Source organism: Catharus ustulatus, chromosome 2, assembly GCF_009819885.2.
Source record: "Catharus ustulatus isolate bCatUst1 chromosome 2, bCatUst1.pri.v2, whole genome shotgun sequence".
In the NCBI taxonomy this organism is placed as follows: domain Eukaryota; kingdom Metazoa; phylum Chordata; class Aves; order Passeriformes; family Turdidae; genus Catharus; species Catharus ustulatus.
In genome coordinates, this window is record NC_046222.1 from 94,617,885 (window position 1) to 94,673,802 (window position 55,918).

At 39.8% G+C, this 55,918-nt stretch overlaps 1 protein-coding gene across 1 annotated transcript; it reads left to right on the forward strand.

Moving 5' to 3' along the window:
- Positions 1-9,107: 9,107 nt before the first annotated feature.
- On the forward strand, positions 9,108-41,021 carry SLC9A4 (solute carrier family 9 member A4). Its single transcript, XM_033051110.1, has 12 exons — positions 9,108-9,375; positions 11,451-11,914; positions 18,019-18,278; positions 21,946-22,163; positions 23,990-24,192; positions 25,177-25,263; positions 26,434-26,504; positions 28,757-28,918; positions 34,544-34,640; positions 36,427-36,558; positions 37,274-37,361; positions 40,620-41,021. The coding sequence occupies exons 1-12, from the start codon at positions 9,123-9,125 to the stop codon at positions 40,916-40,918; spliced, it is 2,334 nt and encodes a 777-aa protein (XP_032907001.1). The 5' UTR covers positions 9,108-9,122; the 3' UTR covers positions 40,919-41,021.
- The last annotated feature ends 14,897 nt before the right edge of the window (positions 41,022-55,918 follow it).

A 55,918-nucleotide genomic window follows, 5' to 3' on the forward strand; every position in this document is an offset into this window, starting at 1 on the left:
AACAGTCTTCGGTTAAGTTGCCTATGCTCATTCCTACATCTCTCGGGGTCACAGAGGTGGAGCCATGGTATATTGTCATTTTGTAGTGGCATGATGTGAGATGCCTTTTAGGCATTACCCAGAGATCCTTACAGTTGTGGACTTCAAAGGGAAATGCCAAAACTCAGAAACAGAAACCCTGGGTGCTCTGGAGTGGTTGCAGACACAGATATTTCCCATATCTTTCACTCAACCCTGAAGGGATCCCTCAGGTACCTCTTCATTTCCTGTACTTCCGCCCCTTATATCTATCTTAATCTGTTTGCCTACCATGTCCTTGGGCTTTTTTTACCTCTGTGCAAGAGGCTGAGCTGCTCAGTCTTTTACCCAGTTAGTTCGGTCTTGGGGCTCCTTTTTGAAGTTTCATTTCTCTGCATTTCTGCTGGGCAAGTATTTTACATCTTAGAAAACCACAAGGGATCTTACAGAGGTAAAGGGGACTGTATATTGAAAACTAGGCAAGTGGTAAATATTTTGCTGAGTAGATGAATTAAGAATAAACCTTTCAGTCTTCAGCATTTTCTTACAATGTTAGTGGAGGTTCCAAACCAGAATATTGCATTACCGCTAAAAGTTCAAGATGAATGTTGCAAGCTTCTCTATTTTTGTGTTAAGCTATTGGAAATTGTGTGAATGAATGAAAAGGTGTCGTGCAAATACATGTTTTTTCCTCTCTAGTGTCTATCCAAAAGGTTTGAAGGGGCACACACTTCTTCACGTTGCAACCTTGAAAGAAGTTACTGAAAATGACCTCAGAAGCAATTTCACATGTTTTGCTGAAAATTCAGTGGGTAATGCCACTGCTGTGATCCAGCTGAAAAAAAAGCAGAGAGGTGAAGACATCAATTGGTGACTATTTACCCCTGAATATGCATTTTGATTTACTCTACTGCTAGTAATTAATTCCCCACTGACACTGGTTTTTAGCCAGCAGCAGAAGTTTCTTGAGCCTGGGTGGGAAAAGTCTGATTTGTCAGAGGTCTTGAAAGCCACAGTATTCTGAGGATTACTCAGGACAGGGCTGTCTGGGGATTTACTACAGGCAGGTGAACCAAGTGGAAGTTAGAGAATAACTGGAAGGAAAAAGAGAAGAGTATAATCTCTGAACATTAATAGGCAATATACTGAACTGAAGCACAGAGGCTGCAACAGCATTCCCTGATTTTCATAGGATATTTCTCTTTATTTTCCCAGTCATTAGCATGCATGTTTCTGAGAAGTTACCATAACTGATACGAATGTCACAGCCTTTCAAGCCTTTCAAGGCCCAAACCAGACTCAGTGTGGAAATTAAAGTGTTAAACCATAGTTCACAATGGAGGTTCATCACTGGAGTGCAACAGCAAGCTGCCAGGAGGGCAGCTGTGTGCAGCTATGTCTGTTCTGATGTAGCTTTTCCATCTCAGGTGATGACTATTTTCAGCATTGCTGAGTGTACCAGAGACTATTCTCTCTGTGCATTCTGTCATAGATTGGCTTTTCATAGCACCAAAGAGATGCCACGAAAAAAAGGTCACTGACAGCAGACTAAAATCCTATGTTAAGGTTTGTGGCTACATGATAGCTTGACTTCCCTATATTTTGCCAATGGGATAAGAAAAAAGACTGTATGATGGTTTTTCCCCATTTCTGGACTGATTTTTTATTCTAAGTGTTGATATTATTTTGGAAACCCGAGTTATGATAGACTCTTTTCTTTCTGCAGTGCTGTTCTTATATATACTATGCAGTGCCATTTCTACTCTATTGGCATTTGTTTTGTGCACTGCCTTTATTTACCAGCACTGGATTGAGATAGTGCTGATGTATCGAAGTTATCTGGTCCACAACAAAAATACAGAAGGTAAGAAACCTTGTATAATATTAATTTGCTCCAGTTTTTCTATTACCTTTTGTCATGTGGGATAATCTGGTATGAATCACTCATTTAATTAAGTTCTTTTAATGACCTTCTGCTCTTTGAGCAAGTACAAAGACTATTAAACCTTGCAAGATGCTCAGTGAGTGCAGATGGAAAAAAAGTCAGATAAAAAAGTCAGTCAAAAAAGTCAGAAATACCAACTGAAATGTCAGTTAGACTTTTATTTTAATTTACACATAGAAGATTAGAATAAGAAGATGAATTTTGGCTGTCGATTTGCAGGGAATAATTTAGCATCTCTAACATTTCAAAACTGTTCTCCGAAAAAGTTCAATAAAACCTTTGGACAAGAATGAAGGGACCTTTCATAAAGTAAAAGACTCCAGGGTCTTGTATTTTTCATTTGAAGCCAAAATGTTTCTCAGAAAAATAAACAAAAGAGAGAAATAAGATTCTAAAGGACACCAACTGACAAATGAATTTCTGGAAATATTCATATTTCCTTTCTAAAATCTTTGGAAACAACTTGACTTTTGCACCTGAGTGATTAGCTTTTGACTTTTCAAGTCTCTGTAGTAGCATTGTCCCATCATCTCAGCTAAACCAGGCCCCTGAAATAATAGACAGTGTAGCAGCAATTACTACGACTACTCCAAAGAACTTAATGTATGATTTTCATACATGGGTTGAAAGAATTCTGATAGTTTTTGCCTGAGAAAATTTTCCTAAAAATTCTTGCATCTTGATACAGTTTGAGATAGAGGTGTCTGTGTCTGTTTTTGTGTTTGCAAATGTATTTTATATGTGAGTGTGAAACAACTGTATCTAGATGCCTATAAGTGCCTGCATAACTAGAAAGTTAACTGCCCTTTTGGAAAACTTTTTTTGCAAGCCCTGAAGCATTTGGCAAAAGCAATTTGGGAAATCACTCAAAATTTCCCCTCTATCTGAAAACAAAGTGATTTAAGTGGAAAGTCCCTTTCGAGCACACCCTGCATGTCAGCAGTCAGACCTGCCAAGGCATGTGCACTGAAGTTGAGGACACTGTTGGGTTCCACCTTGGCAGCCCCTGTTCCCCTGCCTGTCCCCGCCTCTCCTGGACCTCATGCACACAGCACCATCTGCAGACTGGGAGTATGGGGGTTGTGCAGACCAACTGTGCATACCCAGAGAGTTTTCTGCCCAAGGAAAATGTGTTCTCACCTGCAGATTATGTCCTTCTCTCTTCATGATGCGTATCAAGTTCACCTGAGGTCTGATGGACTTGCTCATAAAGCAGCAAAGCAGCAGTTATAACTTGATTTTGCTGTTTCTTTCTTTTTATAATTTCTTCTCTTATGTCCCTCTCAGCACAGGATCAGACAAATGAAGGTTGGAAGATACCCTGGGCACCTGCTCAAAGTAGAGCCAGCCTAGGTTGTGCAGGACCTTGTGGACAGAGAAACCACGAGCCCTCCAGGGTTAATTTGCCTCCTTAGCCAATTCAGATATATCTTTTTAAAAATCCTGCCTTCTTCCACATGTAGAAAGAAATAATGCAGGGGATTTGATACTAACATTTATAGAACACATATGCCATCACTTTGCTTAAGTCAGGTATTCTTCACTTCCTACACTTTCAATATCTTAAATATAGCACCTAAAGTTCCTCAGCTTGTAATTTTCCTGTACAATTATGTGAAAAAAATGGCCTAATGGTGCCTCTTTTATATTTGTTTTTAACTTGTTATCGTAATAGCAATATTATAAAATGTATGTTTTTTAGTGGTTGTTGTCTAAAAAGGTTGTAGTGACCTCTGTGGGTGAAATGAGGAATACCTGCCTTGTAGAGCAGTTTATTGTCATTTAAAATCTGTTTTCAAAGAAGCTTCAATTTAGGGTATAGATGAGTTGAACTTCAGCTAAACCGATCTAGTGACCCTCTGGCCCACTTTTGATTCCCACATTAGTTCTGTGTGCCTACAGCTGGTGATTCACTTTGTGTGCCTAAATTGGCTCAGCTTGGCAGAAAAATAACTCAGTAAAAGATGGTGTGTGTCCAGTGAAATGAATCATCTTCCTCTATTATCATAAGAGCTTCAGCACCAGTAGAAGGATGTCATTGAAAGTGTTTGGCCAGGAGCAGAGGGGAGAAGCAGAGATGTAACATGTGTTGTCTGATCACATTCTTGGCCTCCAAACCTAATCTGCACACCTCTGTTTTGATTTGATGACACAGTTTCTGCTATGTGCTGTTTCTGAATTGAAGTGTTCAGCCCCAGCTGAACATGTTAGTTTTCTGAATTTGCTTTACATATGTCTCTTCTAGATCCTGTGGGAACTTGATGACTCTGGCTTGTTTCTGTGATCCTAATCTTACATCTAGGGATAGAAATTAGGAGGTTAACACCAAGGCATGTGGATCATGGTGCTCAGCACTTCAGTGTCTGTGCTGGATGTAGGAGTCTCAGTTCCCAAGCAGTGAAGGTGCAGGCAGTATGGTGAATTCATATAGATTCACCCTGCAGCAGCACCCTGAGTGGCACTCTGCTCTACACAGGGGAATTTCTTTCTGGTTTTTATTCATTATATTGTCGTGTGATTCAGCTAATTGAACAGAGGTGTCTGATGTAATTTGGGCTGCCTGAGGATGTCCTACCATCACAAAATGCATGAGTCTTCACTACTTTCCTGTCAAATCTGGCAGGCTTAGGATATCTTAAATGGTTTCAAGTAACTGGGAAACTGGACTGAGTCCACTGTGCCCTTTGCTTTCACCAGAAATTCTTTCCCTTTATGTTCCTTCTCCCGCAAGTATAGTTCAAAGTTTATTCAGCAAATAGATACAATTTACTTTTGCCTTGTAGTTAAGAATGGGCCTAACTCAGGATGCTGGTACCAGGGTGATCAAAGCTATGAAAAATTCTTTACTTATGTTTCATCTGCACTGTACAAATGTTCTTTTAAGGAGACTTGAAGTTCAATAACTGGTCAGTCCTTGGTGACTGAGCTGACATTTTTATCAGACTTAGCTTTTGCTCCTTATAGAAGTCTCTCTGTTTACAAGCATAACAGTATATGGAAACAGCAAATCTTTTGCAAGCAACTAATATTCAAGAACATTGCTCCTTTAAGCTTCATTATATTTTAAAAGAAGATTGGCCATTGACAAGAATTTTTGGGTTTTTTTAAGCAGCATTTGGGCAAATGAGAGAAAAGATTGAGAATCATTCCCTACCATCATGGCTACCACATGGCCTGGAAGGGACCAGATCCTTAAACTACCTTGCACTAAATATCTCTAGGTTCCTTGTTTGCTTTGGTAGCATAAATCTACAAAATTTGCAAGACAGTGAAGAACAAAGCTGTCTTTGGTGACTGGATAGCTGTAATCCATGAACAGGTCATAATTTTAGGTTTGTGTTGTGCTTACTTTAACAGATATAATTGGAAACAGAGCTTTAAGAAAGAAGCTGAATGCTTCAGCCAGACTTATTGATGTACATAAAGTCATTAAATTATTAATTTATTAATTAATTTATTAATTTATTTATTTTAGATGGCAAGGAGTTTGATGCATTCGTGTCCTATGCAAAACTAAACTCTTCTGAAAGTGGGTCTGCTTTAATTAGTGAGGAAAAATTTGCCCTGGAGCTTCTTCCAGATATGCTAGAAAATAAATATGGATACAAGCTATGTATTCTTGAAAGAGATATTCTTCCAGGAGGAGGTAAGGTCCCTGGGCATGGTAGAAAATCTTCAGTTTTTCATAAAATTGTGTTTCACTTTGCCAAAAAAAACCCAAAAAAACCCCTTTATGCACCAGAGCAATGAGTTATATAATTAGGTAGTGGAATTTATGTTCAAATCTCATAATGTTTTGATCTTTGTGTCTGGTCCCTGCACCTGACACATACATACTTTGGAGTGAGGTCACTGTGAGCTACTAGACTGTGACAAAGTTTCTTGTGCAAGAATTTCTTTGCAAGCAGACTCCATTCCCTGGAAAGAAGACTTCAAATATTTCAGTAGTTACCTTCTGAGCAACTTTAGGCAGTGCTATCTCAGTAATTAGAAAGCCTTGTGTATCTGTTCCTGGGAGAGAAAAAGACAAATCCAAGTGTCCCTTGAGACCCTGTTGAAGTGTGTGAGCTGGGCCGTTCATGTCCTGAGCAAAAACTTGTGTTCTTCTGTTTTATAAGAACTGCCATGGTACCCTCTGATGGCAAACACTTTTCTAGCTGTTATGTGTTTACTCAGCATTCCTATTCTTGACTTATTTCTGGGTTTAGCTGTTGATAAAGGAACTGATAAGATAAAAACTCCTTTTCAGAATGCAGTAACTCTCACCATTTCCTCTCCAGCATACACAGATGACGTTGTAACAGCTATTAAACAAAGCAGACGGGTAATAATAATTTTAAGCCCAGCCTATGTCAGTGGACCAAGCATCTTTGAACTGCAGGCAGCGGTGAACTGTGCATTGGAAGATAAAGGGATCAAACCAGTACTAATAAAGTTCCAGGATTTCCAAGAGCCAGAGACTTTGCCTCCAGTAGTGAAGAAAGCACTTAGGATTTTACCCATTGTTACCTGGAAGTCTTCAATTTCTGCTGCTCCACACAAGAAGTTCTGGAAATACATGCGGTACCATATGCCAACGAAAACTACCAAGAGACTGGAAAATTGCAGCCTCAAGGGTTTATCCCAAAGGTTATTCATTAATAGGACAAATTTCCCAGGGGGATGACATCAGGCTCAGGAATGGTAACAGAATTGTCAAAGACGTTTTCTATATCATCTGACCACAGTCAACTGACCCTACAGCCAGCAATAGCTCACTCTGAAACAGTCAGAAGGGCTGAAGTGTGACAGTGCACAGCAAAACTGTGCCCCTGCACACAACTGTAAATGTTTGAAGACTAATTATCTTTCATAAATTAATACTTTGTTACAATTTTTATTATATTTATTATACCACTTTGCTCTGATTTTGAGACATGCAATGTTCTTTGCACTAGATTCCTTTCTGGAATATTTTAACACTTGTTTTCTAGAATAATATTAATAAAAGGGAACTCCGGAGGAAGCTTGCAGTTTAATTTTTCTAATGTAGTCCAGTGGGACATATCCAAATTCTTCAAATGGGTTACACTCTCCAGTGGGAAGAAAATACCATGAGAGACTGCTACAGCTGGGTATACCAAAGGGATTCAGACAAGAAGAACCACTGTGTAGGCTTATCTCAGGCATCTCCATCCTTCCTTCAGTGAGGGGAAGAATTCCACGAGTTATGAAACATTTCCCACTTAGGGACACCTGCACCTGATCATTGCTGATCTGTCTGGTGTTGGACACTCAATGCTCACTGAACCTGTTGGCATTATGGGTGTGTTGCAGGTGTAAATCAAAGCCCTGATTGTCACAGCTAGCAGACTTGCAGGGACTCTAAGTCTTTCCCTTGCAGTCCTCTGGCTGCTCTCCAGAGCTCATACCACTTATTCTCAAACGATCTTGCAGTCTGTGTGTGTATGTCTATAGCTGAGTGAAATGCAATGGTCAGTATTAAGCAAAATGAGTGGTATAGCCTCTGCTCTGTTGTTCTGCTCACTTAATTTGGCCCACAACTTAACTAATCCCTGTTTTATAATGCTAATTTAATATCTCATCTACAAGATTCCTTGTTGGAAAGGGATTCCAAGAAATACTGCTATTGACAGGACCAATATACTGGAAAAAAGAACTCTTTTGCAATCAGGCTGAGCATGATCTACCTAATGCTATATTGTGTTCAAAACTGCTGTTGCTGTGAGGCTGTCAGAACACAGTGCTTCATGTAGAAGCAGAACATCTAAGGGTACTGTCTGTACCACAGAAATTTTGACATTGCAGTTGCACCTGTATCAGAGATGTAGTACAGATCATTATAATTTTGATGCAAATTTACCAGCTGTCACCATTTGTTGCCTCTTGTTTTGCATTATAGACCATAGTAGTTGTACACACTGGATCCCTTCCACAGAAGGTCCTGTGCAAGATATTTTCCATCCATGAAGGGACATACAGACTGTGAGGCCAGTTGGTTTGAAGGAATCCCCTCCCAAGCACATTCAGTGTGGTTTCAGTGTCCTCAGAACTAGTTATTTCGGGGTATCATATCTGTTCTCACTATCTGCGCTGTCTTCTAACACAAATCATAGATGATTTTGAATTATTTGTCAGTAAATTAAATGCACTCAGTTCTAAGATAAGTAATGCAGGTTTTAGAAGCTTCCAACCAACAGCACTATGTTTGCACACCCTGTTATCCTTACACTAAACATGGCAGTTTTTGTGGAGGAGAAAATATGCTGGCATTTTAAAAGAATGATCCATAAGAGCAGGAGGAGGAGGAGGATAATGTGTTTGCCCAGTAAATGCCTTAGTGATATGAGTAAAACAAATGCCAAACACAAGACAACTCAAGATCCAATTTCAGGCAGGTGGTGTGACTCAGACCTTCCTCTTTATGTTGATACTGCCTGCTAAACACATACAGGTGTTTGAGAAGGGGAGCTCCTTTCCAAACGCGGCTGTAATTTGCGCAGTGCCCCACCAGATGTCCCTCCCGTGAGTCCTGCACAGTCCCTTTACACAGTTCCTTTATTTACACACCGGGTCGCTTTGTTACCAGCGTGCCAGGGGCAGGGAGCTGTGCCAGGTGTGGTGCCCGAGGTGTGCTGGGGAGGCAGCCGGGGAGCAGGAGAGGAAGGCACGGAGCAGCCTCTCCTGCCTGCCCAGGCTGCCACCACCTCTCCCAGCTGATGCTATTCGTGCTGAGCTTGTGCCTAAACCGTGAGCGTTGAAAGTATTTTTTTGTTTGGGGTTTTTGTTTTGTTGTTTGTTTGGGTTTGTTTTTTGGGTTTTTTTTTTTTTTTTTTGGACAGTGATAAAAATCAGAGGCTGCATAAGTAATGTAGTTGGCAAGGTCGTTTTTATTCCTCAACAGGGTGATGCCTTGGCCAAGGTTTTTCTGGGTCAGAGGAACCTGCACAACCGGTATCTTCATATGAGCTCGAGGTCCCTCTGCAGCACCAGGAGCGGGACAGGCACTAAAGGACTATGAAATGACCTCTAACAGGCAAATGGAAGAGCCCTGAGGAAGAAGTGGTTGTGGGCAGTGTGAATCAGCAGAAGTGACTGTGCACACCTTCATGCACCCACTATATGCTAAATCTGTAATAAAATCGTCATAGCCCCAGACATGGGCTTTGCCATGCGTGCACATGCACAGCTTTCCAACCTGCTGCTGTTGAGCATGGTATCCTGCTCTGCTGCTGCTTATGGGGATGAGCCCAGCCTGGGCAAGAGGTCCTTGCTTCACTATGAACATGGTTCCAATGGTGTTGACTCCTCTCAAGACATGAGGCTACATGTTTTCACAGTGGACTATGACTATGTGCAAATTCCCTATGAAGTTACCCTTTGGATCCTCCTTGCCTCTTTTGCAAAAATAGGTAAGTGGAAAATGTGATCTTGGGTTCTCTTAACTTGGAAAGAAGTTTGAAAAGTACAACACAACCAAGTAACTTCCATTCACTTTGTAGCTGGGATTGATTTTACGGTGTCTGTCCTCAAAAGAGCAGGTGTGTTCATTAGTACAGCAGTGCCAAAATTCCACCTTAGAATGATTCCATCTTACTTAACATATGACCTCTAGCCTTCATGTCTCTTAGGCTGTGAGTAGCAAATAGCAACAGAACTCCCTGACACAGTGCTATCCATTCATTTTCCTAGTCCTTATAGATCACAAGATACTGGAATTTGCAACCTGACATAGCTGTAGAAATCAGTTACACCAGACTGAGACTTCAAGTGTATCGAATTTTGGAGAGAAAGTGTAAAACATTCTTCCTTTCTATGAGTAAAAGGAAACATTTCACTCTGAGTCTTTGTTTTACGTATTTTCTCCTTAAAGCCGGTGTGAAAAGCAAAACCTGGGTGAGAGAATGAGTTTCTGAGGGTGGGGATCATCAGAGGTGTAGGCTAGGAATCTTTTGAATACATAGTAATGCACCTAGCCTCTATTAGAGCTCCATGTGGGTATCTGAAAGGGGAAAGGCAACTCAGGGAGCAGTAATTGCAGTAGGAGCTGTAATTAACATAGCAAAAAAGGCTCATCATGTCTTATACATTTTCATGGCTGGGCTGAAATTATTTTGACCATTTAGAATTAATGCAGCAATATCAAATAAATGAAAACATGCTAATAATGTGAAGAGTTATAGACATAAAATCTCCCTTTTCTTTTGATCTTCCTCTGGAGGTGGTCTGAAGGTAAAGATTTTTCCTGTCATAGTCATCCAACTGACAAAAATCATTACCACTATCCATGATTTGCCAGTTTCATTATAGCTGATTCCTACAAATGTCTTCACTGGTAACATAACAATCAAAATTCTCACCAAAAAAATTTGTTATGGCATCAGCAGAGTGTGTTAGTCAACATATTTACCAAATTCTTTATCATCTATAAAAACACAAGACTTGACATATGGCACATATACAGAATATTCCTGTTTTAAACATTAAACAGATACTTTAGAAGAACTGTGTGATACCTGACAGGTGGACCTGTTACTTTTACTGTGAGTTTTCAAATAATATTATTTTTGATGAAAAGTGTGGAGCTGTTGATTTTTAAATATATTTGGAAGAAAGAGTCTGAATAATCTGGTTACCCAGGGAAAAAGACTTCCAGACTGTTAGAGTTTTCAGTGTTTTGTTCAAGTATTATGTTTTTTCTGGGTTTCAAGATTTAAGGGTGAGAAACAGTTCCAAGATCTTGAAAGGCAAACAATCCCCTCATCTGTAAGACTGGCATAAGATTTGAAAATGATTTTTTTTAAATTAAAAAGCAGATGAATAGAGTTATGATATAAACATACCTCTTGGTGAAAAAAAAAATAGCTTCCTAAAAATTATTGAAATTTTCATAAAATATTTTTTGTTTCTTTGCTTTTGAAGACTGATTCTTCAAGGTCACAGAAATGTTGTGTGGCAGAACCTTCCAGAGTTGCAAGATGGAGGCTGACCTAACTTCAAGCATGGAGTCACGGAGATTGCATTTAACAGTTTCTTAGTTGTCCTCATTCTTGTAAATTTTAAAAAATCCTGACATTTTTAGTACAGGCACATCTCATTCACAGTATGATCACACAGCTCCTTGTATAGATGAGCCAGCAGCAGGTGGGCAGTAAGGATTCTTGAAGAATATTTTCCTTCCAAATTGTGGAGGATCAAAGAGGTTTCTCCCTTCCCATAAGTGAACTTAAACTCAGACATGCTTGCTCAGAAATCAGGAGCTGGGCAGCAGGAAGAGAAGAAATTAATGGTCCAACTCTTGCCCTGCTTTAGTGATACTAGTGTGGGAATGTTTAGTTTTGTAGAGAACAGTACTGCCTGTTTTTACCTTCGTAATCCTTAGAATAAAAGTTGACTGGCTCAAGGCAAAGTGTCCAAACACAGGTAAGAGAGTTGTCTGACACTGGGTTAATTTAAATTTGAATAATCACCTAATGTTTTATTCAAGGTTTCCATATCTTTCACCGATTACCAAGACTTATGCCTGAAAGCTGCATCCTGATTGCCATTGGAGCCCTAGTAGGAGCAATCATCTTTGTTTCCCATCACAAATCTCCACCAGTGATGAACACTAGTATTTACTTCTTATATCTCCTTCCACCCATTATTCTGGAGGAGGGTTATTTCATGCCAACTCGACCATTTTTTGAAAACCTTGGATCCATTCTGTGGTGGTCTGTTCTGGGATCTCTGCTAAACTCATTTGGAATTGGCCTCTCCCTCTATGGAGTTTGCCAGATCAAAGCCTTCGGCCTGACCGACCTGGACCTGCTGCAGAACTTGCTCTTTGGCAGCATGATTTCAGCAGTGGACCCTGTGGCAGCTCTGGTGGTTTTTGAAGAAGCCTCTGTTAATGAGCAGCTTTACATGATGATCTTTGGAGAGTCATTGCTAAATGATGGCATAACTGTGGTGAGTTTCCTTCTGCTCCTTGTCTTCCCCTCTTTGGACTCTTGTAGCTTGTAGGGTTACTGGGCACAGGACAAGAACAACTCAAAGGAGATCCTAATACATTATTTATTCTATGAATACTCCACTCAATTACAAGCAAGCGATTTTAATGTAGGCAAAAATTATATCTTATATTACTTCTTTCCAAAATGTGTGTTTTAGGACTGCTGGAAGATAGAAACATACACATACACGTGAAATGTGGTCTTGCATTCACTGACATTACAGTAATTTCACGATTATAAGTCGCATCATTTTGACTAAAATTTTGGTTCGAACCCAAAGCGCGGCTTATAATCAGGTGCGGCTTATATATGGACAAAGAACAAAAAGTTGCTGTTTTAGTTTGGAGGACAGGTGTCTGCTGAGAAAGGCAGGAGCTTCTCTTTGAAATGGAGAATGTAAACCCCCTCCTTCCAAATTATTACAATTTTGAAATCAAGGGGCTTTCAGGCAAAAATATGGGAATTAGGAATAACAGTTCTTTTCTAGGGAAATTAAAATAGAAATACAGTACTACAAAGAAACAAACTCCAAACCCTGACAAAGTCAGAGTACAACCTGACACCCTGTCAGGCAGGGTGTTGGTAGCAGTCCCATTAAATGGTGGCTGCATCCTCCTGCAGTGACAGATGTGATTCAGTTGGAGCAGTGGTTCTGTAGAAGGTGCAGTTTCCCTCTAAAGGTCCAGTGATGATGCGGAGAAATCCAGTTTTCCTCTGGAGTCCAGTGGAGAAAGGGGCTCCCTTAGTGTCCCAAAGCCTCTGTTTTTATCTTGGTAAGAAATGTTGGGCTCTTCCCCCTGGCTGAAGCAATTTCCAATGGGATGTAGTAATTTTATCAGTCACACAGTGGGACTCAATGGGCCATTAGCAGAAAATTACTCTCTGGAGGGAGGATGGGTTGTGAAAAGATAAAGAACAATGCCCTGCCTGATTTCAATGGATGGCCCATGAGCAGAATATTTCCCACGGAGATAAGGATCACTGCTCCCACCCTCAACAGATAGTGATAGAATAGATACCTTTTGTCACACTCTGTATTGTAATGTGTGGCTTATAATCAGGTGAGGCTTATGTATGAACAAAGAACGAAAAGTTGCTGACACCTGGAAGTGCGGCTTGTTCTTGACGTTGTGCAAACAAATAAATAGAAAATTGTACTGCTTAAAGACTGAAGGCAGCAAGGGTAGAAATACAGGAGACTCTGTTATGTCATGTACCTGAGAGAGTCCTCATGGCGGGGGGGAAAGAAAAAAAAAAGCAAACCAGATGTGAATAACCTCTGGAGGCCACACTGTCCTCCAGCCCCTTCCAGAAATTTCACCAGAGACCTTAGACAGGAATTCCAAATGCCACTAAGAGCTGTGCATAGCTCTGTTTCCATCAGTAAAAATATTGACATCTGACAAATGTATGCCTTTTTTGGCTGTCTTGTCAAAAATATCCAGAAACAATGTTTCCTGAATAAGGGAGATTTTGTTGGTCATGTTTTTGTTGTTGATGTTGTTGGGGTTTTTTTTGTAGTAGAAGTGTTTTTATAAAGCTCCTTTTGCTAGTATTTTTCCCCTTATCTCATTAGTTTTGGTAAAATTGGAGCAAACTGAAATTGTAGCTGTAAGCAGAAGTGACAAGAACATTTAAAACATGTTTTTCAAGGAAGAAATTTCAAACAGGAAATTTATTGCTCAGAAACCAACAGAACTGCTCACGTGGTACAAATGAACAGCAGGTTAAGGAATTCCACTAGATAAGATCTTTACAGAATTTAAATCACAGGAATCTAAAACACATAAAAACTATTCCGATACTGCTGTACATGAGCCCACTTTGGACTTGTAAAATCTGTACAGAGTTCACTGCTGAAAGGCTTTGTGGGAGAAGTGCAGTTTATGAGCACTGAGAAAAGGAAAAGGAATGAAGTAACTTCTTGCAGCCACAGCCTAAGGATCATAAATCCTTCCTCTTGGCAATCAGAGATACAGGGCTGATATAGAGCTAAGGGACAAGTGTTATTTAATTTACATTCAAACAACTTGGGTGCTACAGTTGTAACAGAAAAATCCCCAATGCATCTATCTCTTACACTTGTCTTTTTGGCTCCTTAAAATACTGACCTCAAATATGTAATACCTCTCTTTCACACTGGAAGAGCTTGTTTCATGCTTTTTTTGATGGGTTCAGTACCTTGCCTTTCCTTTTCTCCCAGCTATTTATCATGTGGGTCCAACTCCTGATGGTATTTACCGGGGCTTGCAGTCAGGATCCTGTTGCAGTGTGACTGTGCAGTGACAGAAAGCCTCTTAAAACAGTGGACTTAGGCACTGCTCAGCAGCACTGGGTGTGTTAGTAAATGAGGGTACAAGGGCTGTACGTGGGGTATGTTGGGTGCTGCACTGAGAGTTCCCATTGCCCCACACACTCTCATCTTTGGGGCTCATCTCAGAGCAGCTGCATTGCCATCAGCTTGTCAGCTCCTGATGTTGCATCTCTGCATCAACCACCATTCATCCCCTTTCTGGCCATTTCAGCTTTCAAAATCTCTACCTGGCTTCATGCTTAAGAAAACTAAACTATTAGTCACCTGAATAGAATCCAGTAGGTGACTTTCTCCTCTCTGATATCTCACTTGCTTTTTTCCAAGACTTTAAAACTATTTGTCTCGGGTGTCTTCTCTTACCATTTCCTTCTCTTCCTCTCCTAACAGTTTCATTTGAGTTAACTCTAAGTATTTTAAAAAGATAATATCACCAAGATATACTAAGCATACATATTTTTTTTATTGTTTAAATACAGATATCTCCTGTTTCTCTCCAGCCTGCTTATCAGCTTGAACATTTTCTTTCCCCCAGCAGGAAAAACTGGTATGAGTTTTGTTGAACTTGTGGGCAAGTTGCATTTGGGGCAACAATAACTCTGTCTCCTACATTTAGTTCAATATCCTGGTATATAAAAAGATACTACAAAATAACAGAATTAGAATTATATTCTAGAAATTATGACTTCCCCTAAAGGGGTTGGGAGAAAAGTTGATGATTTGCTCTTTTTACCCATTGATATATTTTCTTATTTTCCTTGGTAGAGCTGTGTCTGTGGATGGAAAAAGAAGGCTCCAAGTCCTGTTAATTGTTTCTTTCCCCAGTTATTTCTGAGTGGGCTGTTAGCATCAGAATAGTTCAGACAGCACCAGGGCTGGACCTAGAATACATCATGCATTAGTGGAATGTCAAAGCCCTGTTCAAAAAAAGTGCAATTCCAGTGCAGGTCTTATTCAAGCCTGAACTCAGTGAATACCCTGATTTTGCTGTCAAGTGTTTCAGCCATCTGAAGCTCTGCTCCCACATATACACAGACAATTTTGTTTCTAAACAGGAGCTGAGCACCTGTATGCATCAGGAAGTGGAATATTCCCTGTTTCATTTCTGAGGCTTGATTTTAGAAATACTGAGAACATCTACATATCATGCTGTACTCAAAATAAGTGGCACTGGCTGTATTCTCTAATGGAACCCTCTGTTTGTATGCAGCAGAACAGTTAAATCTAATACCTGTCAAAGACCTAAGTACATTTTTTTTTTTAATTTGGAGAGATTTGAAATTGCATCTTTGGTGTCATTGAGAAAGACTGACCACTATTTTGGATGCTAGTAAGGAGGATATAGATACTCTGCTCCTGCTGTAAAAGTTGTTCCTCTGTGCTTGGAGTAAAGTCAACTACAGGGCTCAGAAAGAAGTAGCAGGGTGGTAAGAAAGAATTAAGAAAGACAGCCTCTGTTGGTTGTTAAGGCAGTCACCTGAAAATCTCTTCTTCCAATGCTTCTGATGTGGATTATACATGCAGTAATTGTACACAGACACCTGGAGCATGGAGCAGTCCCTGGGGAGTCCCCTGTGGCAGCAGTGTCATGCTCTCTGTTCCGCTCCCTGCTGTCCAGTGGTACAAAATCCTCTCCAAACAGCCCAAAGCATGACGTTCTCAGAGTTGCTGCATGAGACCACTATCAATCCATCTCTTCTTTTTGTGTGAACAAAAGCCTCCTAATCTGATTCGGTCTTTCCTAACACATAAAGAATTCTAGTAATTGATTTACTGGCATGAACACTGCAGTGTAACTTAGCTGAGCCTTACATGTTACTCCCACAAAGCATGGTGGAAAAAAAAAAGTGTCATATTCTGTAGCTTTCATTTTTATGCCAAATCAGTTAAATCATATAGGCACTTTAGGAACTAGAAAAGTGAGAAAATTCTTAAGTCATTTGCTGGGAATCTTTCTTCATTGTCAGCATAGACTTATGCTGTGGTATCATTCGTAAAGAATCACAAGTCTTAGGAAGGGGTCAAAGTCTGCAATAAAGGGAAACAGAAGAAAACAACTCTGAAATTAAAAGCTATGAGGTTGGTAGGGTGAGGTGTGCTTACTGTGAAGACATGAACCCTCTTTTCCTTATCTGCCACTGAAGAGACAAATTTTATATACAGGCTTTAGAAAAAAGAAGTTCTGGGTATTTTCTTAAATGAAATATTTTGTTTGGCTTTGACTGTCTCCCAGAACTATTAGCAGTGAGCCTCCTGGAAAACAGACTGTGTGACAGCTCAAGGTTATATATCCCCAGCAGCAATTTAAGATTAGATAGTAGCTGAGCAGTAATTATTATCCTAATGAGCATGACTCTTCTACCTGCAAATACCTGCTTTAGTCTTCTTAATAACCTTCTGGAATTAAGTAGATGAAGAAGAAAGACCAAAGAAAACCATAAAATGCAAATTACTTTGGTCTATTTATTGTTTTTGAACTAATGCTTTAATGCAACAGCTTTGGAGAGCTGGTGTCTTTAGTTCTTCCCAAATTCTCTTCAAAACTGAAAGGTGACTTTCATGTGTTACACACTTACTGTAAACAGATCTGACAGGACTTAATATTAACTGATTGTCAGCAACCTCTAAGGCCTTTTTATTACTACACCACTCTGGAAATTTTCTACTAGTTTCTAAAAGATGAATGAAAGTAGAATATACTGAAAAATTTTCATTAACGGTTTCTGCAGAATAGAAATTATTGATAATAGAAGTTCGGTAAAGTTGTCTACTCGAAGATATTATCATTACATATCAAATTTTATGATACATTCTATGAAATTATAATTTACATTAAATTTAATCAATCTTCTAATCTGATATTTTCTTTTAATTCTTGTAATTTCAAACTTTCTAGTCAAAATATGTTCATGTGCAGGGTCTTTAGAACATTTAGAGTGCTACAGCATTTTCTTCATAGTTTGAGATTGTCCTCTGAGGAGATGGTTAAGTGGTATCAAACTCCAAATATATGAGGATAGAGAGGCTTTTTAAACCTAGCTAGAGACAATATGAAACTGAGGCTACTATCTTCCCTTTCCAGTGATGTTTTCTGATTTTTATGTGTCAAGTGCTATTGAAAAACATGTAACATTCCCATGTCAATCTAATGAAGTTTGTTGAGTCTACCGCCTGATCCTATAAACAAACTAAATGGGATTTAAATCAAAGATGCGATTCTTAGTCCCTGCCCTGCCCCAATCTCAGTCAGAAGAAACCATGGAGGGTAGAGCCTGGGGCTTTTAAGGTACCCAGCTGGGCTTTTAATTTCTGCTACAAAGACCAAAAATTAACTATCAAACAAACTGAAAAAACAGTGTGTTTTTAAAATTATTTTTGTATTTTATTGTAATACTGTTGTAATAATGTTATTGTAATATTATTATTGTATTTTTAATATTTTATTATTTATTAGTTATTTTGTTTCAATGGCATATGGTCCCCCAGTAATTTACTTATATTTCATAGCTATTTACCCCTGGGGGGTTTTTTTCTCTTTTTCAGGACACTTAACAGACTCTTATTTCTGGCACTTGTTAAACGTCAGCTGAGATTTCAGTTGTTACTTTGTGATCTGTCTTACCTATCCCAGAAAAAGCAATTTCTGGGATACACAGACACTTACACACACGTTTTTTCACCTGTGAAATGAGTAACCCTGCCAGGTCCAGAAAGATGACTAACTGCTGTCTTCTTATTTTCACATGTAGGTTTTGTATAACATCTTCATCGCCTTCACCCAGATGCACAGGTATGAAGAAATTGAATCCATCGATATCTTTGCCGGCTTTGCTCGCTTCTTCGTGGTGGGGCTGGGTGGAGTCTTGTTTGGCATCGTATTTGGATTTGTCTCAGCATTCATGACTCGTTTCACCCACAACGTCTCTTCAATCGAACCCCTGCTGGTCTTCATGTTCAGCTACCTCTCATACTTGTCTGCTGAAACCCTTTACATCTCTGGCATCTTGGCGTGAGTATTCCTTTCGGCTTTTTGGATGATCTCTTTGAGGAACTGGCATTGTGTCATGGTGGTTTGCTCAAGGTTGGTAAAACACAGGCTTTCAGTCTCTGGCTTAGAGAGGCAGCGCACAGCTTCTTAGAGAAATGCAAAAATGCATTTCTGTAAAATGCAGTGGTAACTAGGAAAAGCAACCCACAGTCAGTGTAGGCACAGATATGCTACCGAGGAGCACTGGCAAAAGTACTACAAGATTGGGTAAAGTGGCCAGTGCTGCCACTATCTGTCTGCTGTCTCTGATAAGATCAGCAGAAGTAGAGAATTATTTGATAATACATCAGTTTATCTGTATTTGTTTCTAAGCAGCTTCACCATCAGATTAGAAGAGAGTCATAAAGCAATGGGTAGGGGAAACATAAGAAAGTATGATGAAGGTATGACTGACACCGAAGGTTTCAAGTATCAGCACTTTGTTCTTCACTACAACCTTTTATACAATCAATCTTTCAAGCATTACACCTGTGTGCCCTCTCTCCCCTTTTTTGATTGGTCAGTACACCTCAACATTCCATGTTTCTTTACCCTCACTACTGTTCACCTGTCCTACACAGTTGTAGCCCATTAAGGATGAGGCTTAGCCACAGCTCCATTCCCAATCACTAAAAACTGTGTGCCTATAATTCCCCCTTTCCTTTCTTTTAAATAAATGCCATGCCTATCATCCTTCTACAGGGCTCTTGCAAACATGGTAAAAGTATCCCTTGTGTAGATTCCACTAACTCTGGAATATGTCTGTGTACTGACCTTGATTCATTCCCCAACGAATCATCAATGATGTATCAGACATCATCAAAGTTTTTGTACTTACACTTATGGGGTAGTAACAAGCACCATCAAAGTCTTTATGCTTGTGGAATTAACTTTCATACCTATGCCTATGGAATATTGACAAAGGTTAATAGCTGCAATTCACAAACACAGCATATATGTTTCACCAGCAAATAAACATGTTGTATTGAATAATAGAAGTACTCTGTCTCTAGCTCCCACTGCTGCTTTAGTAAATACTCTTTCAGTTCTCTCTGCTGAAGCAATGTCTCTGCTTGCTGCTTCTCTCCCTCTTGTCTTGTTCTTTCCAATGCTTCCCCTTTGTGCAGTTTGGTACTTGTTTTCATAATATAACTCCCACCCATAGCTGTGAGGGCAAGGCTGTTCCCTCTCTTTGGTAATTGGCACAGCTGCAATTTATCAATTTATTTATCTCTATCCATCCTTCTACAAAAGGACATCTGAGTTCTTTGTGAGTATCAACTCCAGCACAATTTACTGGAAGTACATTACATTTGAACAGCATCACTGGGATTGAAACTGGGTGAAAAAGAGAACATCACCTACACATGCATACTTATAATCATGTATATGAATATTGACATTCATGTTTTTTTGTGGTCAGGATAACTTGATACTGCTGTAATGCTGGGGACATGTTCCTCAAAGTATGTGATGGCGTGGGTGCCTGCTGCAGAGGGAAAGCTGATAGATTCTTGATTGGAGTAAATGCAGAAAAGGTGAGAATTGTAGGAAGGAAAGAGGATGACAGCAGGAAAGGGGCTGGAAGAGAAAGGAAGGAATAGGGATGAACGTGAGAGACTTAAGGAGAAAGCTTCTGGGAAGTGACTTTCAAGAATACCATACCAAACAACCCATCTGCAGGGTAAAACAAAAAGAGATGGAGACCTCATGCTGCTAAACGCTCCAGCTGGTGCTGCTGCCTGCTGTAGGCTCAGTGCACAGCTAGTGGACAGCAGCAGCTTTGCATGGCCTATACTGGCTCTGAGCTTTCATGATGGGTCTTGGAGGACTTCATGGTCCAGAAAGTGCTTCCCTTTATAGAGGGTAAACCAGTTCAAATAGAAGCATAAGGCTGCTGGTGTCCACACAGGTGAATTTATTCACCTCAACTTGTGAAGCTCTGATTTAATAGAATCACAGAGTGGTTTGGGTTGGAAGGGACATTTAAAGGTCATCTAGTCCAATGCCCTGGCAATGAGCAGGGATATTTTCAGCTAGATCAGGTTGCTCAGAGCCCTGTCCAAACTAGCCTTGAATGTTTTCCCAGATGAGACATCTTCCACCATTCTGGGCAACCCATTACAGTGCTTCACTGCTCTCATTGTAATAGAGTTTTCCTTGTATCTAGTCTAAATCTACCTAAATCTTTTAGTTTGAAACTATTATTGCCTGTCATATTGTAGTAGGTGCTACTAAGAAGTTTGTCCCCATCTTTCTTACAGGCCTCTTTTAAATGTCAAAATATTTAAATAAGGTGTTCCTAAAACTACTCTTCTCCAGGCTGAAGAAACCTGGGCTATTCAGTTTCAGAGCAAAACTGCCTTTATAAAAACAACCTTTGAAGGATGGTCCTGGGAAGCAGTATTTGAATATTTAAACATATTAAATAAGTAGCTAGATTGGATGTAAATTATCTTGAGCAATTAGACAAAGAGGATGAGTCTTTACTATGTTTTGTATACCCAATACATATGCTCAGATTGAGGTGACTGGAAACTTTAGTTGAACAGGATTAGATCTACTGTGCAGGCAACAGTAATACCATATGGACCCTTTCCTACCTGCACTGCCCAGTTTACTGCTTCCCTGCCTATTGCTTGCACTAGACTACACAGCTCTTTATTTCTTTCACTTCTTATTTTCATTGGAGTTCTGAAATTAGTAAGGTAAGAATGTTAATATAAGTTGGATTTATTATTCTTACTGTTTCATTAAGGAAATTATTGCTTGTTTTAGAGATGGGAACTTATTGTCACCTTTCTGAATTATTGAGGATTCATTCGTTTTTCACTTGGATCATGAAAGTCTATTATGTATGTGTATCTGAAAGACAACAGTATTAATCATTAATGCCTAATGGCCTTGTCTTGGAGTGTCCTTGGACATGCTAAATGACTCAGCTCCACCAGGATACCCTTGAGATTTCTTCAGAGGAAATTAAATGAACTGAAACTAGAGGAAGGTTATTTAACGAACAGTCATCATTCTCTGAATTCACAAGTTTGGAAAAATGTCATTACAAGAAGCCCCCAAAGAGTAAAATTATATCAGTAGAAACTAGATAGGGGATGGAATATGTTGCTAGCACAGCACTCAATCTGTGTATTACCCAAGGAAAATGCAGAGTGGAGCAGGGAATCCCTTTCAGTAGGGCTGATCAAAGACTGCTGCTCCATGTGACTGTCACCAGTGTCTGTTCTGGGTGGCTGCTGACGCCTCTGATGCAGGCTCTAACTGACCCACCTGTAGGCTGGTACAAAACCAACCTGCCTACTGTTTGAGACAAACATTTGGTGCTTGGTGGCTCCATGTTAGGCATTCAGGACAAAATGGACTTTGAACTGGTATGTGATACCCTCACTTCCCTGTCAGAAAGGCTGACTGGTTTGCTTCCTTTATCCTGTATGTAAAACAGATTTGTTTACAAACCTGAATGAAGATGCTTTTCTATCTGATGAAATAGCTAATGTTACTGAAGAAATAAAATGCTTCTTGTTATGATGGAGGTCAGAATCTGGTGATGGAGAGTGGAGGTAATGATGGCTGATGTCCTTAATTGAAAAGAAGTGCAGGTTGTAGCTGATCTCTGATGTTTTGCTTGATACAGGATGACAGCATGTGCAGTGACGATGAAAAAATACGTGGAGGAGAATGTTTCCCAGAATTCTTACACCACAATAAAATATTTCATGAAGATGCTAAGCAGCATCAGTGAGACCCTGATTTTTGTGTTCATGGGAGTGTCTACAGTGGGGAAAAACCATGAATGGAACTGGGCCTTCATTTGCTTCACTCTGCTCTTCTGCCTCATTTGGCGGACACTGAGTAAGTCAGCTTTTGCAGACAATCTCTGCACCTCTGTGAAAACTCTTTGCTACAAAGCTGTGTTAGAAAAGTCTGTGAGGACTGGCACAATTGGTTTACCAACCAATTTACTAGGTTTATATTGGTGACAAGGAAATTTCAGAAATCTACACACAGAGAAGAAGGGGGGAAAAAAGCCCCGCACAAATCTAAATTCCAGTCTCCAAGACAGACTGTACATTTAGGTGAAAATTGAATTTTTTAAAAACAAAATAGCTTATAGAGATGCTTTTATCTTAATTTACTATATGTCCCTTGGGTAAGTGGGGACTGGGCTGGGAGTGCTGGAGGCATGGAAAAAGAGGGAAGGTGAAAATTAGCACTGATAGATAACTGAACAAGGACTTATACCACATGTGGGCTGACAGCACTATGCTACTACTCCTCACAAATCAAGTCTAAAGTTTCAAACTTTTAAAAAGCAGTGCCCATATGAAATTACTCAATTTTTGCACATGGTATGTCCCATTCCTGCAAAGGTCACCTACTCCCTGACCTGTGAGACTGGGATTCCTCTAGCATGGGCAGGGCAGTTTATAGATAATGTCAGATGAGCTGTGGGACACAGCTTCTCGTCTTCTAATGTCCAGGATGGGTTGAAAGGAATGCTGAAAAGAGGGAAGGAATAAGAAGGCTGGTGGTGGCATCAAAAAGAAAGTAATTACATATTTTCTTGCTATATCTGGACCAAGTGTGGCCTCTAGATCTTAAATTTTGAAATATCCTGCCAGTTAAGACAGAAAGACTGGTCTTATATAAAAACTGTTTTCCAGCCACATGTCCATCCTTCTCTCAGACACCAAGGGGAGTGCTAGAGCTTTCCAGAGGAAGGCCAAAATATTTTCTGCTAAATTTGTGTGTTGAAATGATATCATTGTTTCTCTGAAGCTTGAATAAAGTAAAGAGAAGTGGCCTGAGGGTGATAGCTCACATATGCTTTCTCAGTCAGAGTACCTGATGTCTAGCATAGTTATAAGTAGCCAGAAAAGGTCTTGCATAAAGTGGGACCCAGCAGTCTACATAAGAGGATACTGCTACTGGCTTTACCTCTAATAATCTGAGTGTGTCAGTGGTAGCTGTGTAAAATAACACCAGTAATTATCAGCATTTGTCAGCTTTTATGTCAGTAATTTAACAGTTTCCACATAGAATATAGGGTATATAATTCTTATGGAAGATGAAGATTGACTAAATCAAACTAATTGCTAAAAGTACTCTATAAAGACAAGTTGCAGTCCTTACAGAACCATAGATTGTCTTATTAATTTTAAATTTTATTAAAAGTAAAATAAAATTTGAGAAATAAATAAAGAATTAGAGACACAATAAGCCTGAGGATTAAAAATTAAAATGCTATTACTCTTTGTCTTTCAGTGAACCTGTCCACAGGACTTGTTGGTAAAGCACTGTTCAAACACTTTAGGCAGATACTATGCAGAAAGCAGGAAACATTGCAAGGGAAGGCACAGGGGAAACTCTCATCCAGTTGTTTTTCTTTTCTCCATTACACTTTGGAGAAAACTATGCAAAATAAATATAGGAAATAAATATTTTCCTATAATCTCTCCTAAAATGCATTAATGAATTTAAATCCTGAAGCCTTTAGGAACCACAGTATTTTATAGGAGATATTTCACACAAGCCAAGTTTAGCAGTTGGTCAAAGAGAAGCTACAAGAAACCAAAACTGAAGAAAATGTGGGCTGTCAACAGTTCCCCAAGCCAAGACTTAGTATTATCTTTTTCTCCTTGATTAATGATAGCTGGTTTTTTTTTCTCCCTTCCTAGGTGTATTTGCTCTCTTCTACATCAGTAACAAGTTCCGAACATATCCCTTCACCATCAAAGACCAACTCATTATTTCTTACAGTGGCCTCCGAGGAGCCAGCAGCTTTTCTCTTGCATTCTTGCTTCCAAGGAATCTTTTCCCTAGAAAAAACCTATTCATCACTGCGACTCTTGTGGTTATATATTTCACTGTGTTCATCCAAGTATGTATATTTCTTAATGGAGAACTTTCATGTAATAGAAAGCTTCATAGCGAAAATTGCATTGAATTCACTTCTAGGCTAGGATGAGTTATTGCATTTTAGGGCCAGATTTAGCACTGCACTGTGTAATTAGCCTTTTTAGGGCTTTTAGGTAATGAAAAATTCTGCATTGAAAACATGTATTTCTAAAATATTCAGGGGAGAAGATTGGTGTCAAAAATTACCTGTGTTCATTCCACATGCATTTCCTGGCACTTCCAATTTAAGAAGTATTTTAACTTTACATTTCAGCACTGATTCATCCTTTATTGATGATGTATCTCAAACTGACCACCTTTGTAAGTATAGGTGTCTACTTTAGATATTTGAGTTATTCCACTTGCCTTACTGCTGTACTGGAAAGAACTGAAACTTCTAGAGAATTTGCATCCCATATTTTGCATTTTCCAACACCCAAGTGTCAGATCCTCTAGGGTGCCAATGGGGCACTATGCACTTGTGATAAATAAGGCACTAACATTCCACCAGAATATTTCAGAAAAAAAGCAGTTTGTTTCTATTTCCCCTTTTAAAATGGTTTTCTGTAGCAGTGCAGCAAAGAAATGGGAAAAAACTGAAAACTGTTTCTAAGTGAAAAACCCCTGGAATGTTTAATTCTGAAAATGTTGGAGTAAATGGTTTCAAGATTTCAAGACCTCACAAAGATAATATTTTCTTTCAAATAAATCCTCTTTTGAAGATGATTGCCAGTGAGTCAGTTACTTTACATAATTAGAATATGCCAATAAATAGAATCTCACTTAAAAAACCCTCTTTAAAAAAGTTTTTTATTTTTAATTATCTTCTGTATTTTTCTGTACAAATAATAGTTAATTTCTGTGCTAATGCACAGATTTCCTATCTGATTAAAATTATCCCCTTTTTCTTTCTTTCTATTTTTGCCTAGAAGATAATTAACAAATCAACTCATTATTCCAAATGCAGGGAATCACAATTGGACCATTGGTCAGATATCTGGATGTTAAAAAGACGAACAAAAAGGAATCTATCAATGAAGAAATCCATGTGCGAGTAAGTATTTTATATCAGTAACTGGTATCCCAGAAAGAAAAGAGCAAGTGTTCTAAAAGAACTGGAAAGAAGGGGGCACTTGGAAACCTGGCATTCAGTGGATTTGGCTCCTCAATACTTTTAAGAATGTATGGATGCAACCCTAGGTATAATTCTCTAAGATATTGCATCTCATTTATATTCATATTTACTATCATATTAGACTATCATCCATGGTGTAGTAGGTCCCTTATTTATTGGTACTTTGGCCATGAGAGGACAAAAACAGAAAGATAATGTTTACAAAAGACACTCACCATCCTTCCTAGCTGGATTAGTCAGAAACATTTTTTGTCACCTTTTGACCAGTTCTGGACACTGAAGCCCTAAAAGCCTTTAATCCAGTTTTACTGAGCTGAGCCGAACCATTGAACTGCAAAGTTAGTTTCAAGTTATTCTGAGTGATCTTTTCTCCTCTTAAACATTTACTTCAGTTCCTGAGTTACTAATATAAAATAACAGAAAGTTGCTCAATCTGATTTAAAATTACACAAAAGGTATGTACATTCTTTCATTTCACAATAGGGAATACTTTTGAAATTAACAGAAACACTGTGCCTTAAAATGAAGCACACGCAGAGACATAAGCTGCAGAGACATCTGGACTGATTTTGAATTTAAAGTGAATTTATTTCTTACTATCTGAACCTTTATGCTTAACCTTGACAAGAACTTGCATTTTAAAGCACCCCTTATGTGTCTCTAAGAATTGGCCTTTTTCTGTCTCTAGAGTGCCAGAGGTGCACAAAAAATGACCAAAAGTAGCAGAAGTTAGCAGTGACCAGTCTCATGTCATTCTTCAAAATCCTCAGAGAATTTACCTGTCAAGGCAAAGGTGTTGGTACGTGCCCTTGTGCCTCTCCCAGGAGGGTCACACATGAGGAGGGGAAACCCAGAGGGGAAACAGAACCAATAATTTATTTTTTGGGTTCAGTAGACAAAAACCACCCAACACACCCCACAGTGGCATCTTTGCCTTGATTTTTAGAGAAATGTAGGTGTTTTCGGAATTAACTTACATGTTCCAATAAAAAAATAGATCTCAAAATCATATCAACAAGTTCATTTTTTGTGTTAACATTCTTTTTTTCATAATGGCCACTTAAAATGTTTCCATGTTTTTTTCTATAGTTGATGGATCACTTGAAGGCTGGTATTGAAGACATATGTGGACATTGGAGTCATTATCAGCTGAGAGATAAGTAAGTATCTCTTATTACAGTCTAGTATAATAAAATATCCTATCTATAATGTAAAATACAGTAGGTAAATAGAATAGGAAATCAAAATACTGGGCTCATGTCCCCGTATTTCTCTTTCTAGAAACTGAACTCCTGAGTAACTATTAACTCATGCATTGCCTGCTAAATGGGATCTGCACAAGCAGAAAATAAGTCTTCAGAAAGAAAAACATAGTGTGGGAACTCATGCTACAGACATCAGCCTGTGCATAGACCTTGGTAAAAATCTAAGATCCTGGAAAATGATTTTTTAACTCTGGATTTAAAGTGTAAGCTACACATGGTGTCAGTGCTTCACTGACTTTTGCTGTGAGCCTCCACAGCAAATAGGTTCCCTTGCTGGTAGTAGATAACCAGTAATAATTAGTCACCTGTCCTTACAGGCCTTAGCATTCAGTAATACCTAAAATAAGAGTAGGTATTGTTTGGGAATGTTTGAATTTAAATAGCCAGTAGCACAAGCAGATACTCTCCAGCTAGTCTACTCAGAAATGCAGGGCCTGCATTGTCCCTTCCATAAGCAGGATGAGGTGGCTTTGTGAAGCTTTGTGGCTCTTCCAGGCTCTGACCAGAAGAGATGGATCTGCTGTTGCCTTTAACTTTTCCCTAAGGGAGTCTTGTGGACATGCTGTCCACCACCACAGCATGTGAAGGGAAGTAGAGAAAAGATTGATTTTTCTTTTCCCCAGACATCCTATTATGATGCTGTGGGCTGAAAGTTCTCCCTAGTTATGACTAGGCTTCTGTGCTGGAATCCTGTCTGATCTTTCAGGATTGAACTCCAGTAATCCAGCCAAGGCTGTCTGCTGGGACTTGTGGGAAGTCCTTTCATGACTGGTCTCCCTATGGAAATTCAGAGTGGGAAGAGAATGTATCCTCTAGTTTGCATCCAATTCTTGTCCCTATGGGAGACAATGACATAATGTACTAGGGCATACCCAGAAAGTAAAATGTCCTCTTGGCTCTGAGTACAGAGATAGCTTTAGGACATCCGTCTGCTGGGACCACACTGCTGTCTGTGCAGCCAATGAAGTGAAAAAATCTCTGTTGGAGCAGTAAATCCATTGAAAGAGCTGCATTTACACATACCTGTGAGTAAATGCTATCCCTTTATCTCAACTACTCATCTACCTGAGTAGCTCTGGAAAGATAATTTTGCCAAAATAGCCATAAATGTAGTGTTTTGGTTCATGGACAGATTCAAAAAACACACTGTGTCTGAAGATCTTTAATATAAGAAGATTTTATTAAAAATCACTCGCTAAACTTTTATATTCAACTTTAAATTTATCAGAATTAACTGCCAAATCAATGACAATCCAGGAGGCTTTCTGTTACACAGAAAAACATAAAGAGCTCTAATCCCTGTGCAAACATTTGTGTACCTTCCTCTGCTCTTAATGAATAAAAAATGGCCTTTGCTAAGGAAAAAAAGATACAAACCCTGCAGTTCTTTTCCCAGCATCGTGGAGCACCTTACCTTGCTGTGGTAAACTGTTCCTTTGAAAGAAACAGAACTGTTGCTCTGTTGAAGATCTGCTGTTGTTCTGCTAAATGTCTGCCTGAAAGCATGTACCTGTTCCAAGGCACCCACACACATTCACATTCAAATTATGCCACACATTAGCGATATTTTACAATCTGCAGCATGCAAGCACATAGTATTTTGGGGTCCTTTCAATTTCTCTGTTATTCAGAATACAAAGAAATATATTTTCTCTGCTCTAATTGTCAGGATTCAAAATTATCAGCAATGTAATGGGCCCTAACTACTGTAACTGCTGGGCCACTTAGAGCCTCATTGGTGGCTGCCTGAATAGGCCAGGATTACAGTAAGAGCAGCTGCTGCTGTTATGCCCTACTATAATGCAGCATTTGTACAAAAGCACGGAGACTGGCCGTATTCTTTTCTGACAAATGTGGCAGTGTAATATGCAAACATACACGCAGCCCTCTTTTTTGCTCTGATTGCAGCTTGTTTCTTTCTTTTGTCTAGCGGGCTCTGCAATCTCTGTGGACCAGCAGACTATGCCAAATATCCTCCTAAAGGTCTCTGCTCACCAGGCCTTCAGGAGTCCACAGGTGCCTCTAATTCGTATTCAGTTTCCACCACTGAATTGTAGATATATGCATTTGAATGAAGATCAACTTGTACTACAGAAATGAAAACATATTTCCTTTCCTACACTTTGATTTTGGTATCTCTTTTGCAGATTCAAGAAGTTTGACAATAAGTATCTGAAGAAAATTTTAATTCGGGAGCACCAGCCAAAATCCAGCCTCGTGTCATTGTACAAAAAGATGGAGATAAAATTGGCCATCGAGATGGCTGAGAGTGGCATGAAAATTGCAAAATCATCCGCTCCTTCTTTACAGTGAGTACTAATCTCCTGACCCTTTGCAGAGTAGGGACAGGATGAGAGGGACAAAAATGAGGAAGTACCCAAGGTATTCCATGACTTCATTAAAATGTAAGAAAAAACAAGACAGTTAGGAAAAGAAAAGGTGCAATTTGGTGTGTATCGTATTTGCTCTTTGCTCAGAGAGTGAAAATTAAAATCATGGACATTTCCTCTGCTTCTTTTCCATGATGGGCAGTCCTGAAGAGAAATCATGAGTCAGGTACAGAAGCCACTCTGGTTGCTCTAAATCACAGTAGTGGCTCAAGACAGATGCACTTATCACTTACCTGGCCAGTGAGTTTGTTAATCCCTGCCAGGTGCTGAGAGACCTGCAGGATGGTGTAACATACAGGTCCTGATTCCATTATTCCCATCATGAATTTTCACTGAGAACAGATTTCTTTGTAGCATTTGTAATTTTTCCTGCTCCAGTTTGCAATCCCTCAATCCGCCTTGCCATACTTTGGTGTTTCCAAGACAAATGAATTTGTCCAGTGAAACACTGAGAGCAGCCTACCAAGAAGGACTTGAGGACACTTGTGGTGGAAATGCTGGACATGAACTGTCAGTGTGCATTCACAACCGACAGACACCCATATCCTCCTTCAAAAGTAGCATGGCCAGCAGTCGAGGGAGGGGATTCTCCCCTGCTACTCTGCCCTTGTGAGACCCTACAGTGTTGTGTCCATCTCTGGGGTCCTTACTACAGGAAGGACATGGACCTATTAGAGCAGGTCCAGAGTGCCACAAAGATGATGAGAAGGCTGAAGCACCTCTCCTAGGAGACAGAAGGCTCTGGGAACACTTGTTTGCTTTTCAGGATTAAAGAGGGCTTACAAGAAAGATGGGGACAGACTTTTTAGTAGGCTTGTAGCAGTAGGATTAGGAGAAGGTAGATTCAAACTAGGTAAAGAACTTTTTTATGACAAGGATGGTGAAACTCTGGAACAGTTTGCTCTGGGAGGTGGCAGATGCCTCATCCCAGGAAACATTCAAGGTCAGGTGTGATGGCGCTCTGAGAACCCTGCCAGAGTCAAGGATGTCCCTTGCTCATTGTGGGGTGTTTGGAACCAGATGCAAACTGTTCTATGATCCTATCAAAGAGTAATGCAACTCAGCACTGGAGACCAAGGGACAAAACCAAGGGAGGTGAGATCTCCAGAGGGAACTGAGGGAACTACCTGCTAGGAGAAAAGTGCACAAATCTTCCATCCTGTATACTGTAATTGATATGCATGTATTTATCCTTGCCTTGTAATACACTGTCCAGAGCACAGGTATTGCTGCAGGAACTTACCTCCATAATTTCTTTCCTGGGTTCTTGCTGACCACTGTCGCTGCTATTGCCTGCTCTTTCCTGTTGCATCCTTAAACCACTCTTCATTTTGCAGCAGCCTCTGGTAGGGTCCAGCATACTACCTTTTTTTGAATCATGATCTCTGCCAATAACAGAAAATCCAAATATTAACTGGCTATTAAGTTAAAATCTTTCTTGAAACTCTGGCTTAATCACGTCAAGATCAGTCTGCTTTCTTGTACTGATGGCAGCATGCAGTGCAAGACCTAGCCTGTTTCTCTCTAAATTAATCTTTGCTGAATGGATGATCTTGAGAAAGACTGCATGTATGTCAGGCTCCTTTCTGTCTGCTGTAATCCCTTAACCATTCTGAGCCAAGAGAAAATGTGCAAGGTTGTTAGACAATCCATGGCAATCAAACCACATCCTTCTTCTTTTCCTGAGGGAATGAGAAAATAAGACAAATTGCTCCAGCATAGTTCAGAAATTTTCTCCTGAGCTGAGAATTAAGATTGAAAAATAGTCTTTAATAAACAGCTGATATGATGGACTAATTTTTGCCATCTCTGCTCTAGCTATAATTGAATTTTACTGTGCATCATCCTCTGATGAGAAAGCCTTTTTAAAAATGAAGTGTCAACTTCAGAAAAACAGCCTGTGGCTCAAAACCATTCTGATCTTGCAGGCTGTGAGAGTGTTCTAGGAAAATACATACTTTCCCACCTCTGTTCATTGCTAAGTGTCTCCTGTTGAGCACTGCACGAGACAGGATATTGAGCTAGTTTGTGGATCTTTGGTCTGAGCCAATACAGCAGTTCTTGTTGTCTCTCCACATAGCAATTAAATGAACCTGTATAAAAGGTTTCTAAATGTATTTATAAATTGTCTGATTGCTTTATTGATATTCAGTGTGTACCTAAATTCCCCATCTGCAGTGAAGATACAAAACTCTGGCCATGAACAAGAGGAGACTTAAAATAAAATTCCAATTTTATAGAATGTGAATCATTATTAGCAGTGTCAGGGTAGTGAGAAAACTCTCACTCACACTTCTGATCAGTTTTTGCAGCTTTTATGCACACAAGGAGATTTATTTTATAAGAATCAAAGCAGATCTCCAATGCTGTGAATTAGAGAATTGCATTCATGTGGTGTGATTCCTGCAGGTGGAGTGGGTGCCCAATTTACCGTAAGCATTTCCAGCATGGAGTGAAAAAAATTTCTCCATGGATTGTGCAACATAGAATCCACATTAGAATGAAAGCAAAGTATTTTGTTATCATATTTTGGAGAATATAAGCCTAATAAATAAGGATGGAAATGGCCAAAAGTGTAGTCTGGGAGATATCAAAACTGTGGGTTTATGGCTGTTTTGTCGTAGGAAATATGACCATTAGAAAGATGGTTTGATACTGAGTTTACTTAATGCTGTCTTCATATTGTTGCAATATTGTTTTTGGTAAATCTTAGAATATATCAGTACAGTACAGGTCAGAACCAACTCTTGTGTTGTCATTTGTGGCAGTACTGTTGTGAGAAAATTGTGCCAAATAATGTTATTCCTTCACAGGATGAGTGAAGATCAATGGAGAGATTACAAGGTTCATAACTTTAGATATAATATATTTAAAAAATATTAAACAGATCGTGCAAGTATCAAGTATCAACTAACTTCAGATCTGAGGAAGAAAGAAATAATGTCATGGCAGTCATTACAGAGAGACAGTTTTCATGGCATATTATAATATAACTTTTTTCTTCATAAATACATATCCTTTGCTGTTCTTTGCTGTAACATCTTGGAAGATTCAGTAAGAACAAAGGTATTGTTTCAATAAGGATTACTTTATGGGTTTGGTAACATATCAAACATGTTTGGGTTTTTTTGAAAGCCCTTTCTTAATGTGTTGCAAAATGTAAAAGCAATCTGTTCCTTATTACCTTATACAAGCATTATTATCAGTTGGGTACGGTTATTTCCAATCTCATGAAAAGAATGACAGTTTTGCATTTGTGCTCCAGAACAATGCAGATTATCTTCATACTATTTTTTTTTGCTACTCCAGCTCAACTGAGGCTCAAGGAGTTTTATTTATTCTACTTAAATTCACTTTAAGAACAAAATAGTAAGATTTGAAATTAATTATAACTGGCTACTTCTGTGCTGGTATGTGGAGAAAGTCAGGTATGCAGCTGGAAAAGCAAAGAGAGAATCTGATCATCTTCCCAGCGGTGTCAGGCTTTTCCCTGTTCAGATGCTTTTCCCTATTTATTCCCAACTGTAAGGTACAAAGACCCTGTGGATATGTTCAGTGAAGCACAAAGCAGGAAGGCAGTTGTTCCCTGTGATCTCAAAGCCACCTGCAGCAGCTATTCCAGTTCCATTTGCATTACACAAATGAGCCAAGCCTGTATTTTAGAGACCAATACTTGTTGACAGTCCCCAGGGCTTGTGCTTGTGTATATTTTCCAGGTGTACCTAGGGTCTCCCCGTTGTCCAAAAGGACATCAGACAGGGGCTGCTTGACAGCAAGGAGTCTGTTTTTCCTGCTGTGAAGGGCAGCACACATGGGCTGTTCCTCAGTCTGAGACACACCACACCCAGTAGGGAGTAGAGGTGCAGGGCCCCTAAACCGGGAAAATTGGTAGCATCCCCAGATCCTCTCAGTGCAACTGAAAACTAATAGCAAGTGAAAAAGGAACGAACCAATCAATGCACCCACCCACTCAGTCAGACTGGAACTGGGTGATGGTGAAGGTCTTTTTTTCCCTTATGGTAAATAATTAACTTTGTTGTTATTGCAACTGTTGAGAATTGATGAATGTCAATTGAATATTTGTTGGGAAGGATTTATCAGGAACAAGATAAGATTTCTGGTCAAATCCAGAAAATGAATCCTTTTCTGTCCCACTGACTTGCCAGCAGCTCAGTGGCAGACTCATGTGTACCTCATGCTTCAGTGATGTCCTTAAACTGTTGCTTATCCCAGTCCTAGCTCTAACACTACGCCTTAACCTCCTGTTAATTTCTCTCTTTGTTTAAATTTCACAGAAAAAAAAGTCAGATCTCTGTTTTAGTTTGATGGCAGAATGGAAACACATTCCAAAACCTTGAAATATATCAGGAATTAATTCCTATATTACAGGGGCATTGGGCAGGGGCCAGGGCAATAGGGATTACTATCTACTTAATGGCAAGAGGTAGAATCCAGGCAGTTCGTGTTGGTCCTACAAGTTTTCAAGATGTTCATGGTAGATTATAGAACAAAACAGTGGCAATACTGTTAAATTCGCCATAACTGTGAATCTCAACCTTTCTCCTATTACATCATAATCACAATTCAGCTTGAATCCGTCTTCCTTTGCCATTAAAATTTTAAATTTATTTTAGATTAAGTGTGAGATTGATGCGTACAAAACTTTGGCAATAGTGTACATTGATCATCATTGATTTTTTAATTGCACAGTTTACAGACAAGACTTGAAGGACATCACAGCTGAAAAACAGCACTTGCAATTGCTTTTATTTTTTTTAAGAGGTGAGAAAGGAAAAAATCAGAAACAACAGGATGAACTCAGACTGATTCATCCTGGATGATCACTATCTATTTCCCTTTCTTTTCCTGGGAATTCATTTGAACACTAACTCTCACAGTGATTGACTGGTTTAGAGAAACCCGATAACATTTCACAGAAGCTCTCCTCCACTGTTCTGCTAGTGAAAAAGCCAGGCAGCTATAAGCGACTGTGGGCTTGTCAAAGATTTTAAAGACACAAAGATAACTATCTTTTAGGTGGTTCTTTCATTTCAAATGGAGAAACAGGTTCAGTAGCAAGGAAACTCTATATGTTCTCAACACAGGGCAGGTCTCTCAGACATGCTCATTTGTTCTTAAGGATTTTCTTCACTTTCTCAAAGGACTAAAACCCAGAGTGCTAGACCGTGCTGAGGTCTTTGTTCAGACAGAGGAGGTAACTTGCAGTGCTTTCCTGAGCTTGTTATGGCCCAATCTAATCCTTAAAAAGGAACTTTCTTACGGAGGTTTAAGAAAGAACTTCTGCTGCCAGCTGTATGAGGGCTTAGGGTCCAATTTGACCACTCACTATATGGATAAAACCAATGAAAGAGCAAAATTTGACCTTTTAAATTCATCTTAGGATGATTTCCAGGTGTTGCTGGTCACTGAAAGGCGCTACACAGCCTTCTGTTCTAGCACTAAAAATAGACCATGCATGATTTCACGGGATTAGAATTTAATCAGCTCATTAATATCATATTTAATTTCCCCTTTTATTTACAGGAGCGGCAGGAGCCAGCGTGCACACAGGCTGTCCCCAGCGGAGGTGGAGTCCATGAGAGATGTGCTGGCACACAACCTGTACCAAGTGCGGCAGAGGGTGTGTGAGCAGCGCGTTTGCATCCCGCAGCGCCGTGCGCTCCCGGCAGCCGGGACCCGCTGGCACCGGGCAGGGCAAGGAGGGGAGAACCCGGGGCTTGGGCGCTCATCGGGGCGGAATAAAGGAAAGCTGGGGTGGGGTTTTTTTGTTTTTGTTTTTGATTTTTTTCCATCAGCTTTTCGCCCGGCCGGCGGCGCGGACAGGCAGGAAAATGCATGAGCGAGCTGTAGAGGTCAGGCTTCCCTCGCCGCGCGGCTGCCGGGCTGGGAATCCGCCCGGCTTCCCGGGAGCGACGGCAGCCCGGCAGGGGCTGGCAGGGCTCCGGCAGCACGGAGGGCAGCCTGGCAGAGGGAGGCAGGGCTGGCAGAGGGAGCCGGGGACTGGCAGGGCTCCGGCAGCAGCCGAGCTGCGCTGCGGGGGCGGGCGGCAGCGACCGCAAACACCGCGCAGCCTGAGTGGGAGCGGCAACTACCCGCGCTGCTGGGGAGAATAAACAAGAAAAAAAATTCTTTTCCACGTTCCACGTCCTCCGAGCTTCTTTTAATTTACACATTTAAGCTTCTTTTTTTTTTTTTTCCCCTTTTTTCTTCCCTGTAAGGGCGGTGCGATAGTACCTCAGCAGGGATTTGTTTTGCAGAAATTCCCTGATGCAGCCCAGGGTATGGTGTCTGCTTAATCCAGTCTGGGACGCTGAATAGACAATTGAGAACTCGCCCACAGCGAGGACTGGTAGAGGATACATTACAGTAACCTTGAAATTAGGCTGATAAACAAGGCTAAGTCATGTAATACACGTGTACTAGAGAATGCTCATTTAAATGTGGCATTATTGATATGTTTTTCATTCCTAATGTTGTTTGATTTGCCATGGCTAATTATCCTTATGATATTAATTTCTTATCTTACCAGCAACAATTTGCATATGTAATTATCTCTTAGCTTACTGAAATGAACTTTTTCTCCTCAAAATCAATTACAGTAATGACTATTTGGACAGTCATTTCCTATGTAGCATTGAGAATAGTGTGCTTTAGGAAATGAAAGATTGGAAGGAAAATAATGCTACTTCTAATACTTCTTTTCAACTCTGAAAACCCTTGCTTGCCAGACCAATTTTACAAGGAACTTGCAAATGAAACAGATCAGATTCTACTTTTTAAGGGGTTATAAACTTTTCTCTTTCAGGCAGACAATTATTTCCTTCATTTCACTAGATATATGTGATAAATTAAAAAGCTTGTCTTAAATGATGCTCAGTTTTAGGGTAATATTAATTTGTAGTTTGTCCAAGTAGGGAAAGGAAACTGAGTTGTGTATCTCATTCTGGAGATCCATTCTTTGTTCCTGAGTGCATCCGAAGCTTGCTCCAGGCTCAGTAATATTAGTACCAAAGATCAGAGCTCTTTCTTGGGACCTGCTTCATATCTGTAGCTCCCAACTACAGTTAATAAGAGATGACAAAGACAGGACAAACCTGGAGATGATAACAGCCTTCTTAGTAGGTGTATTTTATATACCTGCCCTTTGAGCAGGCCAGAGTCTATCAAAAATGGCATCAAAATGCAGCCCTTGAGGTCTGAGACTCACAGATGTGTTCATGCTTCCTCCCATCTTGGTCTGCAGCAGTGAGATCTGTGCATGGCTGCATTTTGCTGTGTGATACCAAAGAGATCTGTGTTGGGTCAGGGTCTGAGCTGAGGCAGATGTCCCCTTGGCCCTGTGATTGATCAGACTGATTAATACTGGAAATGCAAGCAAAATGAGCCACCTGCATTTTCTGTTTCAGGCACCGGCATACAACCGGCACAACCTTCCTACTAACACAAGTGAGAAGCAAGCGCAAGAAATCCTCATCCGTCGGGAGCACAGCCTGAGGCAAAGTTGCAGGAAGGGAAACAGCTTGCCTTGGGGTAGACCGGTACCTGTTATCCATCCACTATTTATGTAAAAATGCCTTTGCTTCTCTGTAAATATGGAAAGATACTAGCTTTCACGCGCTCTTTGCTGTAATTAAAATGAATATTTTCCCGTTGCCCTCATGCAGCACCTAAGAAGAAAGAGCTTCACTTAGCACGTGAGCAGCAACATTTTCATGTCCAATCTCTATACATTGGTCAGAAATCAGTACCCTGGCTGTGTGTAGTGAAATAATGTAGCTTGCATTGATTTTACATGTGCAAAGTATAGTGTAACCAAAACCGGCCTGATATAAAGCCTCTGGCACATTGATGATTTGGGCTCTCAATCTGTAAGAGATTTGTCTGACCAAGGGCAGGCATTTAACAGCGCAGACATTTATAGCTGAGATAATAATGGTTAGGGAAGAGAAAGAAGTTCTTGTTGGATAGATTATTTGTATTCAAAATTTTACCTGAAATAAGAAAGGTGAATCTTAGGAAAACATGTTTTCCTCTGGTGATGGTAAAAAACTCTTTGGCTGTTACATCAGACAGACATTCTCACTGGAGCTGACATTGAGTTCACCCATCCAAACCAAGCACTGATCTTATTCATACCTCTCAAAATTTGGCTGTAAAGGTGCAGCACATTGCCATACCTCTTTACTGTTTCACCAAGTAAGTGCCAAGTGGAGGCAGTCACAGGCACTGGACACACCTCTGTCTCCTGCACAGGTGAACACCACGGAAGTACGCTACCTCTCCCTGCCTCAGGGTCCACGCCAGCCTACTAGAAGAAAAGCCAGGCATGTTACTTTTACAGGTAATGGAAGTGTATCCTACTCCAGTAGCTAGACAAACTTGGCCAGTTGGTTTAACAGTACTACATTGCACACTCCCATGGAAGCCAGCGGCCTCTTTAAATGAGCTACACCCTTCTCTCCTTTCTGTTTTATCTATGTTGTTTATATGATCATTACTGCAGCAGTTTCTGTTTCGTTCCAGCACCTCCTGCTTTTTTGGTTTCCCCTCTTAAACAAATATTCCTGTGATCCCTGCAGTTACGCCTTGCCAAGCTCAAGAACATAAATTATCTGCTCCCTGCAGCCCCACAGACAGAGCTGTATGCAAAATCATTATGACTCACTGAACATGTAACCCAGTCAAGGTGAGACTGGTGGAGCTCCATGCCCCCAGGTCATGCAGGTACCAAGACTGATCAGGTATTCCCAACAGGCAGCCCCACACCAAAATTCATGCATGTGTACACACAGGGCACAGAGAGCAGCACAGACATGGCACAGGGCTCTCACAAATGAAAGCAACAGCAATGGCCTCATCCTTGTCCTCTTTCTGGCTAACGAGGCTGATAGACTGTTAATGAAAAGTTATAAATGCATACATGGTATGTGAATTTTCAGAAGCTGGCCTGAGATCCATATTCTGCTCAGTAGCTGGACCTGGACTTTCTATCTGCACATGTGGTGGCACTTGGGCATGTAAGGCCCAGGGGACACAGCCCCATAGCAGCTGCTGGTACACAGACCTACACACATGCACCTCACAAGTTGCAGGACCCTCCAGTAGCTGGCCTTGGGCAGCCAGTCTTCCCTGGATCAACTTCCTTGATCCCCTGGTCTCCTCCTGCCTCACACACAGGGACACACATGCAAACCTACCTCTTTGGTATCCAGTCCCCATTATGGCCTTACTAGTAGCTAACCACAGATCTCATGGTCTCCTCAGTCACTGCTCTGGACCTCCTGCTCCCTCCAGTATTCTACCTACAGACCTTCTGACCTCCTCAGTCTTTGCTCCAGACTGATGGTTGCTCCAATAGGCAATTCCCAAACCTTTTATCCTAATTAATGATTACTCTGGCTTGATGATTGCCAGCAACTTTGCACTGACAGATCCACCCAGTCCTTCCAGCTGCTGGCACCCAGGCTCCACACACACAAGCACACACTATAGGGAGCTGCTGATAGAGGAACACAATCAGAAGCGTAGTCAAACGAAAAAACAAGACACTGTGTTGATCAAGTGCAGGGCATATGTACTGACTGGCGCTTTTTATCCTCTTTTTCCTTTATTTAACTGCACTTGTTTCTCCCTGGATTTCCCAAGTCTCTTCCTTTCACTGTCTTGGGTTCCTGCCCTAAAAACTCCATTCAAAGTCCTGTATGGGCATCCACACATGATTACAGCAAAATGATCCCATAGGATCTACTCAGGGGAAAAAAATAAATGTTACTCAAGGGGATTTTTTTGGTGCTGTTTATCAGGACATCATCACAGGAGATATGTCTCTTTTTAAGAGTTAAAGTGTTCCACACACCAGTCTTAGACCTAAAATCACTGCAGACACTTTCAAGGGACCAAATAGAAGGTAGACGTATTACTTTAGTGGGGAGAGAGCTAAATCCTGAAACAGTGAATGCAAGTAGATAGGCCTGAATTTAAGCCTTACCTTGTAATCTGTCCAAATAAGCAGACTCTTTGGTCCAGTCTCTGGCCTCACCTTAAGCCCATTGTGTGGCATTAACACCACTTTAAGTGTTTTCATTTGTTGGGATGAGCTGAATTGCACTTGGAAACTAAGAAGAGAAGTACTCAGTATGCAGTGAATTAGTGACAACCTCCTATATGCACATATGCATTTCCAGAGATAAATGTCATCTCTTCTGTCTATGCCTGGAAGACGTCCTAGAAAAAAACCTCTTCCAACAAGCTTGGTTTAGGTCTTATAGATATAATGTGCAGAAAATTTAGAAATTAACAGGTCAGAAATCACCACAAATAGATCCTTAAGTCACCTATCAGCTCTTTTTGCCACCCATATAAATGAATTGTCCAGAGAGGTTGCTGTTGCCCAGACAAGATATGGACTCCCCTTCCCTGAAGGTGTTCATGAGCAAGTGGATGGGGCTGAGCAGCCTGGTCTAGTGGAAGGTTTCCTGTTCATGGAAGGAGGGCTGGAAATAAGGGATCTTAAAGGTCCCTTCCAACCTTAACCAGTCTATGATTTTATGAATTATTTCTTTGGCAGTATATATATCAGTCATTCTTTGTAGCAGTGATGCTCTCAAAGGGCTAGGTAGAAGCCCTGCAAACCTGAGAAATCCTATCCTGCTTCGGGTGTAGTATGTCCACGTGACCTATGAGCAGCAGTGCTTTATTGTGCCAGCTGTGAAATAAACATTAGCTAAAAATAATTCAATAGTTATGGATCTGCAATGATTTTTAAATTTTGACACTGTGACCATAGTCAATACATGCGTGCTTTAATTGTAGGAGAATCTGGACTGATTTTACTGTTCATAGATCTTTATGCTTACATCCCAGAACCTCCTAGCTTAGATTGTTAGGAGTTGTTTCTTACATTAAGTACTTTGCTACTGTGTAGTTAGACTACATGTGGCTTTAGGAAAGTGAAAAAGTGTAATTCTATAAACTCAGCAGGATGAGAATGCCAGTTATTGGCCTCTTGAACACTAATATTTTACAATTCGGCAAAGCAAGCTGGTAGGAGCAGATCTGACACACCCAAAGTAATCAAAGCACCCCTGGTTTCAGGTGAAACTGTTCTCTTCCCACTTGCTAGTCACAGGTCACTGGCAAACTTGATTTTAGATGGACCAGAATTTTCTCCTTTGCCACATTTTTGTTTTGTGCTGTGGGTTTAAAAATGTTTTTGAACCATTGTACTAGGTACACTTGTGAAATCTCAGAAAAACTCGAATTACATAAGAAACACTCTTACTTTTCACTCTTGCCCTTCACCCTTGCAGTGAAGGCACTGGGCCGGTCTGAGACACCAAAAGGTAGGTGAATATGCCTATCTTCTGGAGTTTCAGAGCTCAGATAAGGTAAATAAAACATTTTAAACATCAATTTTGAGATGAAAATTAAAAATTAGGGCTATTTTTTAGTTTTTGACTGCTTCCTTATTCTACGGTAATTATTTAAAATGGTTCAGTTCCAAGGTATTGCATTGTATTGAATATCCTTTATCTCTCCAATACCATGTAATTTCTTTTGTCTGCTTTAAAAAATGAATTATTTGTCTGTTTTTCTTTAGATCAGCATAGAAGTGGCTCTGACGCTGCATTCCCACTAACATCGAGATCCCAGCCCCGACCGTGGCCACGCGAAGCAAAGCAGCACCAGGAGCTGATTCCACTGGCACACTTGGATGGACGAGCAGCTCCATCCAGTCTGTCAGGGCGAAGGGGAAATTCAATCAACCGTCCCCGTTTCACCAGAGCAGGCAATCCAGCTCCAGTGCCAAAGGCTCGGTTCACTGTCAGAGAAGTAGAGGAGTATGAGTCAGAAGAAGAGACAGAAACAATGGCACCAGCCAGGCCATTAGTTATATGAGGAGCAGAGAAGATCAGGGTTTGCATCTCTAGGGCCCCTGGTGCACTGCTTCAAAAGAAATAACAAAGCTTTTATATGAACCAAACTTTGATTTTCCTCTGGGGACCAGTGCATTTGTTCTCGTATCACTTTCAAGAGTTGTATTAAGGTACTTAGTGGCTCAGAGAAGACTCAAATTCTTGTGGGCTTATGTCAAGCTTTCTTTCCAACAGAACACCGCAGGAAAGAGGAGAACATGATCTTTGTAGGGATCTGGATGTGGATTTAAACAGCAGTAGCTGGGAGCATGCAATGCTATGGGTGGAAGCTGACACTGCCTTTGTTTCACACTATGGTCTGCATCCAGAGGATAGAAATATATAAAGGCATCCCTGACATGTGAATGCACAGATTACCTCAACTTGCACAGAGCTTTTGATTTCAGAGTAGCTGCATTCTGGAAAGAGTTAAAAACATAAAGACATTTTTCAGGGCATGTAAATGTCACTGAAGATGCCTAAGCAAGACCTTAAGTCAAAAGGATTTTCAGTGGACATTTTCAGCACTTGGGAACCTCTTGGTAACTCAGATTTTATCTCTGCAAAAGTGTGTAAGGTCATCTACTGTGATGATCCATGACTCCAGCTACTTAAATCAATGTCAATATGTAGGTTCCTATCACTCACCTGCAGCTGTTTTGGATGAATAAAGGAGAAATCCTTGTACCTACAAATCCAGAGGAGTTTTCAGGCAGGACTGCACTCAGGATTTTATTTCTGAGCATGAAATGGCAAGATCATACACAATATTTTTATGATTCAGCAAGCAGGAAGCTTCCTTGTAAAGTATCTAACTTTTCCATTCCCACTCCCACCTTGTGTGTCCAGAGACATGCACCATTTTTCATGCTACAACTGCACTAGCAATGCAGATAGGAACCAAGAAACTGGGATTAAAGGTAGAGGGAGCCTAACCCTGCAGCCTGCTGGCTTGCAGGAAAGAGAGGCCCTGTGTTTGTCTCTCAGCTTTTGGCAGTCTGTCTTCCTATATGCTGCACAGAGAAGCTTTTCCTTAAAAACAAAACAAAACAAAACAAAACAAAGCAAAACAAAACAAAACAAAACAAAACAAAACAAAACAAAACACAACAACAAAACAGCAGAAATAACCAGACGGATGTTCACTGCAGCACTTGATCTCCCAACCTTTCTATGGAAAGCCCTTCCAAGTGGCTCTGCGTGCCCATGCTCCACTTTCAAATGGGGGTCTCCCTAGCAGCAGGAGAAGTAAGAAGTATGGTCTTCAGTAATTTTAGTCAAATCCTGGAGACCTAGTTTCTCTGAAGAAGTTCCTTTCTGCAGAATAGAAGCAGCGTTGCCACTGCCTTCTGTGTGTTGCACTGTAGTTCAGCTGATTTTATCCAAAGTGATGAATTGAGTCCAGAAGTCCATAAACCCACAGCTGCACTAAAGTCAAAACTATATTTAAGAAATGCACCAAGTTCAGTCATGTTTTTGTCAAGTTTTCTTCTGTCTCCTCCATTCAGACCTTGCTTAGCTGCCCAACTCAAGGTCTGCAAATGCTGCTCTAAGAGGCAGAGATTCAAGAGTTAGAGATAGCTGTGTTACCTGCATGTTTCTCTTTTATATATTGCTGGTATTGCTTATGTATCCTGGCACATAAAAGAGCTTATTCCTGTAAGTTATGATTTCACATTTCTTACAAAGGGTTTCTGATTCAGGACAGGTAGAATCTAAACTAACGAACTTGAAAAGCACCACCAGAGGAAGAAAATCCTACAAGCCCTTTTCCCCATTTTCTCATGCTTGCAGCTTTTATGCTTGGCGGGTTATAATGAATCATCTGTACTGAAATTGTACAAAGCTTTATGAAACTTGAGTTCTGTTTGCATTTCCTTATTGTGCCAGAGAAATTATACTACTTCCTTTTATGAAAACAGTGGTACATTATTGAAACAGGGTAGGATTTTTCTTCTGTACCGATACTGACTTAGCAATGAAATACAGTACTGTAGCTGAAAATCAACAAATAAACCCAGCTCCACCAAAGGAGGAAGTGCTCCACAGAGTTTTTAAACAAAAGCTTAGTGCCAGATCTCAGTCCTACAGCAAGTTATATTGACATATCATAAATCTAAATTAAAACACGATATTAAGGGAAAGAGTTATCATACAAACTCAGGTCTTAAATTGCACTGTGAGCCACACGGTTGTCACATGATATTTAATTGAGGGCAAAATTAGTATCCATGTGTTGTGGTCTTAGGCCACAGAGGTGCATGGAGTCAGGCAACAGAGGTGTGAAACCTCTGCATCACAGAGTTGTGGGGGATTGGGATCTCTAAAAATGGCTGGTGGGTGATATGAACTGCTGGCAATCCTTGGGGACAGAAAGAATGTGGAAATCTGAAAGGAAGGTGAAGAATCTTATCTTCCAAGAGAGGCTCATGAGAAACAGTTTTAATGGAGGAATTACTGTGAGCTGCACATTCAGCATTTCATCTTTAAGAAGATTTAATCAACTAATTGTCTAGGGGAACTGGAGAGAGACAAACTCTGTGGGACAAGGATTAGTGGGATGTCAGAAATGGCATGGAAAGGGACTAGACATACATAATGAAAAAGAGGAGTCTGTGTATTTTGACCAGTGTATGTTTGACAGATATGCTCATAATTGACACCTAAATTCTTTAAATATTGTAGAAGTTGTAGAGCATTGTACAATTACCCATCAGAAGTTGGGAGCAAAACATTCTGTTTCTAATTATGGGTTTGTATTAGGACTAGAGAAAAATACTAAAATACTAAGAGAATTAGTGCATAGATGGAGTCAAATCTCCCTCCTTTGCTTCATTCCTAGTCTTCTTGCTGATGAAATCAGTGACCCAGGACTTCAGAGAGTGTAAAACTGTAGAGCAGCTAGAAGTTAAGAGTGCTTTCAGATTTTGCAGCCTGGCTCCTAAACTTGCAATGTCTATTTTTAGTTTTCTTTCCTAGCAATTAGTAAATAGTACTGGAAGAAAATTTCCTTTTGTGCCATTAGTTGCTGTTAATGGCTTTGCTGGCAATCAGCCAAGAAGCAATGTTGTAGATGCCTATATAAAATATGTTTCAAAATATAATGTTGCACTTTTTTTTTTTTTTTAAATAGTTATTTCTTACCTGTGGACAAAAAAGTTCTCCTGAAAAAAGCAGATTGCGTATATTTTAAAGAGTAATAACTACAGCAGTATTTTATTACAAGTAGCTTAATCCATGTCTATAGGCTTTCAGGCCTCACCATAAAGAAAGCTGAAATGGTTTAGGGCATGAATTTAAATCCAGGGTGTGGGCATTCTTAAACTCTTTAACCTGGGTCACATCCAGGAACCTTGTGCTGATAATTTGCAAAAGTAAATTAATTCAAGACTCTTTTTCTTTCTCATTTTTTTTTTTTTTTTAGATTGGTATGGTGCTATTTACTCAGGAATTTAAATTCCACACTGATTTAAGGTGAACTGGCACAGGAAACTCTTGCCCAGAGGGTGAAGAATATTTTTCAAAATCCTGAGAGGAAATAAGAGCTCAGAAAATTAAGACTATTTCCTTGGGCAGGAGGATAGAGCAGGACAGGTGAGCCTCAGGAAGGAATAATAATGAATAACCTTTACCTTTTGCAGTAGAGAAAATAGGAGATGCACCACGTTGTGGTTTAAGCCCAGCTTGCAAGTCAGCCCCATGCAGTCACTCACTCACTCCCCCACAGAGGAATGGGGGAGAGAACTGGAGGAAAACCTTGTGGGTTGAGATAAAGACAGTTTAATAAGTAAAGCAAAACTCACATACACAAGCAAAACAAAAGAAGGAATTCATTCACCACTTCCAATGGACAGGCAGGGGTTCAGACATCTCCAGGAAAACCAGGCTTCCATAGGTGTATCAGTGGCTTGTGAAGGCAAACACCCTCACTCTGACTGTCCTCCCCTTCCTTCCGATTTCCCCACTTCTATTGCTGAGCATGGCACTGCACAGTGTGGGATATCCCTTGGTCAGCTGGTCAGCTCTCCTGTCTTGGCATCCCCAGCCTGTTCATTGGTGGGGTGGGGTGAGAGGCAGACCGGGTCTCTGTTCTGTGTACACAGAACTCTGTGTGAGTACAGCTCAGCAATAACATAAACATCCTGTTATCAACACTGGATTTGTTTCCAGCACAAATCCAAAATCCAAAATCCAATATGAGCTACTATGAAGAAAATTAACCCTATCCCAGCCTAAACCAGCTCACACCTGAGCAGAACTTGTTAATCAATAGAAAAATTAGACAAGAACAGTCATAATGAGAACATATTTTAGTAGTAAAAGCAACAATGTTCAAACAGAACATTGCAGAGAAAGGGAGGGATTTATTGAGGTCAGTAATATGTTGGGAGCAGCTGGCAGTACTTTCATATTTATTGCACAGTGATATTAACTGTTAGATCTTGTTGCTCTAGTTGCAGCTATTGCTTTTCAATTAATACCCCTGGTGATTAAGAATGTGTAGTAAAAGAAAATCTCTTCCTTAGAGAAATTAGCAAGAAGGATGCAGCAGCAAGGGGAGTGCCAGCAATCAGGACAAGATAGCAGCTTGTGCAGGGAGCATCCAAGTTAACAGGGTGCACTGGAAGAAGGAATTGCTGTGGTCTCTCTTCAGGGGACTGTGGTTCCCACCCCTGAGCATCCAGGGCTGCTGCTATCTGTACAGCACCCGTGGGGAAAACTGCTGGTTACAGGATAATGCAGCAAACAGGATAGGGAAGGATGCTGTGAAAGACCCAAAAGAGTTTCTGAGTCACACTAGGGGAAGACACCGGCAAAGGATGCAGAGCCAGGGGCTGGGGGAGGCAACTCCCTTTGTTGCATGGCTCAAAACTCCAGTGAAGGGAGCAGGCACGTGTCTATCAAAGCCAGGGGAGAAGCTGCAACAGATGGAAAAGAGCAAATGTCATGGCAGGAGTTTTGGTGGACTGATTTAGTGCTGTGTGTGTGCCAAGGACATACACCGGCTTAAATGACAAAAGTTCAGATGTGTTCAGGGCAGCAAAGGGAAGATATATGAGATTCAGGAAAGTGGGTCAAAGTTTCAGGCTGGAAAGGTTTATAGTGATCATGTTTAATGTGGGAAGGATAAAATTCATATGTATGAGAGAGGTAGGGAAAGAAAGAGGACCAGTGCTATCTATAGTGGGGACCATCAAATTGCTGTGGATGCAGAACACAACTTATAAGTAACAGAAAATGAAAAAAAATTGTGAATTTCTTGCTGTGTGTCACTTTTGACAGCTAACATTTCCAAGGTTTTTTCCTGCAGCCCAAAAACTTAGATCCCGAAACCTCACGTTTTATTGACATATATGAGTGGAAACTACTATTTAAAAGCTTAAGGGTGACTGGAAAATAGCAACAAATACTTTCAAGCTTCTTTTTTCATATGCACTCTTTCAAAAAATTTTCTATTTACATGTATGCATAAACCACAAACCCTGAGAGTGGAAAAGCAGATTACCTTATCTTTATATTTTGTTTGCTTTTCAGGTAGGCCAATTATATTTGTTGTTTTGCCAAACTCACTATACTTAAGAACCTTAAAATTAGAGGTGTTAGGCTATATGAGTAATATTCTGAGCCAGTTAAAATCACTGAAGTCCATTGAGCTAAGTTGCCTAGTTAACTTCATTTTGAGAATCTTTCTCAGTGTTAATCACAAGCGAAACTCCTTTTACTTTCTTTCTCTGGTTTCATAGGTGCTATATTTCAAAAATTAATACAGATTCTTTTTTATTTCTAGTCCAGCCATCCTTATGGAAAAATCTGACTGTTTCAATCATAAGAAAAGTGACATGGACTGAAGAAAACAATGTCAAGTTCTGATTTTCAGTTTTCTTTTTCAGGGCAGATTGCAGCTTCACTAACAGTGAAGAGCTGGTCAGGAGTAGCACCTAAACTGAACAACACACCTTACATATTTTTCTACTATCCTTGTGGGAGAAAGTGGAAAAAAAAAAAGTATCTGTCAAGAATAGCCACAGCGAGCTGTGGGCACAGGTATTAGTCATCAGCAACATCCCTTTCACATATGTAAACACAGCTCAGATTATTAGACATCTGCTCAATGCTTTATCATCAGTAACTAATTCTGCTAAATATAAAATTATCATAAAAGATACTTGAAGTGGAACTGCTGGCACCTGTGCCAGGTATTAATTTAGAGTCATTATTTAGTACTAAGCTTAGCATCATTTGCTCCTTGCTCTAATGAATCATCAGCAGTGATAAAGGGTGAAAGTAATGAGTTATGCACAAATGTCAAAATAAAAGGGCTCTTACTATCTTTAGGATATCTTGGAATAAATCCTATAACCCTTTAGATAGCTATATTCATGACTTTACTTATGGGTAACTTTATAATGCTGAATTGTATCCCAAATCATCTGTTCTGCTTATGCTGGATATTGAATTCTGTGCTTGTAAAACTACATCTGAGAGTGAAGGGGGGTAGAAGGAAAAGTGGTGGAAATTTTTGGTGGCTGTTTTTAAAACACAGCGATAAGAGCTTCAGCTCTCTGTGTCTTGGTGTGTGTCATCTGCAGCATGGACAGGGAGTGGAAGAGAACTCTCCTTTGCTTTTAGTTGGGTTTTTAGCCAGCTGAGGCAGAGAAGTTCCTTGGACTGCGGGTTTTCTTTTTCTTGGGACTATTTAGCTCTGCTCTGGACTGAAAACCCAGAAAACATCAGGAGTTCACACCTGTGGCCCACTGGGACCTGTGACATGGCATTCCAACCCCCACAGAGGACCCTCCCTGAACTACAGGGCTTTCTGAATTTGCCATCTCTTCAGAACAGAGAGAGGTTTTATTGTTTAATATTATTAATTTTTTATGCTTTTGAATACTTTGCTTGTTAAATAAGCAGTTTTTTCCACTTTTCTCAGAAGAGGTTTATCTTCTGAACAGGTGGCAGGGAAAGGGATGCTGAATTTTGCCCTTTAGGGAAACATCCCATTGGAAGTTCCCTTCCAATTTTGTCCCAAACCTGGACAGTGAATTTTCCATCACAGAAGCATGGACTAGATGAGAAAAAAATATATACAAATGAACGTCAGCTACTCATATATATTCAGTTTCAATATTACATGATGATAAATATTGATAATATTTGCTGTGGGGCACAGTGTCTTCCAGGTGCTGCATGAAGGCAAAGCACAGACAGTTCAGTGCCAGGGCATCCTGAGATTTATGCCAGTGTTAAAATACTATATGTAAGGTAGAGAAACTTGCACAAAAAAATGAGCCATGTGTACATGTAACACAGGAACAGTGCCAGGTACAAGAGACATTGGTTCCTTGACTCCAAGTCTACCTTTACTTCCCTTTGGCTTACAGGTGACTGAAAACTACAGAAAAAACCAAAAGAACAGGATGAATTTTTTCATTCATCTCACACTACAAAAAAGGAAACAATTCATGCAGAAGTTGTTTGTACCCTGCCTCAAGCCAGACATCAGGACTCGCTGATTACAAACACCTAGTATCCTAAAACATGTCATAAAATTTTGCCATACTTAACATGCATGTGCAAAATATATGTAATGTAAAAAGAATAAATTTCCACTAATTTTCCCCTTCTACATTCACTGTTGCTCCTTTCAAAGAACTATATATGTTCTGCATGTTTTGCTTAGCTCCAAAATCTGGTCACATGGTAGCAAGTGATTGTACTATGGCAAACATGCTTTTTTCTTGGAAAATGGAACAGAAGCTCTTGGAAACTGCTCCTCCTCCATTTTGGGCTGATGGGGATGGGAAGTTGTAGATGTTTAGCACAGGTGTTAAAATTAGGACAAATCTCTTAGGGCTAAAGACCCTCAGGGCAAAGTCTAAAATGCCACAAACCACCTGAGTTGCCACGTTTGGCAGAGGAACCACAGAAACTCTTTGCTCCCTGGATCAGCAGCCAGAGCTTAGAGAGAACCCTGGGGCTGAAATTGCTGGAGATCTGCTCCAGGCAGCCAATGGCACTTTGGGCATAAATTGATTGAAATATGGCTACCTTGGTTACCTTGCAGTGACCTGATAAACAGCCCTGCCTCCACTGGCTCCAGTGACTTCTTAGACACTTACCCCACGTTCACCTTAGTGGTGAAAATATGAATGCAGCTTACTGTGCCTGAATTAGTATTCCACTGTCCTGTTTGGCATTTATGAAAGAAAATCGTCCTTTCAAAGAAAGGCATTATGACTGCTTTGTCTTTGAGACAAATTTTCTTTTCCTCCTTAATAAATTAAGCTATTTCTACATATACACAAAAAGCACATTTACACAGATTCTCTCTCTCTCTCTATTTATAACTCCCATATTGTCTTCATTTCTAAATATCTGGTAGAGAGAAAAGAAAAATACACTGTCTGCAAGTGTATTTGGCTCTGTCAGCTGTAAAGGCTTTAGCGATAGAAAATTGCAAGGCTCACATTACTGCAGCCTCAGATGGACCCTTTGGCTTGAATTCCACTTAATGATAAATATTCCAAAATCATTCCTCATCATTTTCATAAGTATGCAAACATAGATTCAAATGAAAGTGATGACTACTGAGAAATGTCTTAGTAATTTGAAGGAGTTTTTTCAGGAGCTTTTTTCTTATTTTTCCATAGTGCAGAAATGATACTGTTTTACCAAGAATGCAGACCAGATAGAAGAGCTGGTGCCAAGATCAGATTTACATGTCTTGTTCCTAGGTAATGCAAAGAAAGGCAGATGTAGTGACCAAACTCAAAACTTCATATAAACAAGTTTGCGTGAATTAGGTTAAGTTCCAAAGCTCAAATGAGCTAATTTTATTACTGTTGTTGCTGTTATTGGTGGAGTTTTATTTCAGTTTGTTTTGATTTGTTGAGTTTTAGTCTTCCAATATGTGAGAATTTTCCTGTACTAATTTTTCTGTCTCTAAAATAATAGAAAAACTGAACTTTTGCTGGATGGCAGCATTAATTATGCTTTATCAGCTAGAAGAAGAATGCTTTCGCCAAAGAGGAAAGGAGCTGCAGTGACCTCTGTTGATGGAATTAAGCAATGTGTTTAAAGAGCCAAAAAGGAAAGGCAACACATTCAAATCCTCTGCTGTAAATCAATAGGACAAAAAGCAAGCTATGCTAAGAAGAAACAACTTTCTTTCAGGGTGAATATGAAAAACTGACACCCACACTTAACACCGACTGAAGTCAGAAACCTTATAAGGGTAGTTGCCTTTGATTTTTTTTTTTAATTAAAAGCCATTGGCATAAAGACAGAGGATGTAACACAGAAGGGAGATGTGAGTTTTTTATATTGCTGTAGTGCATTCCAGGAGTTTATATCACCAAAAGAAAACATTGTGCTTCTATGTATTACGTGATCTGAATTTAGTGACCCGTTCCCCATGCCAGACTGACACACGGTATTCTTGAAGTTTTGAGGCAAAGAAGCTCTCCAGTTGGCAGGCTGCCTGTGGCAGAAGGAAATATCTAGGAACTGTCATGCCTTTATGACCAAGAATTTGGAACGTGTCTTTATGGGCTAGTTCTGATACAGGAAAATAATTAAACACGTAAATACCCACAAGGATCTGGACCTTAATGCTTAACTTCAAGGTTGGGAGGAGTCTCATTAGAGCCAAGCATTTAAGGATTCATCCCATAGGAATAAAGTTATTGAAATCAGTAAGAAAGCTTCCATTAAGAGCTAAGTAGTTCCTGGAAATTCAGGAGTATTACGTCCTTAATTTTTTCAGACTTGAGCCTTTGCTAAGGGCTACTCAGTATTAAACAAAAGCGTAATTGCAGGCAGGGCTTTGTGCCCTCAGAGTTATTTTATGTTTTCAAACTGCCCAGCAAACAACTGTACCCACACACTTTGTCTTTTCCAGGAGCCCAGTGACAGAAATTGGTATCGGTTTCCTTCAGTGTCAGGAGTTATGGTAGGTCTGACCATGATCACCAAGATGGAATTCTTCCCAGTTCAGGTATTTCAGTTGGATATTTCAGCCTCCACCAGAGCCTGAGAAGTTTTTTTTAGTATACTTTACAGAACCACTGCTGTGCCTAAAACATTCTTCTCTCAAGAGACAAATGGATATTGCTAATGACATTTTACTGGTATCTACTACGGTATTCTCATTCAGGATTGGTAGAGAATGATTTCTACAAGTATAAGGTGGGAAAAATACCAAGTTTATTCTAGTTTTTATGAAAAATACTAGAAAATGTACATAAAGAAATATCTTATTTTGGTATAGATAAATATTAACCCCAAAATAATAGATCAGTACACTATGGTATTATATCATTAACTAGATATTAATTGTGATCTTGGTCTGTCAGTCTAAGATACACAAACTGTGAAGAACTAAAACCTATCCCAATCTGCATATTTTATATATGCCATAAATATTATGGTGTCTTTATACAAATTACAGAGTAAAGCCAAATATTTATAGCTGCCTCTTTGACAACTACATGCTGCCAGGCACGAAGGAAGTATTTATGTATCTTCTATACAGAATTAATTATCCTGGTGAATATCTTCATTGACTGCTGGGAAATTATATCTGGGTATTGACTCTGCATGAGTCTGACAAATTTTTGTGCAGGTACAGCCGGGTGGTAGGTAAGAGCAAAGATTTTCTTTCCTCAATACATTATCACCCTACACAGACCTCTACATGTTAAATGACACCAAATACCCACTCATCATGCTAAATATAAACCAAGAAAAGACTATTCCTGGAAGAGTTCATACACTAATTAATTCTATGTTAGAATAGCACATAGAACCATTCTGTATAATGGAAACATTTTTCTGCTAATTGTTATCCTACCTTTTGGTAAGAAATGTTATTTTGGTTGCTTGACATAATTATAAAATGAAATTTTGTAATATTGTACATACCTACAACTTTTGCACTGAGGCTGAAATCACCTATGCTCTGATAGCTGAGCTAAAACCGAGCTCCAATTCCACATGTATTAGCTTTGTGACCTCAGGTATCATTTTGGGAAACAGACTGTGACTTGAAAGGAATCAAAATGTCTTATTGCTGCTTTCTACTGTGCATTCTTATTACCCAGCATACCCAGGATTTATAATTTAGTTCTTTTCCAGTTTAATTTTATAGTGCACTTATGAACAAGTTCTTGACCTGTTATTTATGTACCAGTCCTTAGAGGTCATCTCTTTTGGCTTATCTTATAGCAGAGAAAGGAAAAAGTCAGCAGTCATCTTTTTTTACCTCTGCAAAAGTATCTTTTTCATACAATTACAACTGTTTGACAGGAATTTGCTCAAAGTTAATGAATATCTTTGGATAGAGATTAAAAATGGAAAATTACATCTTCAGAGATGTACTTTTCTTTAAATTACTAGTATGTGAAAACTGTTTTGGAACTTTAATTGCTGCTACAGGCTTACTACAAAATAAACTTTGCAATAAACCCTGGCTGATCCTTATCTATAACCAAAAAATCTCCACACTGGCAATAGCATAATGTGGGGTGAAATCATATTTGGATTTTTTTCTTGCAACTGAGTTCAAAAAGGCAGGATTTTCTCTTCAAACAGCCCCAAACTTCTCCTCTCTGTATGTAGAGATTATTTGGATCCTGCAGTAATTGCTGGTTTGGTCAATTGCTTGATTTTCTACATTGAGGAGACTTGCATACTTTCTGGTTTTGGCCTTACACAGAAGCATTTGGGTATGATTTCTCAGGGTAAACCGGACAGTTCAAACCCAGAATTTGAGTGACCTCCTGAGTTGGAAGCCAACTTCTCTGCTCTGTGCCAGCTCTGAATCATAACAATTATGCCTGTTTCCAAAAACTGCATCTGAACCTGTCATTCTTTTGACCTTTGTGATTTTGGCAGCTCATATCTCTCTGTCCATCCTATTCTACTGTGATACAGGTGAGAGAATCCTGAGTCTCAATGCCAGATGAGAAGGCTTCATTTAATGCTCCCAGAGAGGCAACCACCACGCAGGTGATGGGTAAAATCCCTCATCATCACAGAATCACAGAATGGTTGAGAAGGGACCTCTGGGGGACATCTACTCCAAACCCTCATCCATGACTCCCCTCTAGGGAGTGGTCTATTGGAAAATACCTGGAGAATGCACACACCTACAAGTTCCTTAGCAAGGGTCAAAACTCCTATCCCATCCCAACACTGTAAGAAAAACTTCAGGAAAAGAGGAACATGCAATGAGCTATGAAGGAGGAGGCACCCTGCCTAGGCTGGCCTGTGATGTTTTAACAGTAGCTCTGGGCAAATGTGGGATCTGAATCCACCACATTTGTGTTCAGATGTGTGCCCAGTTTATCAAGGCTGGGTGTATTTGTGCTCAGCTCTAGGCAGTGATTGATGGGCTTGGGTAGCAACAAGCAGGCCTTTGGGAAGTGCCTGCTGCTTTCCAGGAGCCCTAAAGGCTCAGGACAAATGAGGCACCCTAAAAATAAAATTATCATTGCATTTTTCTGAGGAGTTGGAGGGGGTTTAAGAGATTTTGGTCTTTTTCAGACCAGCACCTATGATACTAGGGCTGAACTTGAGAGCAGTTGCTAAAAAACATGCTGATATTTTTTACTCTAGTTCTCTACCAAGATATTTTAGGCTCTAGAAAAGCAATATCTAGAGTCAGAGCAGCTGTATCATCACCTGTATTGTGAGCTTCATGCCCATGTTCATTTAAGAAGCCCACCTGTTTTGCCTTAAGAATGCATCTGCTCACATGTGTGTGGTGCTGAGCTGGTCTGGGAATCCTGCTGATAGGCTCAAACATTTATTAGCCTTAGACTACTGGACTTCATATGGCTTCGAGTTTCAATGTCTTTGAGTTCTGAGGTAGAAAACACAGGTCAGACAGATTCCTCTTTCCTCACCAAGGTTTTTCTGTTAAACAACTGCTCTGGTTTGTTTCACACACTGTGGGATGGTGTTTGCTGCCATTACAGGATTGGCACCAAAATCCTGAGATAAGAACCAAACTGCTTATGTGACAACTTTGCTTCATCACAAGACAAGCAGTGGTTAATCCTCAGAACTGGAATTTCCCAAGGCACCTGCAAGTGGAAAAGGGGATTTCCTTATTTCTATGTATCAAGAGGTGATAAACCTTCTTGCAAATTCTGTTAGAAATTTTGCTAATTCTGTTTTTTGGCAGTGTGTTCCTTCCTTAGAAGGTATAAAGCGTCACGCAGGAGGAGTTAAAAAAAATTCTGGTAGTTAATGGCTGTGAATGTAACTGCTCCACCTTTTTTTTCCATGGCGCAATGTTCCAAGAGAGACTGTTGCATAAGAAAGTAATCAGAGGCAGGTTAAATTACAAGGAAATGGATACAATCTTCTCAATAAAGACATGCTATCCTAACACGGCTTCTAAGAGAATATTTGTTTGTTGTAGGCATGGGACATATTTTACCATTCCTCTGCACTTTTCTGCTAGGGTACTTAGGAGGATTTTCTTTAGGGTGTAGTTTTTTTGTTGGGTTGTTTTGTTTTTAATTTTTCTTCCTAGTGTTTTTTGTTTGCTTGCTTGCTGTTTTTTTTCCCCTGTGCAGCCTTTTCTCTGATTAAAACGTATGTTCACATTTTGGTGCCCATATGCAACAGTGGAATCAAATCCCACAATTTTTTATGATTTTTAAATGCTTGCAATTAATTTGAGAAGTCTAACATTAAAGCATCTATGTCTAGCTGAAATTATTTATAAATACAGGAGCAGATTCTATTTGCAAAGTTTGCATTAATGAAAAAAGGGAAAAAATTTCAAACATAGGATTGCTTATTAGAGCTAATTACATGGAAGATATATAAAATAGAAATAAAATTATACTCATATATATGGGCATGTATGTGTACTGCATGTGTGTAAATGTACTGTTATGGATACTAAATGTATATAAAAGGCAAAGAGGCTGTCTGTTAGTCATTGAGGTAGCAGTGAATTTGTTCTATACTAAACATTTAGCATTTGAGTATAATCAAAACCAGGGTATAAATAGATGAAGACAGTATGGGAGTCAGTGATACTGTGATTACCAGAGGATTGCCAATACTGAAAATGTTCATCAGAAAGTTAACTGAAATAATTTCACTGAGACAAAGAAAATCTGACACCTTCCTCATTATGCCAATGTATCCCATTTGTTTCTATACCAGTGAGCATTCATTAGTTTGTTAACAAAAATTTCCACTCTTCTCAAATCTTTCCAAATAACTGTCCTCATTTTCCATTCCCAAAAGCTCCTGCATGCATCTTCCAAGTTTAAAATGCCCTATAAATTCTTTGAGAAGTTTTATTGTATCAGCAATTTTTGCTATTAATTTTCGGGTTTTTTTCATTTGGAAAACTCTGATAATGAAAATGTCATACCTATTTCTTTATAGTCTTTTGGACTATTAAATGAGTCATAGGGTTCAATAATACCATCTCTGAAATGATGATAAGGCTCTTTCTAGGAAAAAAAACCAATGAGATTTTGATGCCTGGCTGCTTCATGCTGCAACTTTGCTCTCTTAACCCCACACACCAATGCCATTCCACTTTGGAAGAGATAAAATCCAGGCTGGAGGCTGGGGGGTGTGTCTTGTGCAGCTGAATGTTGTAGCCTTTATCTCCGGAGTGCAAAGGCAAAATTTAACATCTGTAGTCCTCTTGACTCTAAATTTAAGGTGTCTTCAAGTCAGAGGCTTTCTTCTAACTCTCACAGCCTCACTGACCATTCTACCAAACACACCTCCTGTTTAAGAAGCAATGGGAAGGATGGACTTTCCCATGATATGTCTTCTTGAATGAATGAATGAATAATTTTCTTTAATTTCTTACCTGATTGTTTTGTGCTAACTTTCCCAAGGACAGGATTATGTGAAGAGGTGAAGAAAATTTATTTTTACACATGAATCATAGGAACAATGAACTGAACTAAATTTTATTGAGAACAAACCACATATAACA

Bases quoted from the DNA above. Each gene is read 5' to 3' on its own strand.
- SLC9A4 (XM_033051110.1), top strand. From the start codon at position 9,123: ATGGGCTTTGCCATGCGTGCACATGCACAGCTTTCCAACCTGCTGCTG. The intron at 9,376-11,450 runs GTAAGTGGAAAA...GTTTTATTCAAG, and splicing joins TGCCTCTTTTGCAAAAATAG to GTTTCCATATCTTTCACCGA. The intron at 37,362-40,619 runs GTAATGGAAGTG...GTTTTTCTTTAG, and splicing joins CAGGCATGTTACTTTTACAG to ATCAGCATAGAAGTGGCTCT.